General features: G+C 48.0%; 1 long non-coding RNA gene and 1 pseudogene across 1 annotated transcript; both read left to right on the top strand.

The window, feature by feature from the left end:
* The first annotated feature begins 9328 nt into the window (after nt 1–9328).
* On the top strand, nt 9329–24076 carry LOC142448657 (uncharacterized). Its single transcript, XR_012784530.1, has 3 exons — nt 9329–9658; nt 23155–23204; nt 23808–24076. It is a non-coding gene; the product is annotated as an uncharacterized LOC142448657 (long non-coding RNA).
* Nucleotides 24077–30846: 6770 nt separating this feature from the next.
* On the top strand, nt 30847–31638 carry LOC142448593 (elongin-C pseudogene; annotated as a pseudogene).
* The last annotated feature ends 40451 nt before the right edge of the window (nt 31639–72089 follow it).

The raw sequence follows: 72089 nt of genomic DNA on the forward strand, positions 1-72089 counted from the left end.
TCTTAGTGTTTTGCCTCTGTGTGGTGGGGTCAGATCGGGTGCAATTCCCACACTGTGCCTCCAGTATTGTCCCCTGTAGGGCTTTGGGTGAGTGAGGGATGTCGTGTCTCATAGTGGGGTCAGCCATGTGGTTGGTCTTCTCTGTGCAGGGATATCATCCTCAAGGCCTGGTGGGCCAGGATGTGATCCACTCTCTCTTCCTCCCCCTTCATTTGTTCCCTTGCGCTCTGACCAGACATGTCCCTCTCCCTGAGCTGCGGCTTCAGTGCTGTCCTCTGAAGTAAATTCTTCTGGGGGGAGGGAGGCTGTCCACATAGTTGGGATTGGGGCCGCCCCCTCAGACCTTCTACTGGTTTCCTGCTTCCTGCCAATATGTTGAATATAAACCCAGGGACAAGGGAACAACAAGTGATCCATAATTGGTGGCGAGGAGGGTATAAGAGGCCTGGTAGGGTTCGATCAAGGGCAATGTAACTGAGAGGAATTACTGAAACCCACCGAGGCAAAACACTAACAACAGAACAGCAAAGGGAGCAGGCTGAGGATGATAGTGGGACAAGGGGAAAGTAAAAGGAAATAGAGGAAAGAATTAGGAGGCAAAGGGCATTTATAGAGGTCTAAATACAGGCATGTACATATGTAAATATATTTAAATATGATGATGGGAAATAGATCTATGTGCATTTATTTATAGGTTTAGTATTAAGGTAGCATATGGACATTGGGCTTCCACTCAAGTACTCCCTCAATGCAAGAACACTTTGTTCCATTAAACTGGCATTCCATGATGCTCACCTTCCCGACACAATCTCTGAAGACAAAGCGGGTCTATAAGCAAATGTGGTGAAGAAGGCTGATGGTGCCTGGCTATCAAAAGATATAGCATCTGGGTCTTAAACAAGCGGCCATGTAGCTGAGAAGCAAAAAGCCCACATGGAAGAAACACACCAGCCTGTGTGATCATGAGGTGTCAATAGGATCAGTTATCAGGCATCAAAGAACAAAAAATCGTATTGTGAATGAGGGGAATGTGGAGTGGAGACCCAAAGCCCATCTGTAGGCAACTGGACATCCCCTTACAGAAGGGTTACGGGGAGGAGATGAGCCAGTCAGGGTACAGTATAGCACCGATGAAACATACAACTTTCTTCTAGTTCTTCAATGCTTCTCTCATCCCCCCAGTATCATGATCCCAATTCTACCTTACAAATCTGGCTAGACCAGAGAATGTACACTGGTGCAGATAGGAACTGGAAACACAGGGAATCCAGGACGGATGAAACCCTCAGGACGAGAGGTGAGAGGGAAGGTGGGAGAGAAAGGGGGAACCGATAACAAGGATCTACATATAACCCCCTCCTTGGGGGATGGACAACAGAAAAGTGGGTGAAGGTATATGTCAAACAGTGTAAGACATGATAAAATAATCAGTTATATATTTTCAAGCATTTGTGAGGGAGGTGTTGTGGGGAGGGAGGGGGAAAAACGAGGAGCTGATACCAAGGGCTCAAGTAGAAAGCAAATGTTTTGAGAATGATGATGGCAACACATGTACAAATGTGCTTGACACATGGAGCGATATATGGATTGTGATAAGAGTTGTATGAGCACCCAATAAAATGATTTTTAAGAAAAAGATGATTTTTAAAAATGTCAAATGCAGCTCTCAGGAAGACATACGTTGATGCCATGTCAATATTGTACTGAAATCATTAATGAGCGAGATTAGCGAGATGTTCCAACTCATTCAGAGACCATTTGAGAATCTAGGTGTTTGCAGGTGATTTCGCAAAGAAATACAGGAAAAGCACGTTGTTGTTGTTAGGTGCTATCGAGGCAGTTCCGACCCACAGCGACCCAAAGCACAACAGAACGAAACACTGCCCTGTCCTTTGCCAACCTCACAAGGTTCCTGTGCCTGAGCCCATTGGTGCAGCCCCCGTGTCCATCCATCTCCTGGAGGGCCTTCCCCTTTCTCGCTGCCCCTCTACTTTACCAAGCATGAGGTCCTTCTCCAGGGACTGGTCTCTCCTGACATCATGTCCAAAATCCAGGAGGCAGCATGTGCCTAACATGGAAACATTGTCAGAAAAGTACAGTTGACACTGTAGCTCCTTTCCTGCTCCAAAGAAGTCCACATCCAAGCCTCCAGAGCTTGTCAACGTGTTACCTTGTCTCAGCGGTTCTCAACCTTCCTCAGGCCGTGACCCTTTCATACAGTTCCTCGTGTGGTGGTGACCCCCCAACTAGAAAATTATCTTCATTGCTACTTCATCACTGTCATTTTGCTACTGTTATGAACCGGGAGACCCCTGTGAAAGGGTCGTTTGACCCCCCAACCGACTCGCTCCACAGGTTGAGGACCGCTGCCTTATCTGATTAAACAGACTCTGAAGATGTGTTTACATTGAGGCTCTTGAGAGAGGCGGTGATTATCCAGGATTATTTGGCTGGGCCTAAAGTAGACACATGGATCCTTAATAGAAGGAGGTATAGGAACAAGGCGAAAGAAAGAAGATTCAAGGCTGGGGCCAGGTTGTGTCCATGAGCCAAGGAACACAGGTCTCCTCTAGAAGCTGAAGGACAAAGGAACTGATTAAGCTCTGGGCTTTCAGAAGTGACTTGATTTTAGACTCCTAACCTCCAGAACTGCTGACTTATATTTTTCTCAGTCCCGATTTTTTTTTACAGGAACAGTAAGAAACAAATACAGAATGATTATTGAGTTATATATATATATATATATATATATATATATATATATCCATAAACTTCAACTATTTGAGTTTATATAACCACCAGAGGTGAGTCATTCACAGCATACAGGGTCAAAGAGCACAGGCTAATGCCTGTCCATGTAGTTGTTGTTAGGTGCTGTGTGTCCTGAGTCCGTTCCAACTCAGAGCAAACCTCTGTACAGCAGGACGAGACACTGCTTGGTCTGCTCCATCCTCACAATTCCTGCTGTGCTTGAGCCCATTGTTGTCGCCATGGCACCATCCATTGCTTTGAAGCTCTTCTTACTTGGCGAAGTTTTACCAGACATGTTCTTACCAGACATGTTCTTCTGTTTTACCAGACATGTTCTTCTTCACTGTCTGGTTCCTGGTAACATGTCTAAAATATGGAAGAAAAAGGTTTACATTACCATCTTTGCTTCTTCTTTTTTGCTTGTTATCTATCTATCTATCTATCTATCTATCTATCTATCTATCTATCTATATTTCTTACTTTTATTGGGGGCTCTTACATCTCCTATCACAATCCGTACAGTCCTCCAGTGTGTCAAGCACATTTGCACACATGCCGCCATCATCATTTTCACAGCATTCTCTTCTCATTTGAGCCCCTGATATCAGCTCCCTATTTCTTTCCCCTCCCTCATGAGCCCTTGATAAAGTATAGATTATTATTTTCATATCTTACATCATCCTCTGTCACCCCCCACCCACTTTTCCATTGTTCATCCCCCATTCTGGAATGGGGCCAGCCTGGGTTGCTATGCACATTTCCATTGTAAGGGCATCAGGCCTGAGAAGTCCTGCTGTGGAACGATGAGTGGAGATGTTGGGGGCTCCGAGCCAAGGGGGTGGGTGAGTTGTCTGCTGCAATGAGCTTCACTCCTGGCTGACCCCTGCCTTCCCCTGTGAATGGCTTTGGGCAAATCATGTAAGGGCTTTGGGCTTCAGTGACTTCCTCTGAAAAAGGAAGATAGCAGCCATTGACAGCCTGCAGGCAGGAAGCTAGGCCTGGTGCTTTCTTGAGGTTTCTTCCAGTTCTGAAATTTATGATTTGGAAGCTGCTGTAAGGTCTATTTAGGGCATGGTGAGGTTTGGAGGAGAAAGCACAAGATCCAGTTTTAATGTGCTATGACCACCACCTGGGTGCCCCTCCCCCCTTCCCCTCCCGTCACCAGGCCCAACATCACCAGGTCCACCACCATGATGACAGACAGCATCATCACTGTCAGCACTTCCATCTTCTCTGTCCCTGTGGTTATCACCCCATACAATTATCATCAGCACAGAGGCCACTAGCAGGCAGAGCAGCAGCAAGGGGCCCCACAGCAATCGAGAAACAAGCACACACACATTTTGGAACAGAATCACTGGACCAAGATGCTAATCTCATGCAATAGAAAAGCCACGTCTGTTGTTCTGACTCTGGACCTCATGTGATGAGTCTTTTGTACCAGTTCACATGACGGCATCACAGCCCAATGGCTCTGTGGGCCGGGCTGTGGAGAGGCCCACCCTCCTAGCTTGCTGTTCCTTCCAACCAGGAGTCCATCACTGTGGACACCTGCCCCATCACACTCTCAGCTCCTCCACCTGGGTACCACATTGGCCTTTCCATTGGGTTATCTTCTGCTTAGGAACAAGGCTTGATCTTTTCTTTTTCTTAAAAACTTTTTTTGTTGTTGTTTGTATGTTAAGGCTTGGTCAGTAACCAGTGACACACACTTGACCAAATCTGGCATAAGGCAAATGGGCTTTATTAACTCATGACACAGAGAAGACCAAGGACCACTCACAGCCAGAATCAATCTGTGCTCTAGTTTCAGGCTCTGCAAGGTTGCACATCCTCTCAGGTTCTAGAGTTGGCAGGAAACAGGGAATCCATTTCTTGAGAACATCAACAATAGTCATGGAATGAAGGAGATAAGAAATATTTATTAATGGCCTGCTCTGTACCAGGAAGTCCCTGAGTGATGGAAACAGGCAACATGCTCAACTGCTAAGCCAAACGTTGGTAGTTCTGGTCCACCTAGAGATGTCTCCTAAGAAAGACTAGCTGATCTAGTCCCAAAGAAAACCACTCATCAAAAAGTATAAAGCAGTTCTAATTCTGACACGCATGGGCTCTGCATGAGTAGAAATCACCTCCATGGTAATCATATATATATATATATATATATATATATATAGGTGTGGGTAGTTTCCTATGTGTAAGAACTCTCTGGATGCTGGGGATACAGTAGGCAAAGAGAGTAGAGGGACCCGTTGACACAGAAGTAACCCACAAGTCAGCCTTTGTCACTCTGATTGGGCATCTTTGCACGTGTGTCGTCTGTGAACCAATCAATGTAGCAAGGGGTATGTACTGATGTGCTGTGCTGATTGGTTTAGATGAAGTCCTGTGTTCTCCGACACTCCTTAAATATGCACACATCTTAGGGAGAACAGGGATTCCGTGTGTCCCATGCTTTGGGGACTTGCCCATAACCAGCACACCCGAAATGGTGTCCTACAGACGAGTGGGTGACTGAGTAGATCAACACAAAGGAGAGAAAGCACACTAACCCAAGCTATGAAACGACTGCTGTCAGTTGTCAGTCAGGAAAGGGATGGACGAGTGTTTCACTGTTTGCTACAAATATTGACACAGCGCGTTTCTTCTCTGAGCAGGCCGAGCACATCCAGCTCCTACTTCAGAGACGCCTTGGAAACACAGCGGCATCTGCAGTTATTCTCAGAGCTATCCCCGGGGCCAGCAAGCCAGCGGTCACTCCCGGCATCCCCCGTGGAGAGGAGCAAAGGAAAGAAGCCAAGGAGACAGCTTACAGCAGGCAGCTCAAATATGGTGTTGTCATGAGGTTCATGCCTGCCACCTTCACCTTTCCACTGCCCCTGCCCCGCCCGCTGGGGCGCCTGGGAAACGGGCCTCCCCACTTGCTGCTGCTCTCTGGCAGAGGCTCTCCGTGCCTCCACAGGGGCTGCCCTTCAAGGTCATCTTGCTCGGATTGCGTCGGGTGGAAATGTGTAAGGCAAGAACACAATTCCTCGGAGAAAATGTATGCCTCTAAGAATCGTTAGCGTGGAAAGAGTCTTCCCATTGGCCCTACTGCCTGAAGGTTTGGTTTCCGTCTGGTTCGAAACCTAGGTGGGCCGGTGCTTAGGGATGCATCCAATTTCAGCCATGCTCAAGGAAGGGGTAGGTCATGTGGAGAAGGTGATCTCTGTTATTAAGAGGAACCCACCTGTGAGCAAGGAGCCAGAAGTTACACCCCCAATATGGAAGGCTGAAAGCTTTGAAAAAATGCGCAAATGCTACAAGGTCTTGAAGGCCTTGGGAAGGATGTCTATACATAAACCCTCACCAAATTCCAATGGACCCCCGCAAAGGGCCCATTCATGAAGGTCCCCCAGGGTAGAAGTATACATATTAAGGGTGAGGGTGAAGCACACGGACGCCATTACCTTTTGCAGAGCAGCTGCTTGAGACGAGAAAGTCCTTTGGAGGAGGGACTGAGAGATTGAGCGAGAGTGAGTCTTCAGAGATGTGAGACTGTTCTCTCACCCTCACTACCATAGAGTTGATGTCGACCCAGGAGGACAGGTTAGAATTGCTTCTGTGGGTTTCCAAGACTGTCACTGTTAACGGGAGTAGAAAGTCTCATCTATATCCCAAAGAGTGGCTGGTGGTTTTAAACTGCTGACCTTGTGGCTCTCGGCCCAATGTGTAACCACTACACCATCAGGGCTCCTGAGGATGTTCTAGATACAGGCCTGCCTGTGATGGACAAGCTCATTCATCCCCAGTGCTTCCATCAGAGACTCACTGCGTGACAACAGTCCATGAAAGGCCCAACACAGATCTAAGCATTGTTTTGAAGATAAACAACAGAGACATGCTATATGTTCGATGTACGTTCCCACCTGGCCAAGCAGGGATGTTACCGTTAGACTTAAGGTCACTTACAAATGATTAAGTGAATGAATGAAGGGAAAAAATAAGCAGAGGGCCTTTTGTAACTTAATACATGTACTCTGTCACCCAGTAATGAAATGACCAGAGTGGCACATTATACAGCTGTTGTACAATCGCCAGACGAGGTAATGGACATAAATATATTACTGTTGGGAATGATGAGTTCAAGTCAACTTAATGGCACCCAGTAAGAGGAAGAGCAACAATAACATTAGTGTTAACTAAATAACTTTATTTAGTGTCTACCAGGTCGTTAAGAGCTTGCAATCGTGTGTGTGTGTGTGTGTGTGTGTGTGTGTGTGTGTGTGTGTGTTTAGCTCTATCTAATTCTGTTTCATGTATAGGTTCCTGTAGTCACCATCCTAGTCAAGATATAAACTTGCTCATTACCATAAAAAGGTATTCATGCTACTTTTTTTGGGGGGAGAGGGGGTTGGTTTTGTATTTCTATCTCCATCCTCGATTCCTCAGACAGCCATCGTTCTTCATTTCCATAACATTATCACTGACAGTAGGTGACCCCGTAAGTGGAATCACAATGCGTGAGCCCTTGAGACTGGCTTCTTTGCAGTAAACATAATGACCTTGAGGGCCAGCCAGATCGCCCTAGTACCAATAATTTCATTCTTTTTCTCACTGAGAAGTACGGCTGCTGGGTTCCTGCCTGGTGCAAATGGTTAAGTCCTGGACCACGAGCTGCAGACTGGTTTTCCAACCCACTCCGAGGTACCTTGGAAGAGAGCATCTCACTCTGTCTTGGAAAGGTTGCAGCCTTGAGAGGTCTGTGGAGCAGTGCGAGGCTGGTGCGGGACCAGGTGGGATTGCGTTCTGTCCTACAGAGGATGGCTCTGAGTCGGAACTGACTCGACACCCCTGACAACACTACTTCTGCTCTGTCACACCAGGTGTCACCATGAGTTGGAATCCACGAATAGGCAAATCATCACAAACTGTGGTCTATTGTATGGATAGACTATGTAGGAGGCATTGGCTGATCAAGGTGTTTACTGATGGGTGATCAATTAGTCCCCTGTGCCTCTGTGTCTTTGCAGGCAAAAGCATTGCAAAATGACTGTTATTCGTGACCTTGCTGCTAAAAACATTGAGAGATAACTCAGTTATTTATGATCGCTTTAAGGCTCTCTTGAATCTTGCATATCCTTGTGATTGTCCTAGAACATAATGCTTTTATTATTCAAATGTTAAGAAAGTGTGACTAGTTAAGTAACATTTGCATAGATAAGAGTTTAGGAATGTTTTTTAAATTCTTTGTTGTTTGTTTTGTAACCAATCCCATGTAAGAAGAGTATAAAAACCAAGCTTTGAATATACTCAGTACTTCAGTCCATCAGACTGTTGTCCTCCCAATCCCATGCTTTGTACATGTCTCTTTCTTTCCCTTTCATCAGCACGCCTCATTTCAGACCCAGCTTGATGCGGGATAACTGGTCTAATCTCCCTCATTAATAGACGCACGAGATTTGGTTCACCCACTGAGGAAAATTTGAGTTTTTCCTGTATTTTACTATCATGAATAAAACTGCTATGGACATTGTGTATAGGTTTTGGTGTGAACATAAGTTTTCAGTTTTGCTGGGATAAATGCCCAGGAGGATGGCTGCTGGGTCATATGGTAAGTGCATGTTTGGTTTTACAAGAACTGCCAAGTGAGTTTTCACAGTGGCTGTACCATTTGGCACCTCCCGCCCCCCCCCCGGCACTGGATGAAAGACCCCGTGTCTTTGCATCTTGGCCAGTGTTTGTTACCACCCTATATTTTCTTTAAACGGTTCCAGGAGGCGTCATGGTCTATCCCTACCATTTTAATTTCTCTCTTTCCTCACGCTGAATAATGTTGGGCAACTTTTCATGGGTTTAGTTGCCTTCAGTAGCTCCTCTGGGGTGAAGTATCTGTTCGCGTGTTTTAGAGTTCCCCCTGTTCAGCTGTTGAATTCTGAGAGGTCTCTATAGACAGTGAAACCTGGGAGAACTGGACCTTGATGGGGCGGCCTGGTTTTCTCTGGGTTTCTCACGCTTCCCACCTTTGACAGGGTGGAACTTTATCACATCTCTACCTTTTCTTCCAAGGGGAAAACCAGTGCATTCATTCTCTGCAGATCTCTTGGCCTGACACAGTTTCTGGGGTCCGTCAGCTTTATACTCTATTCCAGATGCAAGGCATTTGCCGTGTGGTTTGCGAATATTTCCTCCCAGTCCGTAGCTTTTCACCATTGAACCAGAATCTCCTGCAACATAAAACAACCGGAGTTCTCATGGTCGGAAAAGCCAAGTCACTGCATGTATAGGCTACCACTCAGGAGGGAGCCCATGGGTCTAAGTCTCACGTGCACGCTCAGTCATCATGGGTATAACTCTACTCAGTGGCCTCTGGTCAGTGTGTGTGTGTGTGTGTGTGTGTGTGTGTGTGTGTGTGTTCAGGACACACACAAAAGGGGAAGGGTCTGCTACAGAGAATGCACCACAGGAAGGAGAGGCCCTCCCTGCGGACCCAGAAATCAAGTCAGGAGCATCATCTTCTCAGCAAACTGGAAAGGGCAGTGTCCTCTGAATAGAGCAAAAGTCAACACTGAAAATGTCCAGAGGCCTCTCAGGCCGTTACATCACAGCAGAAGCCACAAACAGCCTGGGATTCATCTGATGTATTTGACCAACCCGGGAGCCAACACACACACACACACACACACACACACACACACACACACACACACACACACACACGGCTCTTAAACCAGCCAACATCTTGAGCAGACTCATCCATTGTGCTGGTCTCTGCTGACGGCTCCCATCAGATAAAAGTCAAACCCACTTCACAGAGCAAAGGCAGCCTTGGTCCCCAGCAGAGGTCGCTGCCATGGAGACCACAGAGGGAGATGGGAGATCCGCCAAGACACCAAGCTGCCCTGGAGTGCTGGGTCCCAGCTCTACGGTATGTAAATTTCCACCAGGGGCGGGGGTGGGGGGAGGGACGGGAAGGAAAGAATCATGCTTCAGTCCTTGTCATTTGGAGTAATGAGATCCTTTAATTCCCTCTTGGGGAAAAAAAATCAAAAGGCAACAGCTGTTCCGTCACAAGTGCTAAGACACCCTACCCAACAGTTTGCAGGATCCCAGGCTTAGCCAGAATCTTGACGCGACGGTTGCATTGAATTATGTTTTCACGAGAAAGATCGGTTTTCTTTAAACATATGGCATAAGCTGGTTGGCCCCGGAGGTGAAGACTAAAGGACCGCTTGTGCCCACCAAGTTTAATTTCTAAAGTGGGCAGAGAAATCTTATCCTCGCTGCTCCCCGTGCCAGATGGATTGGCTGGGAAGGACAGGTAAAATAAACACCACTTTGCAGGATCGCCAATGTTCCTGACAGCAGCTGGCCGGACAGTTGTTTGTCCCTGTACCATCGGTCCCTTTTTTATGACGGCAGCGGTGCCAGCTCTGTACATCCACATGGAGACCCGCCCTGGACCCCAGCTCCCCATGGTCACCCAGCTGAGTCCTTCAGTGAATGATGGCGTCCTCTCATCTCCCCAGCTCTTCGATGGAGTTGTCATTGTCACAATGAGTAGCCTTTTGCCATTTTTTGGCCACTGGGTGAACTGCTTCTTGGGGAGGGTAATTTACCCAAGGAAGCCAGGCTGGTGTGGAAGGAGCAGGCCAGGAGCAGAGCTCAGCTGGCCTCACTGCAGAGACTGTCTGCTCCTTCTTTTCTGCTCCCTCGGTCTTTTTTGGGCGGGGAGTGGGTGGTGGTGGTGGGGGGTTCATCTTTGCGTCTCCCCTCCAGCTCCAAGTGGTAGCTACTTTTCATTGATTTTCTCAGGGCAAGAAGAAATGTGGAGTGATTTTTAGGTGAGTTATGTGGACAAGCTATCCTTTCAGGGGAATTCTGCTGGCAGCTTAAGGTGTGTGTGTGTGTGAGTGTGTGTGTGAGTGTGTGTGTATGTGTGTATGTGAGTGTGTGTGTGTGAGTGTGTGTGTATGTGTGTAAGTGTGTGTGTATGTGTGTATGTGTGTGTGTATGTGTGTGTGTGTGTGTGTGTTTTGTTATTCTTCTCCCCAGCCCTCCCCCTTCCTTTCGACAAGGAAGGGGAAAGCGATGGTGAGGCTTGAGAAACAGCAGCCGTGCGCTCCCTTTGCCCAGGTCAGGGGTGAGTGGCATGCACGCTGTGACTTTTAGACCCCTCGAAGTACCTGAAGTTCCTGTGGACAGAGATGGCACCCAGTGTCCTGGGTGCATTTGCCTGTGGGCCTAGAGAGAGCTGGAAGATAGGGGCATGGATCAGGCTCCCCGGAGAACGCAGACTCAGCCATCACGGGGCATTTTATACCTGTGAGAGCAGGGGGTTTAGGTTTGCTGACTGCTGGGTCACCCCTCCCCTGCCACTCCTTAATTGGTGCCTGTGCAGGATATGGCTTAATAAACATTATTATCTTTTGTATGAACAACTATGTTCGTGTAGAAGACATTGGCAAGGCTCCTCACTATGCAGACAGAGGGTGTAAAAAACAGGGGGATTTAGACAACTGGCAGGAATTTGCAGCTTGATGTTTTTAACCACTAAACTTGCTGGTTTTCGTCCAATCTTTCCTACCAAACAGTCTCCACTTCATTCTTTAACTTCAGCTTCCTCTCTCCCTGTAAACTCACGTTCTCTGTCGCCTCAGAGACCTTCCTCTGATCCTAGAGCTTGCTCTGCCGCCCCCTCCCCACTCTCCCTTCCTCTTTCTCTGTTCTTCCTCTTCCCACAGAGTTTGGTTTTCCTTGCTTTCTGTGCACATGTCAGTCCACTGCCAGCTGCCCCCTGCTCCCCACCACCCTGCCAAAAGGATGTTCATCACAGACCAAGACTGTACACATCCTGGGGACACACACAAGTGCTTTCTTAAGATGAAATCTATCGCGATAGACTGAAGAGCCCTTCCATGTGAAAATTCTCCTGCCTCAGAACCACGGCTTCCTGATCCTGCCTTCTCAGCCTTTCCCTGCTTTTGTTTTTCTTTTGGGGTTTCACTCCCTGACTGCTGTTTGTCTGGCTCAAGCATTCTCCTGACCGCTCTCTGCCATCGAGGCCACGCAGACTCATAGTGACCCCATAGGACCGAGTAGAACCGCCTCTGTGAGTTTCCGAGACTGTCACTCTATGGGAGTAGAAGGTGCCTCTGTCTCCCGAGGCGAGGCTGGTGGCTTCAAACTGCCGAACTTGCAGGCCACAGCCCAGTTTGTAACCACTCTGCCACCAGGGTTGTGTATTCTTCTAAGTTCATGAATGGTCATAGGATCCAGTGAGACCAATCAAAGTCGACCCGGGGACTTTGGTTCGAATCATCAGGAAAGAAACTCTTCTCTCTTGGAGGCAAGTGGCTTTGAGCATCACATCAGCCTGGCATAGCTGGGGATTATCGTCTTCCTGACTAGAGCCTGCTTGAAAGTAGCATAGAATTATGAGTGAGAAGCGTGGAAAGACACACTATCCTCCTGGTAGACCTGGATCCAGCCATGCCCAAAGCTTAAACCAACCTTGCATTTTTGAGTTACAGGAGTTAACTTTTCTTTAAAGTAACAGGTGCTCCTGACACTTGCACCCAAGAATCTTGAAAAACAGGCCATCTTTTTGGAAAAGTAAGGGGCAGGAGATAATGGGCACCATGGCTGCAACCATGGGCTCAGGCATAGGGACCATGCCTGAGGATGGCACAGGACTGGGCAGTGTTTTGTTCTGTTGTGCACGTGGTTGCTATGGGTCAAAGCTGACTCGCTGGCATCTAACAACAAGGCCACCAAGTCTCCCTTTTTTGTCTGGACCCTGTAATGACAGCTTCCTCCCTCCTGCCTGAGGGATCAATATAGAACACAGATAGGCAGGGCTGGCCCCTGCTGCAGGTCCTTCAATGGCCCCCTAGGACCTGTTCAAAGGAGTGGACTCAGGAGCCTTAAGGGACCAGGCATGTGATGTGGATGAGAACAGCAGACCAGATGTCCATGGCAAGAGGGATGGTCCAAGTGTTTGGTCTCAAGTCATCCACAGTGGAAATGCAAACACAGTCGGCCTGCCAAACAGGACTCAGCTTCAGCTTGAATTTGGCCTCCAGGCTCCAAGTTTGCAACCTCTGGCATCTAACACAGTCTGAACTCCTGCAGGCACCCCTGACGGTGGCCTCTGTGACCCGGCCCCAGACTGCGTGACGGAGTGGTCCAGGCAAACACCTGGGGGAGGAGGTCTTGGGATAGAAAGTAGAGGCCTTCTCATCTTAGAGAAATGGATTTCCTAGGGGTACCTAGGGACTGGTGGGTGAAAGCAGGCAGGTCTCTCTGTTCCCCAGAAAACCCATCCTATAATCTCCCGTCTGTGGCTATCCCCACTTTGTAAGGAGCTCTGGTGGTGGTCTCAGGGAAGCATTATATGTCTAATTGCAAGGTTAGTGGTTCAAACCCACCAGCCACCCCGAGGAAGAAAGAAGAGGATGCCTGCTTTCATAAAGATTTTATAGACTGGGAAATCCAGTGTACGCATCCACCCCACGCAGTGTGCTTTGACAGCGGACCTGCTTTGTAAAGGAGTCCTGGTAGCACAGTGGTTAAGCCGTCGGCTGTTAACTGAGGCCATGCCGCACAAAGGCCTGGTGACCGGCTTCCATGAAGATGGCAGAAAACCCTATGAGGCACTTCTACCTGGGCACATGGCACTTGTACCAGTCAGGATATACCTGAGGATGAAACAGCACCTGCTTGGCCTACCTGGTTTTCCTCTAAGATTTCATGTGAACAAAAAGTTCCAGGCCTAAAATCAACACGATCTGGAAACAGCTGCCCTGTTAACTGAATTCCGCGATGGTAACCACAAGAGGATCCCTGGTGGTATAGTGGTTACATGTTGGGCCGCTAACCGTGAAGTCAGAAGTTCAAGCCCAGCGGCTGCTCTACTGGAGAAAGACAAGGCTTTCTACTCCTGAAAAATTGTTGTTGTTGTTGTTGGGTGTCATTAAGTGGGTTGCGACCCATAGCGACCTCATGTCCAACAGACTGAAACACTACTCGGTCCCGAGCCATTCTCCCAACTCTTCCCACTCCCGGCTCCATCGCTGTAGCCTTGTGTCAGTCTGTCTAAGTGAGGGCCTTCTTTTTATCCACCCCTCCACTTTACCCACCAAGATGTCCTTCCTTCTCCAGGCACGGGCCTCTCCTGACAACGTGTGCCAGGTGTGTAAGACTACGTCGTAGCATCCCTGCCGCTAAGGATCGCTGGCCACACATCCTCTAAGGCAGACTAACTTGCTCTTTGATAGTCCATAGCACTGTCAGCATTCCCTGACAGCACCACAGTGCAAACCCATTGCTGCTTCTCCGCTCTTCCTTACTCAGTATCTAATTTTCACATGCATAGGAAGCACAGTGGTTAAGCATTGGGCTGCTCGCGGCAAGGTCCACATTTAAAACCATCCATGGGAGAAAGACGAGGCCTTCCACTCCCGTCAGGAGTTGCAGTCTGGGAAACCCATCGGAGCAGTTCTCCCTGTCCTGTAGGGCCTCCACGAGTCAGAGTGGACTCGATGGTGGTGAATGAGGGAGGCGCGGGGAGACACGACGCCTGGTCTGGGTGCTGAATTGCTCCGTAGAGATGCTGGGTTAGCACAAGGTACTGCGTGAGTAATTAAAGGAGCTGATGCCTGGAAGCTGCTGGGGAGGGTGGGGGCTGCTAATGTGGGGACGTTTCATGCTAAACCCTGAAGGCTTAGCGCTGTGGAGCAGCCGGAAGACAGCAGAGATATGAAGGAGGCCGGAGTGGGCAGAGGGTGTGTGCAGCTCAGGCCTGGGGGTGGGTGCGGGGGCAGGGTGGAAGGTTCATCCTCCTTGGGCCATAGGAGAGGTGTCTGCAGAAGCCGTGTACGATGACAGCTATGCTCCAGGTCTGGGATTTCCAATGTCAGCCCGAGTATTGCCAAGAAGAAATGGCAAAGAAAGTGTCAGTTGCCAGAGGGGTTGATCAGGGAATTAAAAAAAAATCATTTTATTGGGGGCTCGTACAACTCTTATCACCATCCATCCATCCATCCATTGTGTCAAGCACATTTGTACATTTGTTGCCATCATCATTCTCAAAACATGGCTTTCTACTCGAGCCCTTGGTATCAGCTCCTCATTCCCCCCCACCTCATGAAACCTTGATAATTTATAAATTATTATTCTTTTGCCATGTCGTACACTGTCCAACGTCTCCTGATAAGGGAATTTATAAACCTTTCCTGGCACTTCTTTAGTAGCATGACGACTTCTTTTCCCCCGGAGAGTTCAGCAGAACGAGAAGCCAAGGTTGCGCTCCTGTGGCTGACGAGGGACTGTCCCCCTGCAGTCCCATGCGGGTGTAGCTGGAAATTCCGGAACTGCGGATGGAGAGTGAATGGTTACCCCCCAGAGAAGCGGATGTGTCTGCCCAGTGAGAATCCTGGAGGAAACTTCAGAATTCCATTTGTTTTGTGGAGAAGGGGTTTGGCTATAGGAGGTTAGGTGTGAAAAGGTTTAGTTTTCTCATGTTTTTTTTAAAAAAAATGAAGGTTGTTAGTGCAACGTTGCTAAGGCAACACCAGGAAATCATTCAAAACCTACAAGCCTTCCACCCTTCTGTTCTGCCAGCCATGGCTTCCATCTTCACGGACAAAGATGGGTGCGAGGGCTCCTGCCATTACAACTGGGTTCCACTGAGCAGGAAGGTGGAATTCAAGAAGGAGCAGTGTGTCCCTCTTGAGAAGACATTCAAAAAGCGCTGTCTCTCTGCTTACGCATCCTTGGCCGGGGCTTATTCCCCCCCCCCTCCCATAATTATGATGGTTTATTTAGGGACATTATAGGTTACCACAAGCCAGGACCAGAGAACACTAAATATGTAGTCTTCTGTCCTGGTGGTGCCGCCCCTCAGGCCGGGCCTTACTTGGATGCACTCGGTAAGGGAGCTTGAGGGGTGAATGATAATGTTCCGGTTGACTTGTGGTTTCTGGTCAGTAAGGAGGAAGAGGTAAGGAGCCACTGGGAAGCAGTCTGAACAAAGTACAAGCATAGCCTCCTGGAACGCTACCCACATTCCCTCCTTTACTGACTGGGGCGTTTGTTTGCTTGCTCATCATGAATTGAATAAGCTGGTTCAGTGCCTATTATGTGGCAGGTGACCAGGAGCCCTGTTGGCATAGGGGGCTACTCACTGGGCTGCTCACTTCAAGGTCGGTATTTCGAACCCGCCAGCCACTCCTCAGAGAAAGAGGAGGCTCACTACTCCCATAAAAGAGCTAGGGCCTCGGAAACCCACAGTGCAGCGCTTCCCTGTCCTGTAGGGTCTCTACGAGCAAGAATGGACTTGATGGCAGTGAGTCTGAGCTTTGAGACGATGTGGCAGGTGGCCGGGGAGTGAGCAGACACCGCTCTTGGCCTTAGATTGCTACCAGCCTAAGTGTGCAGAGGTACAGGCAATGGGTGTGTGAAGTGCTGTCACATGATGCCAGATATGCAGACGCACAGTGCGATCAAAGCCAACAGTTAGAACTAGTGGGTGTGGGCGCGGTGAGTGGGGCTTGCAGCAAGGAAGGCCATGAGCCGGGACTTATAGGCTGGATGTCTCCAGTGGTGCTTAGGAGCTCTTGTGGTACAGCGGTTAGGCACGGGGCTGCTAACCAGGAGGCTGGCGGTTCAAGCCCCCTCAGTCGCTCTGGAGGAGACAGACCCAGTGATCTGCTCTTGTACAGGGGCTGTTGTTGGGAGGGGCTGTGGGGTCCATTCTGCTCCACAGAACGAAACCCTGTCACATCCTGCGTCACGCTCACAATGGTTCTCATGTCTGAGCCCACTGTTGCAGCCACTGTGTCCGTCCAGCTCCACGAGGGACTTCCTCTTTTCCGCCGACCTTCGACTTGAATGCCTTGGTAGGGTCAACTCAGGGTTCCTTAATCTCTGCACTACGACATTTGAACACGCCGTAGGGAGCTGTCTTTTCTATTGTAGTTTATGTAGCAGAACCCCTGGCCTCTGTCCATAAAATGTCAGTCACACACATCCCACGCTTGTCGTGACAATCAGAGATGCCCATGGGTCTGGTAGAAGGTTTCCTGCGTGGCACCACTCCCCCGAGTTGAGAGTTAGCGATTTAACAGATCCAACTTCAACAATTCCCTAAGAGATAACAGAAAAGACCAATCAGTGATGCCCCCGTTGGGCATGCTCTGAATTCCAGTCACTTTGCTAAGCACTTGAAAGATGTCATCTGATTTAGAAGGTTTATGAACCGGAACCAGGGCATTGGTGTAACATAGGATCACTCGACGTACATGTTGTGACTCTATGTACATCGTAGAGTCGAAAGTGGGTCCCTGTATAAAAACAGAGAAGATGCTGTGCTGCTAACTGAAAGGTGGGGTGTTCAAGTCACCCACATGTGCCTCAGAAGAAAAGGCTGGAGATCTACCTCCAAAAATCCAGCCACTGGGAATCTTATGGGCCGCACAGTCCAGCTCAACTCGGATGCACAGCGGGCTGCCACGAGCTGGGGTCAGCTGTGAGGGCCGAGTGCCCGGCTCCCAAACCGTGCATGTCACTGAATATTATACTGCCTTCCCACAAATGAATCCTGTGAGGGACTTGGGAAAGGAAAAACGGACACAAGTTTTATGGGGTGATTCTTGGCGGGTCTCTGTGTTACACAGTAGACAGAAAGAGAGGGCTTGTTAAAGGGCAGCTCTCTCTCTCTTCTTAAGTGATTGTGTCTGGGAAGGAGCTGTTCAGTCTGAGCCTTTCCCTCCTGGCCTCAGAGAAGCTAAGAGAAGGCGAGGAGGCCTGGTTTGGGTAACTCAATCTTATTCAGTGAAAACAGAACCTGTTCTAGGGCCCTGTTCCCTCGATGATTGTGGACCTCCGTTGGTGTCATTGTTGGCTCTGACTCGCAGTGACCCAACAATACAACACAGTGAAACACCGCCCAATTCTGCGTCCTCTTCACAATCGTTGCTATTGTGCGGGTGCACTGTTGCAGCCGCCATGTCAATTCGTCTCTTTCAGGGTCTTCCTCTTTTTCCTGCGGCCCCTCTGCTTTACCAAACATGATGTCCTTCTCCAGGAACTGGTCTCTCCTGATACCATGCCCAAAGCACTGGAGACCGAGTCTCGCCATCCTCGTGCGAAGGAGCGGGCTGGCTGTACTTTGATGAAGGAGAGCGAAAAGCTGTGGGAAAGGTTTCCACCCAGGAATCTAGCAGCTCCGCTGCGTTAGCATAGATCCAGCTATGTGTATAAAGATTTATGCGTTGAATATTTTATTTTAGCACGATTTGCAAAAGCAAACATTGGAAAGAACCTAAATATAATAATAATACATTGGGTAAATAAATGACGGCATGCCCATATGGTGGGATGTTCAGCTAGTAGATGGATATTTTATTCTAAGGGAAAGAAGTTTATGATACATTATTCTGGAAAGGAAAAGAAATAAAAAGGAGAAGAGATATTTGAATATCGCATGGCGTATGATCCCAAGTGTTGAGATTGTGTATTTTTTATATGCATTCCATTGAACAAGCTGGGCCTGGTAGCATGCAGCAGAAATGAATTTTGCTCTTGGCCCTCCACTGCCCATCACATTTGCTGTGTTGTTGATATCCTGGTGCTCAGAGAAGCCGAGGGCATCGCCCGCATCTTTTGTGGCTCTTCCCATCTACGACAATGTCACCCAGGTCCTCACTTATCCCCAGACACCAGTTTCCATTTGGTAATTAGCACGTGCTCTCCGTGTGGACCCAACCCCTGGGATCTGCATGGAAAACGAGCCCTGCTTCCCTCTGCTGCTCAGCGGCCAGAACAAGGGTGTGTGGGCTGCTGCCTCTCTGTTTTCCTGGCTCCCTGCTTCTGTTTCCCTCCCACTCCCTGGACTCTCTCTGGCTCCTCAGGATCCGGGCAGGGGGAGAGGGAAGAAGAAAGGGGCGAGGAAGGACTTGGGGGGCTGACCGTTGACTAACTTTCTCATTGCGTGCACTCCTTGTTCCTTCATGGCTTCAGAAGACCCTGGCCCTCGAGCCCCTCCACCAATGGGACCCTCTGGTGTTGGCTTGCCTGGGAGCATGTGTCTCTTCAGATTGCTCCTCCACAATTTCTCTCTCACCCCCAGCATCGGGCGGCACACAAGAGGGTGCACGGGACCCTCCGCACAGCCTTTGCTCTGACAAACTTGGGGAGAGCAAGCCGCTCTTGCCCTACCCTCCACTCCGCTCCGTCCTAGTATAGCTAGCAAACCTCAACCTTGTGCCCTTAGGATTTCACTGCGAGAGCCAGACATGGCTCCACTGGGTTCCCACGTTCCGGGGAGCACGTGCCAACCACTGTGAGAGATGCCCGTGAAGTCCCCTTGCTTCGACGTGTGATAAGTAGAAAGTACCTGTCCCAGATTGAATGGCGACCTCCCTCCCTCAAAAGATGTGCTGATGTGGCCAGGTCATGATGCTCCTGGGTAGTTAGGTCATGATGTCATCACTCCCCAGGGTGTGATCCCATGAGACGGGCCCATCAGTCGTGAAAGGGTAGGGTTAGGGAAGCAGCACCTTCGCTCTTGTCACACACTGATCTGGCGTAAGGGAAGTTTCCCTGGGTGTGGCCTGCCACCTTTTTATCTTATCATAGAGAGAAAAAATGGAGAGAGTCAAGTGGAGAGAAGGACCAATTACCACCAAGAAGGAAGCATCCAGTGTGGAGCATGTCCTTTGGATCCAGGGCCCCTCTACTGGGAACCTCCTCAAACCAGGATGTGTACGCACAACTCTCTCTCTCTCTCTCTCTCTCTCTCTCTCTCTCTCTCTCTCTCTCTCTCTCTCTCTCTTCCCCGAGAGCTAGCACTCTGAACTCAGCCCTTGTGAGGATATAAATGTATGTGTGTTAAAGGCCTCCACTGTGGTGGTGTTGCTATAGCAGTCCTGGGTCACTAAAACAGCATCCTGTCCCAGGGAGGTTGGAGGGGAGTCCAGACACAGGCAGTTCCCGCCCCAGATCTTGATCTGACATGACCATCTCCATGGTTTCGTCTCCCTTAGGCCTTGTAGGTGGGTAGGCAGGCTGAGGTCTTCGCACTTACCGTGGGCTAGCTCCTCAGCAAGTCTTGGTGTTCTCATACCTCACGTACAAGTGGGTTGCAGTCGGCCTCCGCCGACAGGGAAAGGGCCCGGTTTCACAGACCCCTTTTTTTAACCAGCGCAGGATCAAGAGGCAGCAGGCGTGTAGCTCCATCCTGCAGAAACATCTGGGGCTAGGGTGGAATGGTTCGAAGGTCCAGTGCAGAGATTGAGTGGCAGGTGAAGGATACAGGTCTCAGAACTTCCTTGGCTACGATGATGTTGGAGAGGCAAGCTATGGACCAAGTGTCATATCAACTCATTTCTCCGTGTTCATGACAGCAACACATGTAAGGATGGTAGTGATCAAGTGTTGAGTCGTTTGCGACGACCCAGGGTCTCAGAGACTGGCGAGGAACCCGCTCACTGCTGCGGAAAGTTCCAGAGAGCAGCCAATATGCACCGGCGCTCAGAAAAGGGTGGGGGCCCTCCTTTGTAGCCTCCGTGGTCTCTCTCTCCTTTGTAGGCCCTCCGTGGTCTCTCCTTTGTAGCCTCCGTGGTCTCTCCTTTGTAGCCTCCGTGGTCTCTCCTTTAACTCAACTGGTCTCCAAAGTGCCACCCGTATAGGAGTCATTCCTGGTCTGAGCAGCCAGAGAGCCTCTAGTCTCCTCGGCACTTTATTGACCCCCCTGGTTTGTTCCACCCCCTTCACTCTGGTTGTTGAGTTTGTCTGCTAACTGAAAAGCTGACAGGTTAAGGTCACCCAGAAGCACCACAGAAGAAAGGCCTGGCAATGGACTGCTGAGATCTTATCGATGGAAAACCCAACGGAGCAGAGCTCTCCTCGGCACATGGGGCCACATGAGCCAGAGCTGGTGTTCCGCCAGGGGTCCCTCTGCTCCGTGCCGATGATCACCACACACACACACACACACACACACACACACACACACACACACACACACACGATGGTATTGCTCTGTTGAAGGCCCCTGGGGGAGTAGTTGGCTGAGTCAGGATGAGAACCAGGTTTCTGGGCTCCCCTTCAAGACTCTCTCCACTCTCCCCTGGGCCCGACCCCTCACACAGCTCCTGTCTCCTGGGCACAGACAGACTGGAAAGTGCTCCGCTGGAGATTCCTTCAGCTGGCATGTGTGACGGGGATGCGGGCTTAAGTCCATCTCAAGTGCTCTCCAACTCGGAGCCTCCTGGTGTGTGCGTGCGCGCGTGTGTGTGTGCATGTGCACTCCCTAGAGAGAGGGAGGCTGTAGCCTGAGGGGGCGCAGGGCCTCAGAGCTCAGCCCCAGTGTTGGCCCTGCTGGGGAGGGCTGGCACTCCGGCCGGCTGCCTTCCCTCGGTGTGTCCTGACTGAGTGGGCAGAGCTGGGCATGGCCACCAGGATGGGCATGAGCTCCTGAGAGAGCTCTCCAGGAGAAAAGCGAAGGCGTGGCCTTGGGCCTGGTGGGAGCCCTGGTGCTCTGCAGCGCTACACCGAGATGAGGGGCTTGTGTTGAATCGCAGGCTGTCCTCGAGTTACCGACGTTCGGCACACAGAGGGCTCTTACATGCCCCTTGACACCCGGTACACTTGCCCTCACGTTGAAGCCATCACACCAGCCCCCACCTGCAGCAAATTCATATCACAATAACCTTCATCCGTGGCACGCACGCCTTTTAAATTATAGAAAAGCCTTTGAGTCTTCTCTTGCACTGCACATGTGCGTGCCCATACCACACACCACCTTACACACAATGACACACAACACACACATAATCACACACACACAATAACACACAACACACACATACACACGTACCCACCCCTATCGAGTCAATTCTAACTCCTACCAGCCCCGAAGGGTTAAAGGGCGGGTAGAACTGCTAGGACTTCTGAAGCAGTAAACGTTCGCAGAAGCAGACAGCCTCATTGTCCTCCAGGGGAGGAGCAGGTGGACTTGAACTGCTGAAAGACAGTGTGGTTAGCAGCCCAATTCTCAACCCATTACACCAGGCTCCTTGCACCAAAAACCCAGAAGCCCGGTGTCATCGAGCTGATTCTGAGTCATTGTGACTACGTAGGTTTCCAAGGTTGTCAATTTTTGACAGTTTTATGAACATAAAATTGCCCATTATACAATTCAACGGTTTGGTCATATGAAAGAGAGTTATTCAGTCATCACCAAAATCAATTTCCTTCTTTCTTGTAGTCATTGTCATTAGTTACCCATGTCCCACCAGCCTTCCCTGCTGCAACACTAAGAATCTATTAATCCAGTTATGGTCTCGATAGATTTACCTGTCCTGGATTTCATATGGAGGAAGACATACCCAGACACTGTCCTTTCCCCAACCCCCAAACCAAACAAAAGCAAAACAACAACAATAACAAAATAAATCTGAGAAAAACCTCCATTGAAAAGAAAGCTGAAAATGTTAAAACTAGAACAAATGAAAATGAGTCATAAGGGGGGCACAATGATAAGCTTTTAAATTTTAACCTAACTACTGGTATATCTGCATGAATCCACCTCCCAGCGTGCTCTGTCTGATAGGAAGCTGTTCACATCCTTGGTCACTGGTCAGAGGGGATTCACCTGAGGCTCAATCCACATGGAGCCCCTGCGAATGGATTTTGGACTTTCATTGCCATCCATGGCCTTCTGCAGGCTGGATGTGCAAAATTTAAGCTCTAATACAGTTCCCTCTTCCAGTCTTGGATTTTATTACTTAGAATCCTTGGATCATACTGTTTGGCGTGCTTCTCTATGTGGAATTTAGGTAATATATCACTTAGATGGCAGCTTGTTTTAAGACAAGCCTTCAAGACCCCCAGTGCTATAGCCAGGCACCATCGGCTTTCGTCACCACATTTTGCTGTTGTCATCTGACGATCTCTTGTGAGGGCAAGTGTTGAGCAGGCCCACGTCATAAGGACTAACTGTGCTTGGATAAGGCTCTAATTAGGTGTGAGCTCAAAGTTCATTCACAGATCCATGGTCTGTAGCTTCCCCCAGTTCATTTTAGAGTATTCTTTATCATTATATTGGGGAACATTATAAATCATCCCTATGGTTCATATTCTGTTGATAGCATCATTAATTTCCAAGGCTATAAGTCTCTATGGAAGTAGAATGTCTCAATTTTCTCCCAAAGAGCAGCTGGTGGGTGTGAACTGCCAGCTTGTTGATGGTCTGGTGCCATCAAGTCCCTCCAGGGAGCTCACAGCACCTTCTTGCACCAAAGAAAGGCTAAATAAGAACCATGTGCACCTGTTCCTTCTCATTTACAGATGCTCAAAGACACACTTAGGATGCTTGCATTTTTATGCAGTGCTAATTCCAACCCTCTTATTTTACAGGATGAAACCGAGGCTCTGACAGCTTGAAGATGCTCGCGTTCATGCCCTGGGTTAGTTGAGGGTGTGGCTGTCGTTAGGCGATGCACAGGCTGTACACACGGCAGCTGGAGAAAAGACTGGGCCCCTCTGACCTTGTTCAAGTACTATTTCCTCTTTGAAGAGGTCCCTACTTTCCCAGACTGACACACTCCTATAGGCATGTGGGACTTATTCCCTGGAGGGACGGACACAGGTGTGTATCAGTCCGAGTGTGGTAGTTACATAATCACGTGTCAACTTGAGAATATTATGAGTGAAGGGGTGAAGTCTAGCCAACCCCCCAATCGAACGGGTCCAAGGGGCGGTGGTGTAATTGAGGGGTAAAATTAAGGAGGCATCAGACAAGATAAAGCATGCAATTGCTCACCTCTGTGATGGTCATGTCAGCAGCCAGGTTCATGCAGAGAGTCTATATTTCCAATCACGGCATATATATACTTTCAGGGACATGCAAGCCCCCCTGATTACATCATAATAGAAAGGGGTTGTACAGTTGGCACACATCAATCGGAGGGGGACAACTTGGGGAAAAACCCTTCTGTACCCCACACTGATGCCTCTGTGTGGGTGTTACCTTCTCATGAGGATTCTGGAACTTCATCTCTTTCTCTCAGGAGATGGGACCCCCTCTCTCTGCCTTCCTTTTCCTGCTGAGGAGACACACTTAAGAGCTGGAGGAACCACGTGGAGATGCTTCCATCAACACTGGATCCACAAGACTTTCTGCCCACTTTCCTGCTTTCGGCATCACTGCATGTGCTGTGTGAGTTTCAAGAGGAATTCTTGGGCTAATATTGGACTTAGGGGCTAATATTGAATTTATGGACTTGATCTGGACTGGGCTGGGATGCTTTATTAATGCACCATTGATTCATGATATAAAGTTCTCTTACACATATATGAATGTCTCTGGAGTTGTTTCTCTATTCAACCTGGACTAACACACCTAGGTCACCAGGAGAGGGGCCAGTGTGGGAGCCCCAGGGCTGGTGTTCCAGCATCAGGGTTGGATTTCCCACAGGAAGCCAAATGCACCTCTTCCTGTCAACACTTCTTTCTCAGAGAGGAGCGTTGTGGACAACTTGTGTCCCAGAGAGCCTCAGAAGGGGGAGAAGTTTCTTCTCAGGGTAGATGATCGATATGCAGATAGCGAAACAGATTGGTAGACAGGTAAATAGGTAGGTAGGTAGATAGGTAGGTAGACAGGTCGGCAGAAAGACAGGTCTGTCAGTTTGTTGATAGACAGCTGCCATTGAGTTGAATGTAATGCACGGTGACTTATGTACAAAGGAACAAGGACTGTCCTGACCCTGAGTCATTTTCAAAAAGGACAGTATGCTTGAATCTACCTCTGTGGCTGCTGTGCCCATGTCACTCACCAGGAATCTCCCCTGCCCTTGTCACAAACACCATGTCCCCGTCCATTGATTGCTCCCTCCTGATGCTATGTCCAAAGCAAGTGAGTTGGAGGGTGCTCAGTTGTGACCTGTGGATTTTCACTGGCTAATCTGGGGAAATGAATCTCCAGACCTTTCTGCCTTGCCTGCCTTACTCTGGAAGCTCCGTGGAAGCCTGCCGGCCATGGTGGATGAATGCTCTGCTGGCACTGGAAACACGGGCACCATCGTCTCAAGCATCCTTGCGACGCACAATCAGACAGATGGTCGGGGACAGCTGCGGGGAAGCAGGCTGCCCAGGGCTGCCCGCTGTCTCTGGTCAATTTCCCAGTGCAAAGGAAAACTGATTCTAGTACTTTCTGTTGGGCGAAGGCAGTAGTTCTCAACCTTCCTAATGCTGTGACCCTTTAATACAATTCTTCATGTTGTGGTGACCCCCATCCATAAAATTATTTTCGTTGCTACTTCATAACTGTCATTTTGCTACTGTTATGAATCGGGCGACCCCTGGGAAAGGGTCACTCGACCTCCAAAGGGGTTGCGACCCACAGGTTGAGAACTGTTGGACTGAGGGGTTTGGAGTTGGGCTACAGAAAGTAGGGAGCCTGAGGAAGCGTTAGCGCAGGGGAATAGTCTGATCAGAGCTGATGCATTCCTCATCTACTTAGACTCTGGCTGCTCCGTGCCTGTAGCTTCTGCTCTGGGGATTCTCTGTGATTCTTCTTAGTCTGGCTTGTTGGTCTTGGCCACCTTAGGTCTATTGCCTTTCTCCTTCCCCCTGCCTCCCCTGCCACTCAGTTTAGGACTAATTCTGGTCCTTGGTAGCCAGGAGTAGACTTCTCTTTGACTGGTAGGCAGGTACAGAGGGGTGTCCTTCCCAGAAGGCTGCCCCTGAGCAGCTCTTGGCTGCCCTCTTCTGGCACTCCTTGGCAAAGCCACCTGCTCTCCTAGAACCGGATGGACCCCCGCTCACCCTCACCACAGCTCCGAAGACTTCTGCATTCTTATCCCTGCCCACCGATCCCTCCTAATGACTATAAATCAAACCAGAAGGTTTAAAAGAATATCTGCCACGTGGCTCTGCCTCACAGAATGTTCCTGACTTCTCACTGACCTAGATATTTTTCACGTGCCGTCTGCGAGCTACATAAATGTCAGAAACATTCATCTCTGCTAATTTGCATGTCTATTCCATCTTTTTGTCTGAACTGGGGTCACTTTAGTTTATTGCAGCCATTGAGGAGATAATGGCTTTGAACTTTACAAATACGTCCGGCTTACCAAGCTTATGGTCCCTTGGAGAACAATCCGCCCCTGTAAATCCTACCATAATGATTCCATCAAAGTATCCATGCCCAGAACATATTTTTATTACTCACATAGAATTAAGACAATGCGCCAATTAATGATTTTGTTAAGAGATAATTGCTGCTCCTGGGGAATTGTGGCTCACAGCAGAGATTAGAAATCACCCCCCTGCTTTTCATTTTCAGTGTTTGCTTGGATTTTTTAATTAATTATTTTTTACTGTGGTTGTTGTTGTTAGCTGCTATGGAGTCAGTTCTGTCTCACAGAGGCGCTGTGTACAGCAAACAAATGCTGTCTAGTTCTGCACCTTCCTTCTGGTCACTACGCGTGAGCCTTTGTTACAGCTATGGTGTCAATCCACCTCTTTGAAGGTCTTCTTCTGTTGAGGTGACCCTCGACTTTGCCACACACAAGAGCCTTCTCCAAGAACTGGTCCTTCCTGACACCACGTCCAAATTACGTGAGACAAACTCTCACCGTCCAGGAGCAGCAAACAAACTGAGAGGAGGATGGGGCCAGGCCCAAGCCAAGCTGAGTTGACTCCCTCTCCAGAAGAATGTAATACAGAGGACAGCACTGAAGATGAAGTGAATCTGCCCATACCACACGGTGCAAACTAAAAAGGAGAGAGAGAGAGAGAGAGAGAGAGAGAGAGAGAGAGAGAGAGAGAGAGAGAGAGAGCATGAGAGCTGCATCCTGGCCCACCAAACTCCAGAGACAACATCCCTGCTCAAAGCAGCCAATGCACAGAGAGTACCACAGGGCCACCACGAGACACCACGTCCCCTCACTGACCCATAGTGCCATGGGGGACAACACTGGAGACACTGTGCAGAAAGTGTGCCCAGCGGGCTGAAATGCGAAGGGAGTACAACAGGGCAGGCAGCAAGGGGAGCAAAGTAAAAAACTCCCCCGGGAATCCTGAAAATAAGACTTCTGACTCGGGGTATATGGCTTGGCACCTCATCAGACCTGATTGGAAAACACTCATAAGGGTCAGCAGACAGACTGGAACTATCTATTTGCCCCCTCCTTCATGCTCTGTCTATCTATATTAATAGGCAGGACAAACAATTCTGAGGAGAAAACAACAATGGGACTGGCAGTCCCAGGGGGACATGGGAGAGGACTGGGCAGGGAAGGGAAGCCAACAAACTCAGGGATAAGGGAACAATAAGAGGTCTAAAATTGAGGGTGAGGAGGATGTGTATTGCCTGGTGGGGGTTGATCAAGTGCAATGCATCCGAGAGGAATTGCTGATAGCCGAATGGAGGGTTAGCATGATAATGGGACAGGAGGAAGGTGAAAGGCAATAGAGGAAAGAAATAGGAGGTATATAGAAGTATATATAGAGGTATAGCTATAGGCATGTTTATATGTAAATATATTAATTTAGAATGAAAGGGATAGAGGCCAATAACATACATTTATATGTTAAATATTAAAATAGCAGATGGACTTTGGGCCTCTACTCAAGGCCTCCCTAAACACAGAAATACTTTGTTCTAATAACCTGGCACTCTTTGATGGCTTCCAAACATGAGTGCTAAAGACAAAATGGGTGCATAAGCAAATGTGGTGAATAAAGGTGATGGTACCTGGCTATCAAAAGATATACCATCTGGGGTCTTAGGAGCTTGACATTAAACAAGCAGCCATCTAGCAGGGAAGCAAATAAGCCCACATGGAAGAAGAACACCATCCTGTGTGATCATGAGGTGTCAATGGGATCAGGTATCAAAAGATCCCAAACAAACAATTATATCGATGCAAAAGAGGATTGGAGTGGAGACCCAAAATCCATCTGTAGGCAATTGGACATCCCCCCATAGAAGGGTTACAAGGATAGGATGATTCAGCCAGGGTGCAGTATATCACCAATGAAACACAGCATTCCTTTAGTTCCTGGATGCTTCCTCCCCACTACCATGACCCAGTTCTACCTTAAAAATCCGGCTAGATCAGAGTACACACATTGGTACAGATACAACACATGGAATTCAGGACAGATAAAACCCTCAGAAACAGTAGTGGGAGTAGTGATATCATGTGTGTAGGGGGATGGTGGGATGGTGGTGGGAGGGAGGAAGAGGGGACCCCTCCCTAGGCTGCATATTTAGCTTTCACCCCTCCCTCCAGGGGGATGAATAACAGAAATGTAGGTGAAGGAGGCAACGGACAGTGCAAGATACGAAATAACAATAATAATATATAATTGTTCAAGGATTCACGAGGGTGGGAAGGTGGGGGAAGGAGGGGAAGAAATAGGAACTGATACCAAGGACTCAAATAGAAAGAAAATGTCTCAGAAATGGCGATGGCAACCTATGTACCCGTGTGCTTAATACCATTGAATGAGAGGTTGTTATAAGATTTGTAAGAACCCCACAATGAAATGATTAAAAATAATGAAAAACAAAAAAGACTCACCATCGTTGCTTCTAGGAAGTATTTTGGCTGCACTTTCCCCCAGACAGATAGGTTTGTTCCTCTGGTGGTTCATGAGGTAGTTAACATTCTTCTCCAGACCATCATTCAAAGGCATTGATTTTTAAAAATCGCTTTATGGGGGGTACTTACAGGTCTTATAACAATCCATAGATCAGTTGTATCAAGCACATTTATACAAATTTTGCCATCATCATTTCCCAAACATTTTCTTTCTACTTTAGCTCTTGGTATTAGCTCCTCTTCCCCCCCCCTTACTCCCCCACCCTCCCACACTTGCAAACCCTTGATAATTTATAAATTATTTTTATTTCCATAATTTACACTGTCTGCTGTATCCTTTCACCCACATTTCTGTTGTTCATCCTCCTGTGGGTGTGGGTGTAGGTTTGCATGTCCATCATTGCGATCCATTCCCCCTTTCTCCCCCAACCTTCCCCTACTCTCATTATTGGTCCCGAGGGGTTTATCTGTTCTGGATTCTGTGTGCCCAGAGCTCTTATCTGTACCAGTGTACATGCTCTGGTCTAGCCAGATTTGTAAGATAGAATGGGGTCATGATACTTGGGGTGGATGGGTGTGGGCAGTGAGCACTAAAGAACTAGAAAAATGTTGTGTGTTGGTGTTACACTGCACCCTGGCTGACTCATCCCTTCCTTGTGAATCTTCTGTGAGGGGATGTCCAATTGTCTACAGATGGGCTCCATTCCTACCTTAATCTGAAAGGGCCAGCTTTGCTGCAATACTTTGAAGAGATCTTTTGCTGCAGATTTGTCCAGCGCCCTAATCCATCCTTTGGTTTCTTGGCTGCTGTTGCCATGGGCATTGATAATAGATCAAAGGAAAATGAAATTCTTGACAACATCAATCTTTTCTTCATTTTTTGTCCAGTCGGGGGCATATTTGTTTCTTTATATTGATGTGTAATCCGTACCTCCATACACTGATTTTCATCAGGGGATGTTCCAAATCCTCTTTACTTTCAGCGGGCAAGGCTGGTCATTTGCATATCATGGGATATTAATTAGTTTTCCTCCATTCCTGATGCTGAATCCATCTAAATATAGTCCAGCTCCTTGGATTATTTGCTCAGCAACCAGATGAATACGTATAATGAAAAGATACAACCCTGACACACACACACACACACACACACACACGCCTTTCCTGACTTGAAACCAGCCGCCAAAGAGATATTGTCTTTGAACTTTATCCCTTGTTCTATTTGAATGCCTGCCTCTTGGTCTATGTAGAACCTACACATGGTCACAATGAAGTATTCTGGAATTACCAGTCTTTGAAATGCTATCCACAATTTCTTATGATCCACCCAGTCTAGTGCCTTCGCACAGTCAATAAAACACAGCAAACACCCTTATGATATACTCTGCTTCCAGCCAAGGCCCATCTGTAATAGCAATGATGCTCCTAATTCCATGTTTATTGTTCTCTGCCTCCCCCACCCCCAAACACACAATGTTGTGGGTTATTAGAGAAATAACAGGCACCAACTCAAAATGAGGACCCACTTGGAAGCAACAGGACACTACTTGTGAGCCTGGATGTAATTCTTCAATCCGGACAGTTTCTAACGAGAACGGCTCCCAGGGCCTTCTCAGCTGCACACGTTGGCACATCCTTCTCTCAGCATGCCAGCTTCGATCTCCTCTCTTGGCTATGCCAGCCGGCACAGTGGTCTCTTAGCACTACCAGCTTATGGGGCTTCACTTGGCCGGCCAGTTGGCAGACCTTCTCTTGATTTTGCCATGCTGTGTGTGCTCGTGTCTTTGTGTGTTGTTTAATAGCACTTCGAATTATATAATATCAAGTTACATTTGTTCCACATTTTATAAAAATCCAAGCAGAAACTGAAAACTTAGCCAAAGCAAACATTTCTACAAATTGAACTAGAGACTATTTGGGCAAAATCCACCTTTAGCTGAATTAATGAGAACAAGAAGAAGAAACATCGAAGGATCTGGTGAAATTTCATGGGTGGACCTTGTGAAAATGGTCATTCGAAACACAAAAACAAAAACAGAGAAGCTTTGTAGTTAAAACAAACCAACCAAAAACCCCTACAGTTTGATTATGGTAGAATGTGTATAACAAATTGCTGTTTAAGGCGACCTAAGTACCCGAGTCGGTAAAATTAATGAGATCTACCATGTAGTGTAACCACCACTACTAGGCATTTCTGAAAGGTTCGATATGCCCAACAGAAATGTGAGGAGCCCTGGTGGGGTACTGATTCTGTGTGGGGCTGCTAACCACAAGTTCAGCAGTTCAAAACCACCAGAAGCTCTGAGGGACAAAGATGTGGCTTTCTACTCCCATAATGATTTATAGTCTTGAGGAGAAGAGAGGGGGACACTGGGCACTTCCTCCAGATGGAAGCTGGTGATGGCTCAGTGTGCCCTGCCTCACCAGGAAGCCACAAAAGCTCTGTGGAAGTGAATTAGAATTTCCTAAGAGTCTCAGGGATGAGGAGAAGAACAAGATGCCATGTGTCAAGCCAATGTCTTCTGATGGCCGTGAGTTTATTTTACAAAGAGAACATGCACTAACATCAGAAACAAGAAAGGCCATGTTGAGTGGCCAGGTCAGTTTGCTGAGAATGAACCAATGAGAGTCAGTTTTAGAGACATCCCATCACACGTGCTATCAAAAGTATGCCTATATTTTACCCACAAGGTTCGTCCCACTAACAGCTCCACCGAGATTCCTGAAGGTCCGCTTGCACCTGAGATTGCTCTCTGTGTTTGTCTGGGTTGACTAGAGAAACAAATTCATAGACACACATATGTGTATAAGAAGGAGGTTTGTATAAAAGAGTAATTGTATATTAAGAAAACATCCTAGCCCAGTCTGATATATTAGCTCACATGTCCGTTACCAGTCTTTAAATTCCTCTTTAGATTCACTCAGCACATGCAATGGGTGCAGGAAGATCACAGGAAAGTGGGTGGAAAGTCTTGTGGATCCAGTGGCAGTGGAAACATCTTAGAGCTGCTGTAGGTCTCAATGTGGCCCCTCCAGCTAAGGCTCTGGCTGCCATCAGTGTAGCTCCATGTGTCTTGTCAGTAGGAAGGTCTCACAGGGAGACGAAGCAGTGTGTGTGTGTGTCCTGCCTCCAGCAAGCTATTTATCTCCATAGCACCTCCAAATGAGTTCATCAAGATTGATAGGGTAAACTCCACCCCTTCACTCTTACTAGTCTCAAGTTGGCACCAGACTATGTAACGATGACACCCTGGAACTGCTGATGACTGCGAACATCTTAGATGGTTAAGCAAAATAAATGATAACAAACTGATAACTTTTTATCAGTTTTAAGAAAAGAAAAAAAAAGAGTCACATTCCTAGCAGCAATTCAACCCTCTCCTACAGGATCACTATGAATCAGAATCAATTCGGTGACAGTGAGTTTGAGAAGTTGAGTTAAAAGAAATGGAGAGCAATCACTCCTTGTCTTTTCCTTCCTGGAGCCCCTGGTAACCACTAATGAACTTTGGTGTCCATGGAGTGGAATATTCTAAATATTTCATTTAAGTGGGATCAGATTACCATGTGTCGTTTTCTGACTTCTTTTACTCAGTAGGGTGTATTTGTGGTTTGTCTATGTTCTAGCTCATAGGTCTCTGCACTTATTTGGCCTACCACCTACTTTTCAGGAGCAAACAAACAAACAGACCCCCAAAGCTGTGTCCCCCTGAGAAACACAAATATTCTTACTCTAGCCTATAATACAGGATAAAGTGTAGGCATCTGCTTTGGCAGACCCCCCCCCCCCCTGAATCTTTCCAGTGTCTCCCACACCCCACTCGAGACGGTATCACCTATTTTGGGAAACACGACTGTAGCATGCGCCAGAACTCCATGTTCTCTGTGGTTGAGTCATACTCAGCTCTATGTAGGAATATATACGCAGCTTATCTTAAACTGAAAGAACTAAAGAAAAATTCAAGCCTTGAGTTGCAATATTGAAAGATTCTATGTGCAAAATATTGAATGATGCAGGAAGATCAAAAGAAGATGGAAAGGATATATGAAATCAATGTAGCAAAGAGAACTAGTAGATGTTCTACCATTTAAGGAAGGGGTGTATAAGCAAGAACCAATGGTACTGAAAGAAGTTCAAACTGCACTGAAAGCATTAACCAAAAACAAGTCTCCAGGAATCTATGGATGATCCATTGAATTGTTTCAACAGGTGGTCAAACACCGGAAGCACTCACTTATCTATGCAAAGAAATTTAGAAGACAGCTACTTGATCAGCTGACTGCTGGAAGAGAGCTATATTTGTGCATATTCCAAAGGAAGGTGACCCACCAGAATGCTCAAACTATAGAACAATATCGCTGATATCACATGCAAGTAAAATTTTACTGAAGATCGTCCAATAATGGGTGCAGCAGTACATTGACAGGGAGCTGCCAGAGAGGTTCAGGCCAGATTCAGAAGAGCACGTGGAACAAGGGATATCATTGCTGATGTCAGACGGATCTTGGCTCAAAGGAGAGATTACCAGGAAGATGTTTACTTGTGTTTTATTGACTGTGCCGCAGCATTCAACTGTGTAGATCATAACAAACTACAGGTAGCCTTGAGGACATTGGGGATCGCAGAACACTTCATTGTGCTCACACCGAACTTGTACGTGAAACAAGAGGTAGTTGTGTGAAGAGACCAAGGAAATACGTCAGGGCTTAAACTCAGGAAAGGTGTGTCAGAGTTGTACCCTCTCACCATATGAATTCAATCAATCTGTGTGCCGAGCAAATAATTAGCGAAGCTAGATTATATGAAGACGAATGCAGCGTCAAGATTGGAGGAAGGCTTATTAATAATCTGTGATATGCAGGTGACACAATCTGGCTTGCTGAGAGTGAGGAGGACTTGAGGCAATTGCTGATGAACATCAAGGATTGCAGTCTTCAGTAGGGATAACAACTCAATGAGAAGAAGGTCAAAGTGCTCACAACCTCTAGCTCACAGACCTTCAAGCTAGAACATAGACAAATGGAGAAATGATTTAAGCTGTCAAGGATTTTGTCTTGCTTAGATCTACAGTCAATGCTCATGACAACAGCAGTCAAGAGATCATGTGACATGTTGCATTGGGCAAATCTGCTGCACAAGACCCCTTTAGAGTGTTGAAAAGCAAGGGGTTTACTTTGAGGACTAAGGTGCACCTGGTCCAAGCCATGCTATCTTCCCATGCCTTATATGCATGTGAAAATTGTGCATTGACTTAAGAAGGCGGAAAAGGAATTGATGCATTTGAACCGCAGCACCAGTGAAGAATTTGAACATCTCCTGGACTGCCAAAAGAACAAACAAATCTGTCTTGGAAAATGTACAGCCAGAATGCTTCTTAGAGGCAAGGACGGCTAGATTTTATCTGATGTACTTTGCACATGATGTCAGAAGAGACCAGTCCCTGGAGAAGGACATCATGCTTGGTGAAATGAAAGGGTAACAAAACAGAAAAAGACCCGCAACAAGATGGATTGACACAGTGGCTGCATCAATGGGCCCAAACACAACAACTGTGAGGATGGCATAGGACCAGGCAGGGCTTTGCTCTCTTGTGCACAGAGAACTCAATGGAACCTTCTAACAACAATCGCACTTGGTTTATCCATGTGTCAGTTGCAGGCGCTTGGGCTATGCCCCCTCGTGGATGCTGGGACAAGTTCTGCAGTGAGTGCTGGTAGACAAGCCTGGGGTCCCCCATCATTGCATGTGTTGTGTGAGTCTAAAGAGGATTTTATAGACTAGTATGGGGCATATGGGCTAATATCGGACTTGTGGACTTGATCTGGACTGGGCTGAGATGTTTTCTCTTTGGTTTAAACCTCTCTCTTACACACATGAATGTCTCTGGATTTGTCTTTCTAGTCAAACCAGAGCATTATTGGGGAGTCTCCAATTGAGTCAAGCCTCTCCATTACAGACGCAGAAACCAAGGGAAGGTGACTTAATCAGGTGGCCTAAGATCCTGAGGGTGTCAGGCAGAAGAAGGTGACTTGCTTCGAGTCATAGTCCTGTTTCCCCTTGGTCCAGGCCAGGGTGATGGGGAAAGACATGCCTGGCCATCACAGAGAGCCGAGGGGTCACAGTGCAGCTCAACATACCTCCTTCAGGATGTTTCCAAGGAGGCGCAGGGACTTTGGGGGCACACTCGACCATCTTTCCTGAGCCAGGGGCTCACAGATCTCCAGACAGTGGTGGTAGGCAGCAGTTACCAACCTGCACCAGCTCTGCCACTCCCACTCCTACCAGATATGACCATGAACCAAGGTGGGTGACAAAAGGCAGCATCCTACCCTCTCAGCAAGAGGGAGTAACCTCTAAGAGTCCCCTTCTTTATGGCTTGGGGGCTCCAAGGTCTGTCCCCCAGACCCTCCTTCACCAGAGAGGCTCTGTCTCCAGGTCCCTTTCTGATTCCAGGGCTTAGCTCCATTTCCTCCCTCTCCCCTCGCCAGGATGTGCCACATGGCTCTGGTGGACTTGAGGGCTCACGGGAGCTGGACCACCATCCCCGAGGTGCTGTGTAGGATGAAGGCTGAGATGGGATTCTGGTGGATGATGTTTCTCAGGCATTGGATGCTCCTGGGGGAAGCAGGGATGGGTGGATTATGAGAGCAAAGGGAAGGAAGAGGGGGTGAGGAATAGGCCTTCCGCCTCCCTCCAGCCCAGAAGAACAGATGGGGAAACTGAGGCTCAGAGTAGGATAAAACCCCGAAACTCTCTTTACTGTTAATTGGCTGGAGGCTTGTGGAACACATCAGTTTCCCACTCAACAATCCAGACCTGTTCTACTTCATGCATCAGGTTCACGCCACGGATCGCATGTTACATGGGGATTCCACCATGTGACAGCACTCACCTCACTTCCTCCCTGTGCCCTCCCTGTGTCCCTCGGTTTCATTCCTTCTCTTTCTCCAACCCTGTGTGTGGGGTCAAATGCTGCCCCTTTGACCTCGAATGGTTGACTGTTCTAAGGAGTGCCACCCCCGGGTGCCATTGCTCACATTGCAGGCTTGTCTACTGTCTGCCTGAAACTTGAGCCCGAGAAGTGCGTTCTATTCTGGACCCACAGGGTGACCAAGGGCCATGATCTTGGAGATCCCACCGGTCCTTGATCCACGTGGTGGGTTTCTGCTCCCCTGCATCCGTTTAAGTCCAGCATGTCTTTCCTTTGATCTCTTTTAGTTCCAACCATTCTGCAGGGCACAATAGATCTTTAGTAGGTGCTATGTATTCGTTTTTGAAATCTTTTGATGTGTTAATGAAACCTTATTTCTAAATCTTGACTGCCATCTCATTTTACAGACGTTGACGTCCCATCACTGTACTTGAATAACAAGGGTCTCGGTGCCAGGAATCAGCGCTTACTCTGTCTTTATCCCCCGAGTGCTGACTATCTATTGCTATAGAGTCGATAGATGAGCAGTAAGCACTGTTGATTGATGGGTTGTTGTGTCATTTGCCTATCCTAGCTCTAATTAGTAGACGTCTCTGAACAAACTATTTACAAAAGACAGATTGGCCTAGGCCATCATTAACACTTCCCTGCGATATTTTCATGCATTCTGATACTTTGCAAAATGTATTGCCCAAATGGTACCATGTGTCTGCATGTGCACCTAGCAAAGTAAAATCAAAATCAAACCACCCTTTTAATTTATTGTCATTGCCTGATCACTTTAAAAGTAAGCTTTTGTCTTTATCAAAGTTACCCACTTACATCATCTTAGCACCCACATAATTCCACAAGACACATTAAAACATTATATTCCCTCTTGCTCTCTCATTTACTGCTTTCTAGAATCAACTTGTTTCAATTCTTTGAACTAAAAAAAAAAAAGAAAGGAAAAATAAAAGAGGTACCTGTTGGTATAGTGGGCTGCCGTTAACCACGAGGTCAGTGGTGTGAGCCCACCAGTTGGTTCAAGGGAGAAAGATGCACATATTTATGCATCCTCTCACAGAAGGGTCACAAGGAAGGGGTGAGCCAGCCAGGGTGCAGCATAGCAATGATGCAATACCCAAGATCCCTCTAGCTTTTGAATGTTCCCCCCACCCCACTATCATGACCCCAGTTCTACCTTACAGATCTGGCTAGACCAGAGCATGTACACTGGTACAGATAAGAGCTGGAAACACAGGGAATCCAGGACAGATAAGCCCCTCAGGAGCAGTAATGGGAGTAGCGATAGCTTGAGGGTAAGGGGAAGGTGGGGGGAAAAGGGGAAGAAAGGGGGGTCTGATCACCTGATAGACGTATACCCCCTACAACTAGAGTGGGATGAACAACAGAAACATGGGTGACGGGAGACAGCAGATGGTGTCAGATATGAAAATGATAATAATTTATAATTTATCAAGGGTTCATGAGATTGGGAGGGTAAGGGAGTGAGGGGTAAAAAGAGGACCCGATACCAAAGGCTCAAGTAGAAAATGTTTTGGAAATGATGATGTCAACATATGTACAAATGTGCTTGCTACAACTGATGTATGGCGTGTGATAAGAGCTGTAAGAGCCCCAATAAAATGATATATTAAAAAAATTAGCCTCTGATATCCAAAGGGGCAGCTCTGCTCTGTCCTACAGGGTCATTATGAGTCTGAACTGCCTCTATGATTGTTGAGTTTTGAGAGTAATTAGGAAAAACTACCTATATCTTACATAAGCTTCATGGCTCCTTGCTTGCTTCCAGCTTGAGGCATCAGTTCATAGCCTCTCTCTGCCTTAGCTCTCTCTCACCACCTGTGCCCTGACCCATCCGACACAACTCCTGTCCCGCCACCACCCAGCACCCACTGTTGTCAGTCCACCATTCTGCATCAAGGACTGTATATTGTCTTCATTATTCTGTCTACATAAATACCCTTCACAGCCGAGATGTGATTGCTTTCACTTTTCTTATACAATCATAAGATTTTCCTGGAGTTCATAATTGTATTTTCCACTCATTTACTTGGTAGTCGATCACTAATTTATCACACATTCTCTCCTCAGTTGTCTCTATTACGTCTCCATTCCAACACATCAGGTAGTCTACAGAGGCCATCTTTTCATTCCTCCCAATCCCTGAGGAGCTGTTCCCGGTCTCCTTTCTTTTGAGACTGGTTTCACAGCTGTTGTCCAGGGATCGCCCTTCCTCATCCTGAGGATTCTCTTTGCTGTTTCTTGGATTGCTATTCTTCCTTCCTGAATACTGCATCTTTTCCTCCCAATTTTCCCTCTCTCCTTTAATAGACAATCATACATCAACCAAATCGATCATTTCTACATGTACAGTAGTGACACTGATGACATGCTTCATGTTGTGCCACCATTGTTCCCATCTGTGGTAGTTGTATAATCTGGTGTCAACTTGAGAGTATTAAGAGTGAAGGGGCGGCGTTTAGCCTGTCAATCAGGTCTCAGCTTGATGACCTCATTTGGAGGCGCTATGGAGATAAATAGCTCACTGGAGGCCAGACACATACTCTCTCTCTGTGAAACATTCCTGTTGATAACCCAATGGAGCTATGTTGATGGAGCCAGAGACCTGGAGCTGGAGGAGCCACGTGGAGACCCATGCCAGCACTAAGATGCTACCACTGCCACTGAATCCATAAGACTTTCCACCCACTGACCTGCAATCTTCCTGCATTCGGCATCATTGCATGGGCTGTGTGAGTCTTAAGAAAAATTTACAGACTGGTATCAGATATGTGGGCTAATATCAGACTTATGGACTTGATCTTGACTGGACTGGGATGTATTCTTAATATACAATTACTCTTTGATAAAAAGCTCTTTCTTATACACATATGAGTGTCTATGAATTTGTTTCTCTAATCCACCCAGACTAACACACTATCCTTTTCCAAATTACCTTATCAGCACTAACAGAGACTCTGTGTCCCCTAAGCAAAAACTCTCCTTTCCCCTGGCAGCCACATTTGGTTTCTGTATCCTTGCTTATTTTTCACAAGGGAGATCAGGTCGTATTTGCCCTTTTGAAATGACCTTATTTTGCTCGGCATGTTTTCAAGGTTCATCATATGCACCAAGACTTCACTTCTCTTTTTGGCTAAGTTTCATCCCATTGCATGTACATCCCACATTTTGTCAACCATCCACTGATGACATCTTCTGACTCTTACACTGAGTGCTGCTAGAAACATTGGTGTAGAGTAACTCCTAGCTTTTAAGGAGTAACTTTCTTAGTAACTTTTTGAGAAAGGGCCATGGGAGCTGAGGGGTAAAGGGCCCATGTCGTCAACTCTAGTTTTTTCTCACTGCCTTTGTTGGCTACGTCTAGGCTGAAAGTGGTTTTTTTCCTACTGACTTCTGAAAGGATTGCTCCATTGCCTTTTAGCTTCTGATGTGGCTATTGAGATACCCACAGTCACTCTGAATTTTCAGTAAGCTGTTGTTTTTCTGGAAACTTTTAAGAGTGTCTCTTTGCCACCATTATTCTTAAAATTCATGATTATGAATATTGTTGTGATTATGAATCTTGTTGTTGCTTGGGGCTGTCCAGTTGATTGTAATGCGTATGGGTCAAAGTGGAGGAATAGAACTGCCCCATAAGTCCAAACTCACAGCCATCGAGTCAATTATGACTCACAGCGACCCTAGAAGACAGGGTAGACCACCCCTGGGGGTTTCTAAGACTATGAGTTTTTACAGGAGTACAAAGCTGATCTTTCTCCCTTGGAGCAGCTGGTGGATTGAACTGCTGACCTTGAAGTGAATAGGCCAATGCATAACCCGCTATCCCACCAGGGCTCCTTAGAACTGCCCATAGGGTTTGGTTCTTTTGAACTGTAGTCTACTGGATGAAGCAGGTTGACAGGCCTTTATCATATGGAGCCATGGGTGGGTGCAGAGAACTAACCTTTCTGTGAGCAGCTAAGGGCTTCCTCATGACACAGCCAGGGCTATTTATAATAAGTTCATTCACATCTACTGTCCTGGGTATTTATAGTGCCCTTCAGGATTGGGAAATATTTTGAATTATTTCATGAGTCTTTCCTCCCTCATTTATTTTCTGAGTTCTCTTTTTCTGATGGGCTGCTAGGCTAAGCTTCTTCTCTTCCATCTCTTGGCCTATGGGAATAGGTTGAGCTACGCTCAGATTGTCCTTCTGACTCCAAGTCCAGGCCCTGCTGCCATGTCTCCGGAAAACTCTCATGGACACAATGGAGTGTTTTGAGGTGTTGTTGTGACAACACAGAATTTGCACCCCATCCTTTGATCACTCAATCAGAAAAAAACAGATACCTGAGCTTAACCGTGTCTGTGTCTTTTCTTCTGTGTATATGTGGAGTGATATTTGTAAAGAAATCTCTCTTTTGTTGTTATTCCATCTGGGCTGCAGACAGTCTCCACGAGTGATGAAGCATCACATAAATGTTAGCTCTTTTAACCTTGGAGACATGAGGGATCCTGGAGTGGAGGGTTGGGAAAAACAGAAACATCTTTTTTATTGTTTATTATCAAATGCTGGAAACAAAGCCTGCTACTAGGAGCAATAAATTGAATTAAATAAGGTACTTTTACTGTAGCACAATACTCTGAAGGGCTTTCCAAAGCAAGTAGAGAGAGCACAAATATGAGATAAAATGAGGCAAAAGTGGGAAATGGAAAGAAAAAGGAAACATGTACCCACCACCACGTATGTTTTGGTTTGGCCAGTGGGGCTGCCCACTGATAACTGTTCCTGGTTATGTGTGAGATGTGCCATGGAGACCGGAGACCAGATGTCTCTCTTATGCTGGGGCCTCAGCCACTGCGTGCATTCAAAGCAAGCCAGGTTGGGGCGGTCGGGAAAGGAAGGCTGAGGCAGTGTGCTTTCTTCCAGCATCTTCCAAAGATGCTGTGCTCCCAGCCAAGGGCAGTATTAAAGTGCTTTGTAAATAGTATGACATAGACTGGACAATTAGAATGAACACGGACCCAATCAGACTGGGAGGCGAATGGACAGAAGCCGATGAGCAGGCTTGCTCCCGGGTCTGGTGCAAAGAGGCTGGGCTCTGGTGTCAGTCAAGGCTAAATTCAATCTTAGGTGGCTCTCAGAATCCCGTATAAGCCTGCACCTTGGAGCCAGTTTAAACTTTACTGACTCATTTTTCTCAAGTGTACAAAGAGCAGATGACCTTGCCTCGTGCTGCTGCTGTTATGTCGTCAGGTGCTGTCAGGTCGGCTCCCACGTGCAGCGAGCTCATGTCCTCACAACTGCCCTTGAGCTCCTGGTGACAGCCACTGTGTCCATCCAGCTCCTCGAGGGTCTTCCTCTGTCTGGCTGACCCTCTGCTTTACCAAACACGGCATCCTTTTCCAGGTCTGGTCTCTCCCGATGACACGTCCAAAGTATGTGCGATGAAACCTCAGCACCCTTGCTTCTAAGGAGTTTCTGGTGGCACTTCTTCAAAAGCAGATTTGCTGCTTCTGCTGGCAGGCCCATATTTCTGCTTTCATCGCCAGTGCCACGGTTTGAACGCATCAGTTCTCCTTTGCTCTTCCTGATGTGTTCTTCAACTCTCATCCTCGTAAGAAGGAAATGGAGACACCAGGGCTTAGATCGGGCCCGCCTTCATCCTCAAAGCAACCTCTTCAACACTTTAAAAAGGTCTGGTGCAGCAGACTTGCCCCATCACAATCCACCCTTCGATCTCTTGATTGCTGCTTCCATGAGCATTGATTGTGGATCCAACCAAGTAAAAGGAAATCGTTGACAAATTCATTTAATCGTTTTTGGTTGAGCACTGTGCAATCTAGTGGTTCAATGGTAAGGATTTGGATTTTCTTTTCAGTGAACAACAATTCATATGGAAGGCTACAGGATTATTGCAAAATCTTGGATGGTTATTTAACCTTTGTAGGGTTAGTAAAATGAAACATATTTCAGCCCTCTAGTGCAATATAACAAACTTTTAAAAATTACTGGCCTCGTGCAATGATAATGTATTATTTCTCATGATTGTGGGGCCAAGAGTCCAGACAGGACTCAGCCGGACTGTTCTGCTCCATGGGGTGTTTGCTGGAGGAAGTTCAATTGGCTGTGTTGCTATCCCCCTGGCTGCTGGCCTGCACTGGGAGGTACTGGATGGCTTCCTTCACATGGCTGACCACCATGCTACCCCCTTTCCACCACCCACCTCCCATGTTATCTCAGCACTCAGAAAATTGGGCTTCTTTATAGTATAGGGGCTGACTTACTCGTGCCCCAAAGGTTGCTGTCTGGTATAGTTAAGCTTAACCCTCAGACCTGGCACAGTATGACTCCTGTCATGTTCTATAGAGCAAGGCAAGTTACAAGACCATGCACGATTCAAGAGGGGATAGAATTTGAGTGGGTAAAGTATCATGTGTGCCTAGGGAGGGAAGGAATTATTGTTGGACATTGCTGGTGCCTATTGAATGAATTGTGCAAAGACCTAGTGCAGGGTGTAGACCCCCTCTCCCCTTGTTTAAAATCTTTTATGGTTACTGATGCATTCAGAATAGAATCTATATTCCAACTCTAGGAAGCACATATAGCTGGGGAGAAAGGGGTCCTGGAAATAACTGCAAGTCAACTTGAGACCTGGGTTCAGAACACATTATATAGAGTTTTCTCAACCAACGGGGACAACCATAGATTTCAGGGACTGTCCCAGCTTCATGCTCAAAGGAGAAGAAAGAACCCACTGAGCTCAAGGAGGTTCTCATGCAAGGCTTTGTGAGGGAAGTCTTCCCTGGAAGACTCACTAGGGCCTGAAGGAGGCCAGATACCTGGGGCCTCTTCCCCACTTACTGTGAGACAACAGCTACTCTCTGCCCTCCACTCAACTCATAAGAGTGTATCTTGATCTCATAGTGACTCAACTTCTAAGGCTTCATTAAACTGAAAGAGGCTGAGAGGCCTTCAGTGGGATAGTTTATGGTTCTCCATCGCTCCACTGTAGAATGGAGGCTCAGGAAGAAGTTGAGGTGTGGTATAGAAAATAAAAGAGTAACCATGATCTTTGTATAATTTACATCTGGGATCTCTTTATTCTTCTGTCTGTCTACCTATTGGTTGATCCATTCACCCACCCACTCATCCAACCATCAATATAACAGTCAATCGATCAGTGGATCAATCAGTCCAGGATCGCTTTGGGTTTTTACATAAATATTGTTGTGGTTACTTGCTATCAAGTCTACTCCCATTCATGCTGCCTCCTATGTTGCAGGGTAGAATTGCTTTGTCAGATTTCAGGCTGGGATGTTTTGGAAGCACAAGGCAGGCTTTTCTTGTGAGATGTCTCTGGGTAGATTTGAACCACTAACCTTTTGGCTATTAGTCCAGTGCTTAAGCTAATGACTCCCACATTGAGTTGTAATCCACACTGATGACCCTTGAAGCTGATTTGCTGGGGAAGATCAAGGATTGCACCCTCCAGCACGAATTGCAACTCCAAGGGGAGAAGGTAAAAATCCTCACCACTGGACCCATCATGATCAATGGAAAGAAGGTTGAAGTTGCCCAGGATTTTGTCTTGCTTGGATCCACAATCAATGCTCATGGAAGCAGCAGCCAAGAGATCAAAGATCGTGTTGCCTTCGCCAAATCTGCTGCACAGACCCCTTTAGAGTATTGAAAAGCAAGGACGTCACGTTGAGGATTACGGTGCGCCTGACCCAAGCCGGGATATTTTCAACGGTCACATATGCACGTGCAAGTTGGACACTGAATTAAGAAAGCCGAAGAAGAATGGATGCATTTGAACTACGGCGCTGGTGAAGAATGTTGAACGTACCCTGAACTGCCAGCAGAACAAACACACCTGTCTGGGAAAAGTACAACCAGAAGCTCCTTGGAGGTAAGGATGGCAAGACTGCATCTTACATATTTTGGACAGGTTGTCAGGAGAGACCCGTGCCTTGTCTGGTGAGGTAGAGGGACAGAGAAGGAGAGGAAGACCCCAATGAGATGGATTGTCATTGTGGCCACAACAGTGGGCTTGAACACAGGAACCATCATGAGGATGGGAGTGGACCAGGCAGTGTTTCGTCCTGTTGTGCATAAAGTCGGGATGGGTCAGAACGGACTCGATGGCACCTAACAGCAAGAGCTGCCTTTTTATGCTTATTGCTCATTTATTTTACACATTACAACTTACAAAACCTGGGACTCATGCCAGGTGGAAACCTGTCAGCATAAGAGATGTTCCACTGGAGCAAGTGAGAAAGAAGTAGCAAGGCTCACCTTGTGAAAGAAGCCAGATATTTGAGAGCCCCAAACAAGGAGATCTCATCAATATGAAATGATCTTATTAATATCTATTCCTATTTTACTAGATGTAATTATAGCAATACATTATACATAATTAATATATATGGTACATTTAAACATATGATTTCTCTCTCTCGAAACCTGTACTAGATCATAACGGGAGCAGAAGGGAGCTGTGTCAGAGGCATGCTGATGATGTGAAGGAGCCTCTGCAGTTACCATAAAGTCGCCTGTGAGATCCGCTTGCTGGGCTGTGGGGTCATTTCTGAGGGAAACACAGGAAGTGAACTGGCAGAGTCATGTGACATTTCTCTCCTGGGACTCAGGCAAATTACGTAATTGTCTTTTACCTTCCAATCTGCTCCTCTTCCACCGATATTTTGCTGAGGAGACAAGTGAGGCTGCGAAGCTTGGCTTGCCGGAATGTGTGAAATGCTACTCAGTGTTGGGGAGGTGGCCAAGGAGGTGTCTCTCCTGAGAAGACAGAAAGAGAGTGAGCCAGGAGCCAGGAGCCAGGCGGAGGCAGGAGGACTCAGGGTTCTTGCCTGATTCATTTCCGCTCTGACCTCTTCACAGTGGGCCAGGGGATGGTGTTATGCAGGAGCGTCATTTGCAAGAGGACGTAGCTCTTGGCTAGGATGGGCAAAGCTCTTTTGATGAGTGCGTTAATATCCGGGCAGATTTGAGAAGCTGAGTTTCTGTTGAGATTTGAAAAAGATTTTGGAGCTCATGGGACCCTACCCCATGTCCCCAAGGACTCTGAGCTTGGCAGACGGCACGTGCGCAGGAAATATCTGTTAAAGGAATGAATGAATGAATGGACAGCTACAAGAAACCAACCTCAGCGAGGGCGGGGAACTGCTCAAGGTCACGTATCAAGTTTGTGGCTGAGTCAGGTCCTTCCTCTCCAGATTCTGACCATCCATGCAGTTTTCCCCCTTCCACCTTGCTGCTGGGACATCTGGAGCCACCCCGTAGGGTGCATCATCAACATTCGAGGAAGTTCTCTGGCTGAATGTTGCTATGACACAGCCTTGCCCAGAGCCAGCTGCCCCACAGCAAGGACAAGGGCTCTCTCGGTTGGGTCCGTGGGGCAGCCGGGGCCTTGCAGCTGCCCTTTGTTAGCTGCCTCTCATGTGTTTGTGAGTGACTGCTTAAGGGCCTTCTGACTCTCTAGGGGCTGGAAAGTTTACCTCGGAAGGGCTCTGCTAGTCGGTTGCGACTTGATTTTAAAGGTTTTCCCTTCCATCCCTCCCCGTCATCGCTGCATGGGGACCCTGTGGGGCAGTGGTTAAGGGCTCGGCTGCTTGCTGAAAGATTGGCAGTTCAAATTGAACAGCTGCTCCACGGGCGAAAGAGGTGACTATCTTCTTTCATAAAGATTAACAGCCTTAGAAGCCCTGTCGGGTAGGTCTACTTTGCTCTCTGGCGTTACTATGAGTCGGAATGGGCTCAACCACGGTGAGTTGGATTTTAATGTTTTAGTATATCTGTATTATTGGGTGGGTATTAGTCTGGGTACTTTAAAGAAACAAATCCACAGAAACTCAGGTATAAGAGAGAGTTTTATATAAAGGTTAAATGCACATCAGGAAAACATCCCAACCCAGTGCTGTCCAAGCCCACAAGTCCAACATCAACCCATTAACCCATATGTCCAACACCAATCCACAAAGTCCTCCTCCATCTCACAAACCACACGCAATGATGCCGACTGCAGGAGGAAAGCCGAGTCAGTGAATGTGTAAGCATCTCAGCTCTGGCCGGGGTCTCCACACGGCTGCTCCAGCACCCAGGGCTGCATCGGGGTAGGTCCATGTGGCTTCTCCTCAGGGATGTCTTGCAGGAAGTGAGCCTTGCCAGCTGAAGCAGGGAACTGCTAAGGCAGCTGCACCCTGGTCCGACCATCAGAAAGCAAGAGACCAGAGAACTAGAAAGGTGAGGCTCACTGAGCCATTTATCCCTCTGCCCTTCAATCAACGCCACATGTGTTTATCGGCCAGGTTGGCACAATAAACTAACTACCTCACAGTGCAAGCAGTTTGCAATAAGTTGCTAACCGAAAGGCTCATGGTTCAAACTCACCCAGGGGTTCTATGGAAGGCAGGTCTGCTGACCTTCATCTGTAAAGATCACCATCAAGAAAATCCTATGTTGCTGTTCGAAGCTATCTGGTTGGTTCCAACCCATAATGACTTTATACATGGCAGAACAGAGCACTGCCCTGTCCTGCATCCTCCTCACAGTTGTTCCGATGCTCAAGTCCATTGTTGCGGCCACTGTGTCACTCTATCTCCGTGAGGGTCTTTCTCTCCGTCACTGTCCCTCTACTTTACCAAGCAAGACATCCTTCTCCAGGGACTGGTCTTACCTGACCACATGTCCAAAGAATGTAAGATATTTCATCCTCGCCTCGAAGGATCATGCTGGCTGTACATTTCCTTCAGACAGACTTGCTTGTTCTTTTGGCAGTCTATCAGTTTCAATATTCTTTGCCAGTTCCACAATTCATATGCATGGATTCTTCTTCAGTCTTCTTAATTCAAAGCCCAGCTTTCACATGCATATAAGGCAATTGAAAATCCCATGGCTTGGGTGAGGTGCACCTTAGTCCTCAAAGTACCATCTTTGCTTTCAACACTTTATAGAGGCCCTATGCAGCAGATTTACTCAATGCAACACATATTTTGATTTTTTGACTGCTGTTTCCATGAACATTGATTGTGGATTCAAGCAAGACAGAATCCTGGACAACTTCAACATCAGGATTGGCTTATTAACAACTTTCGATACGCAGAACCTTGCTTGCTAAAAATGAGGAGGACTCGAAGCACTTGCTGATGAAGATCAAGGATTATATCCTCCAGTAAATGTAAAGAAGACCAAAATCCTCACAACTGGACCAAAAGGTTACATCATGATAAATGGAGAAAATGTTGAAGTTGTCCAGGATTCTGTCTTGCTTGAATCCGTAATCAATGCTCATGGAAACAATGTGTTGCACTGGGATGACTTAAGACTGGACTCATGCTCTGATATTCTTTCTTATAGGAGTTTATAACTCTGATGGTTTTATGACTTCATTTATTATTTGCCCCCCATGAATTTGCAGTCCCCTCTCACAACGCACATGTGTTGTTCCTGCCTCCATCATGCCAGCACTTGTGATGGCTGGTGACAGGGATGACCAAGGCAGCCGGACACATTGTCCTGCCTACTTGCTTTCTCCAGGCCCTTTCCACAGTGGATGCAGAGGTGGATGTTGGCAAATGATGCAGGGCTACATCCAAATGGAGTTGTGATCCAGGTGGCACCCTGAATTTTGGGCTTGGATATGTGATGAGTCCGCCCACTTTATTAAAATATATCTCATATCTCTCCTCTCTGCCCAGTGACCAGTGGCACATGGCCGTTGCTTCCTCTGTGCTTTTGTTCCTTAGAGAGCAGTGTGCCTCCTGGAGGTTTGGAACCGGTATGGAACCCAGCGCTGACCTCGAGTGAGTTTGAGCTAGAGAAGCAGCTTACAGCCTGTGCATCCCATTCCGCTGCCCGCTGTCGTTCAAAGTCAGCAAATTCGAAAACTCTGATATTCCTGGGAAAGGACGGGGTCTCTGTCACGATTCAGGTGGCCAGACTGTGGATCTGACTGCTTTCTCAGAGATTTGGATGAAGCCTTTGCTGGCCTCTCACTTCCTGCACTGGTGCAAGGGTTCCCAGGCTTGCTAATCAGATGGGAGCGTGCCAGTTCTCCCAGAGCCTAAGATCTCAGCTGCCCCAAACCCCACGGAACCCCGACTATGCTCCTCTGACACACGAGGGTCGCCAGGAGTCCGAATGGACCCAAGGGCAGCTGGCTGCCAATCTTGAAACCACGTCAGACGGTGCGTGCTGGGAGGGGACTCTATTAGAAACCATGCTGCCGCCTCTTTGTGCCCGGCCTTCTGCAAACGTCATTTTCTCGTTCTTCTGGGACCGAATCATGCACCTTTTGTTGGGTACAGGGGAGGAATCAGATTTTATTTCACTGACACACAGACCCACTTCCCTCCATTTAATTTAGATTCGAGTGCTGCCCATTCCCAGGTCTGCAATCCAGTCAATAGTGTCATAGGATCAGGCCAACAGAGGCATCTGGCTGAGGGATTCGTGCTAGAGATGCACATGCGTCGCAGGGAAACAGTTCTGTATCCAGTGCAGGAGGTGAGAGGGGAGTTATCGCCATGGTAACCACACACGTGAGGTCAGTTGTTGACTCCAGATTTACTACCACTGGGGGTGTTGAGTCTGAGTGACACACGGCGGGTATTTCTGCTAACATGCCTTTCCTCTGGAATAGGGACAGGCCCAGAGGCTGCAGGTAAACCTGACAGGGACTTGCTCAGCACCCAAAGGATTTGCTGGAGAATGCTCAGGCACATGGGACAGTCACACATGGAACTGGTTTGGGGGTGGGGTGTGGGGTAACTGGAATCGGAGGTTGGAAAGAAATTGGTATATATCAAAACAAAGCCAAGTCAAACCCAATGCTGTTGAATTCATTCCAACCAATAACTCTACCTAGAGAGTAGAGGAGAGCTGTTCCGTAGGGTTTCCGACCCTGTAAACTCCTACTGAACCAGACTGTCTCATCTTTCTCCCGGCAGCCCCTGTGGGATATGAACCATCAACCTTGGCATTAGCAGGCCAATGCTTAACCTGTTGCTCCACCAGGACTCCCTGGAATATATTTCGATAGAGTAAGCATTTCTTTCCTGGTGCATATTAACACATGGTGGATACCTCTCTAGTCAAATGCTTTGCCTTCTCCTGCTCCGTCCCTGTTTTAGTCTGGGTCCATTAGAGAACCAAATCCACAGAAACTCACATATAAGAGAGAATTTTATATAAAGGTTAAGTGTGTATCAAGAAAACATCCCAACCCAGTGCTGCCCATGCCCATGAGTCCAACATTAACCCATATGTCTGACACCAATCCACAAAGTCCTCCTCCAGCTCACAAAACGGACGGAATGATGCTGACTGCAAGAGGAAAACCGAGTCAGTGAATGTGCAAACATCTCAGCGCTGGCGTGGGTCTCCACATGGGTGCTCCAGCACCCAGGGCTGCATCAGGGCAGGTCCATGTGGCTTCTCCTCAGGGACATCCTGCAGGAAGTGAACCCCGCCAGCTAAAGCAGGGAACTTGCCAAGGCAGCTTCACCCTGGCTCAGCCATCAGAAAGCAAGAGACCCGAGAACTAGAAAGGCGAGGCTCACTGAGTCATTTATCCCTCTGTCCTTCAACTAACCCCACATGTGTTTATCGGCCATGTTGACACAATACACTAACTCAACCCCTATGCAGGGGAGCAAGGTCACTGATTGTAAATTATGGGAGAAGATATTGTGTTCTCAATTCAGATCCTTCCTCTTTGGAGATCCTCAGGATGGCTCTTCTCTATCCCTGCTACATTCCTGGGCCGCCTGGCTGTTCATGGTCACTACTGTCACATTGATGTCAGCTCATGGTGACTTTAGGTACAAAAGAACAAAACGCTGGTGGACCCTGTAGGCTTGTTGGTGTGGCTGAGCCTATTGTTGAAGTTATGCTGTCAATCATCTTATTGAGGGTATCCCTGCCTTTGATGGTCTTCGACTTCACCAACCATGGTGCCCTTTTCTGGGGAGTGGTTGTGGTAGTTACAGAATCTGTTGTCAATTTGAGACTTATGAGTGAAGGAGTAGAGTTTAACCTGTCAATCAGTTTGCAGCTTGATGATGTCATTTGGAGGCACTAAGGAGATACATAGCTAGCTGGAGGTGGGACACAGGTTCACTCCCTGGAAGACATTCCAAATGACAAGACACATGGAGTTATGCTAGTGTCCTGAGCTAGAGGAGTCATGTAGAGACCCCTGTTAACACTGAGATGCCTCTACCACCCCTGGACCCACAATACTTTCCACCCACTGGCCTGTGATCTTTTGCAATTGGCATCATTGTATGTGTTTCATGAGTCTGAAGAGGACTTTATAGATTGGTATCAGACATGTGGGCTAGTATTGGACTTATGGACTTGATCTGGCCTGGACTGGGATGTTTTCTTAATGTACAATTACTCTTTGTAGAAAGCTCTTTCTTATACACAGAAAAGTGTCTATGAATTTGTATCTCTATTCTACCCAGATTGACCCAGTGGCCTTTCCTGTTGCTATAACCAGAGTACATGAATCCAAGTCATGCCATCTTTGCTTCTCAGGAGCAGCCTGATTGAATTTCTTCTCAGCTGGATTTCTTCACTATTCCAGGGGCCAGTGGTCTATTCATGCTCCTTTGTCAGCTGCACAATTCCAACCCCACAGTTGAGCCTGTGGTTTCCCAATCCTGCCCCGGACTGGATGGGAAAGTCTGCCTGACTCCGGGATCCCTGTGATGTGGCTCACTTGCCTACCAATAGCACCCATTTTCTTCAGTGGCTCCTGTTGTCAGTAACAAAGGTGGTATTCTTGGCCTCCATGTACCTGCTCTATTCTTGCAGATGATTTGGAATCTGAGAGAGGAATGAGGTGTTACTCATGGGCCCTCTGAGATTTAGACCTTGTCCATTCAGCAACTGTGTAATGAGTGATCAGTGTGCACCAGAGCACCATGCCCTCCAGAGATGGAGATGAGAGCCATGGTTCCTCCTCTTAAAGAGCTAGCGCTCAGTCCAGTGAGACCTGCTCACCACCCCGGCTCTAGGGCCTCTCTCCTGAATAGGTGGCGCTGAATGAAATGAAGAAAGAGGAGGTTCCTAGAAGTCATGCCAAGTTGGCGAGTGGATGGTGTGCTGTGTCATCCTCATGCCCTTCAGGATCCAGGGTCTCTTTCATCTGGTCTGGGAGAGCTGGCTACAAGTGTCTCTTATTGGATTCTCCAGGAATTGTCTTTGGTGGAAGAACGTGTCTTCACCCCATGTTATGTTCCTGCCCAGGGAGCATTCCAGGTCCCATGACTGGACAATACAAGGCACAAAGTAGGGCCGCCCAGCAGGGCCATTGGAGCTGCAGACCTTCCCATAAGTCAGGTGTGACTCTATCTGAGCTTCTTGTTCTGCCAACCTGGCTTCCTTCTCCCCGCCAGGTCTTCATCTTGGAAGCACCTCTAAGGATATTGTCTGCATGCACATTTTGGTCTCCAAGTTCACTTCCAGGTCCCTGATGAAGACGTAAGCACCAAGCACGGTAACATTACAAGAGAGCATTCCCTGTAAGCAACCTGGGGCATTTGAGAACTAGAGAGTGCACAGGTACCAGCAAGGATGGGAAGTTTGGTCAAAGGTGGGGCAGGAGGGGACCCAGGAAAGAAGGGAGGGCTGTGGGTTGGGAGCAGATGTGACTGCAGTGTGTGGGGAGGTGGAGCTCTGTTACTAAGAGGAATGCCCGTCTTCTTGTTTGCTGCTCTCCACTGGCACTGCCCTCTCCAAGGAGCAGCCAATCCAGCCAGAGAGGTGAGGAGAGCTGACCCGACCCTGGGTTGTAATAGTGGCAAAGCTGACATGTGGCAAGGAGGAAAAAGCAAGTGTAGAGACAGAGAGCGAAGGGCACTAGCAGAGACAGTGTAGAAGTGAGATGGGATTCCTGGATGGAGAGACCAGAAGGCTCTCTGGAAAGCTGGCTGTCACTGATGGACGCCAGAAGGCTTGAATTTAGCTCCTGAGGTTCCCTGATGTCATACCTGGGCATGCAGAGGACACAGGATGTGAAGAGAGAACCAGAGCCTGCTGCTGCCAATGGCGCTTGCCAGGATGAGCACCTGCCCCGCATCTGACAGGGCCAAGGCAGGGGGAGGCAGGTAGGTAGTGAGGGATAAGCTGCCCAGAGAGTACCATGAAGTGGACTGTGTTTCCTCCCACTACATTTGTGTTAACTTGGTTAGATCCCGATTGCCTATATTGTGCAGTTGTTGTCCATCTTGTGATCTGATGGAATTGTCCTCCACTTTGTAACATGCTATAAATTCTGACCTCTGTGTGTTAATTAGACAGGATTAGGTTAAGAAGAATTGGGTTACATTGTTATGTTAGTGAGATGACATTAGGATAGGATGTGACACCTTTAATCAAGTCACACCTCTGACCCAACATAAGGGAAGTTTCCCTGAGGTGTGATTTCATCACTTGCTATCTTGCAAGAGGTATAAAGAGAAGTGAGTAAAGTGAGAGGGACCTCACTACGGCTAAAAAGGAAGAGTCGTGATGGGATGTGTCCTTTGAATCTAGGGTCCCGGCAGCTAAGGACCCCCAAGATTCAGGGGAGCACGGTTGCCACAACACTTGCAGCTCTCCACGGAAGGCCAGGCCCACAGATGCTGAAAGGAGACAAGGACCTTTCTCCAGAGCGAGTGCAGAGAAAGCCTTCCCCAACCGCTGGTGCCCTGGATTCTACCTCTCGCTTCTTGAACTGTGAGAGAATAAATTTCCATTTGTTAGCATCATCCACTTGTGGTGTTCCTTTTATAACAGCACTGGCGAACTGAGATGGAGGGCAAGAAGGACTGGGAAGAGTCATGGCTGAAGAAGTGGCCCGAGGAAAGGGTCAGGTAATACAAACGCTGCAGACGTGACAGGAAGAGGAAAGCAGCCTCGGGGCTTGGGCAGCTGAGACACCGGATCAGTATTGGTGACAGTGTGATTCCCAGGGCCACCGGCCTAATGGTTACATTGTAACCTGACCTCTTGTGCATGTTTAATGCTCACTGGCTTGCGACATACATTGTTGAACTGGCCCAGATTGTGAGGGCGCCAGGCACTACAGAATGAAATGCTGCGGGTCCTGTGCCATCCTCGTGATGGGTTACAGAGGATACCTGATACCCACGTGACCCACAGGGCCGTTACTGCCCTGCCTGTCCTTTCTGGTGAGTCCATCTCTTTGGAAGCTCCGCAGACACCTGTCCAGCATCCTAACGCCATGCAAGCCTCCCCTGACAGTCGGGCAGTGACTGTGCCTGAGGTGTATCAGGTAGGGATTGGACCTGGGTCTTCCTCACGGAAGGGAAGAACTCTACCACTGGAAAAGCTCCCCACAGTCCATGCTGTTAAGCTCCCCACAGTCTATGCTGCTGTTAGGCGTCTAGAGTTGGCTTGGCTCAGCGACCCTAAGCACAAGGGGACGAAACCTCACAGGGTCCTGCGCCAGCCTCACAATCACTCCCGTGCCTGAACCCATTGCTGCAGCCTGTCCAACGTATTGAGGGGTGTCCTCTCTTTCTCCGCAATTCTACTCTATTAAGCATTTCCATTTCCTGCTTCCCCCTGGAGAGACTTTGTCTTACACAGGTTGAATACACTGTCAGGAAAGACCAGTCCCTGGAGCAGGATATCATGCTTGGTAAAGCCGATGGGGCAGCAAAAGATCGGAAGGCCGTCGGAGAGATGGACGGACATAGTGGAGGCAACGGTGGGCTCAGACATAGGAACCCTTGTGCGAACAGCGCCGGACCAGGCGGCTTGTCCTTCTGCCGTGCCCAGGGTCACTGTGGGTCGGAACTGACTCGATCGCACCTAACAACACGTTCGTGAATGCGGCACGATGCACCCTCCCTAGCCTTATTCCCCACACTGTCCTACAAGCGCTCCCCTGCATTTCCCTGACCCCCTTTGCTGGGTCAACAGTCTGTGAATTACACTGGCCACGCGGCTGTAGAGGCAGACTTGTATTCCAGTATTTGTGGGACTCCCGGTTTTGGGAAACAGTTTTGAGTCTCCTGCAGGAGACTGGAGGAGGCTGGGTTGGGCAATGGCTATGCTCTGGGCTGTTCACCATAACGTCAGCAGTTCAAAATTGCCAGCCTCTCCCTTGGAGAAAGACTTGCTCTCTACTCCTGTAAAGACTTACAGCCTCAGAAACCCACAGGGGCAGCTCTACCGGTCCTACAGGGTTGCTATGAGTCGGCATCAGCTCATCCTTATGACCTTGAGTCGGCATCAACTCCATGGCAGTGAGTTTGATTTGGTTTGGTCTGGGAGACCCAGCCAGCGAACATTCGCTGCTCCACTAGGGGGACCCAAAGGCAAGCGGAATGGCAATGGGAGCCTGTGTTCAGTGAGGGTGCAGTCAGCCCCAGCCTGGGTTCCGACGCAAGCCTCTGCTTTCTGCTTCCCCCCTTACATCCACGGGCTCTGGAGTCACCCCCACTTTTTCCAGACCAAGACTGCTCAGTGCCTGGGCTACTGTTGCTTCCGTGGACAAACATGGGCCTTGCTCTTAGCCGAACTCTGCTGCCATCAACTCCATTCTGATCCGTGGCGATCCTGTACAGAGTCTCCAAGGCTGTAACTCTATAGCAGCAGATAGCCTCATTTTCCTTTCATCAAGCCACTCGTGGGTTTGAACCGTCCTCTTGAGGGTGAGCAGCCAAGTGCTTATGGGCAGCACCATCCAGTTGGAAGGATGACCAGCTGGGTGAGGAGGCTGCTCTGGTTTCTCCTGGAAAGCCCTGAAAAAAAAAAAAAGTAGTAGATGAAGTGCGTCGCCAGCTCCTTTCTCCTCCTCTCTAAAACCAGGGGCTTGACCACCCTGGGAGGGTCCCCAGATGGTGCAAAGGGTTAACACACTCAGTCACAGTCCACTCTGAGCCAAGACACAGCAGCAAAACAGCTATCTACTTCCGGAAAAATCATTCACTTATCACTCACCACTCACTCACCACTCCCTCATCTCTCCCTCATCACTCATCACTCATTACTCACTCACTCACTCACCCACTCATCACTCCCTAACCCACTCACTCACTCACTCACTCACTCAGCACTCACTCACTCACTCACTCAGCACTCACTCATCACTCACTCACTCACTCACTCACTCACCACTTAGTCAGCACTCACTCATCACTTCCTCATCTCTCCCTCATCACTCATCACTCACTCACTCACTCACTCACTCACCCATAATTCACTCACTCACCCACTCATCACTCCCTCCCTCACTCACTCATTACTCATCACTCACTCATCACTCATCACTCACTCACTCATCACTCTCTCTCTCACTCACTCATCATTCACTCACCCATCACTCAACATTCACTGCTTTCAAGTTGATCTCAACTCATCACGACCCTGAAGGACAGGGTAGATCTGTCTGTGAGTTTTTGAGTCTGTAAATTAACAGGAGAAGAAAGACCCGTCTTTCTCCCTAGGAGCGGCTGGTGGTTTCCCACTGCTGACCTCCTGTACCCCAGCCCAACAGGCCACCCCTGTGCCACCAGGGCTCAGCCACTGGAAACTCCATGCAGCCCAGCTCTGCTCTGGTCCACATGGGGTAATTATGAGTCAGAGTCTACTCCCCAGGACCTGGTTGGCTGGTTGGTTGTTGGCCCCCTTTGAGTTTCAGTGGTAGGCCAGTCCCAGTTGAGTGCTTTCCTTGCTATCCCAGGAGTGTGGGGAGCTTGGGTCTCACAGGGGCAGCTGGAGTTGGTGAGTCAGGAGTCACCACGGACCTTCAGGGACTGCTATCTTGGTGCAATGTTGCGGTGTGATTATTTTGCTTAGTTTTGTTTTTAATACTGGGCTGTGGAACATTTGGGGAGGGGGGAAAGCATAGCTTGCCCATTTGCGGCACACATTGGGAGAATTCTCAGCAATCTATTTTCTGTAACAAGACCCGATACAAAGTGGTGTCATCCTTTCTGTGATTTCTTCCTCAGTTGAAATCCTTTGATTCTGAGCACTGACTGATGCATTTTCCTTGAGGATGCATCCTGTGGATCCTTGTGGGTGGTGGAGCCCTGTGGCGCAGTGGTGACAAGTTGAGCTGCTAACTTCAAGCTCAGCAGTTGATGAGAAGGCTGTCACTGAACCATGGCTGCCTTTGCCCAGCCCTGTGCGGTCGCCTTCCAGTCAGGTACGGCTCAGTGACTCGCCCCCCCCCCCCCCGCCAACCCCCGCTCCACCCCCCCGCAGGTGTGCAGAGTCAAATGGCACACAGAGTTTTCAAAGTGGTGACTCTTTGGAATCAGATCTCCTAGTCTCTTATCCCAGGCGCCTCAGGCTGGACTTGCACTTCCCACCTGTGGCTTAACAGCAGAGCACATTAGCCATTTGGGGACTCATGGCTTCTTGTGCTCTAGGCCTGAGTCTAATTTGCCCTGGTACACAATAGACCCCTTTGTGTAGGGCCTCGTGTGTGAGTGATTGTAAGTCTCAACTGGGTTCTGGTCAAAATATTAAAATAATTCTGACAATAGCCATGGATGGACATTGCTTCCATCTCTGTGAATGGACATTATTTAATGCCCGCCCATGGAAATGGTTGGTTTTACAGCTCTTGGACACTCTTGCCAGTGTTTTCCCTCTGACATCCACCTACACCGAGCTGCTCTGGGTAGTCTCTTGTCTCTGTAAAGTTTGAATCATAGTGTTTATTATCAGTTTTATATCATGCCTGAAACAAATTCATTCGAGTTTGACATCATGCGTATGATCTGGCCCAGAAGCATGAGCTCCCTAAATGCGAGCTCTGTAGGCTGTTCCCTGGACTGTTAGTCCCCAGGTCAGCAGTTTGAATAGACCCGCCACTACTTGGAGGAAGGATGAGACTCTCGACAGCTCCCGTAAGGACAGACAGCTCCAGTACGAGTTCCCTAACAAATCCTTAGATAGGGTTGCTATGAACTGAGATTGGTTTAATGGCAGTGGGTGTTGTCATCTTAAACATGTACTTTTATTGTAACTGCCCGGATGGTGTAGTGGGTAACATGCTGGGCTGCCAACTGCAAGGTCAGTGGTTTGAATCCACCAGCTGCTCCGTGGGAGAAAGATGACGCCATCTCTTCCACCACAGCGTCAGAAAGCCACAGAGGCAGTTTGAGTCTGCCCTGCAGGCATCAGTGTGGCAGCAGTGAGTTTGGGGTTTATTATTGTAATGTGTGATCAGTACCACCAGGATGACCCTTCTCCATGACTCTGTTATACTCCTGCCTGACAGGAGGTGTGAGCATGTTTTTTTGGGGGTGCAGTTGAGAGGTCTTTGACTCTGGATTCTGGGTGCAAAAAGAGATAATTAGCCATGGCCTTGTTCACAATTGGAGGCTGTTAATGTGGGGCCCCTTCTGGCAGCAGTTGGGATCTGACTAGAGCCGCTTGCTTGTCAACCCCCAGCCTGGGCTCTGGGGGAGAACTGGACTTTCAAAGCCTCACAGAGTACACAGGGGCCTCCTGGGACTGGCTCAGTGACTTCTCTCAGGAAGCAGGCCAGGAAAGCCAAGGTCGGTTGCAGTGCGTGTTTGCAGCTGCAGCGAGTTGTGTTCTTAGCAGGGTTCTCTGGGGACTCCTGCTGTGCCTGTTGATAGCGTGTGTCTTCAAATCCAAGCACGAACGAGCGTCCTTCTGCTAAAGGGACCAGGACCTTCCAGAAATCTGCTTCCTCCAGAGAACTCGCTCGGGCACCATGTCCTCCGTGGGCCCCGTGACTGAATTTACATCCTGACCTGCTGCAATGAAACGTCCGCCTGAGAGCAGGGCCTTCGCCGGGCTGGATGCTCATTTTGGGGGCTATTTGGTTAAGGCGCCCTGGGGGTGCAGGGGTATAAGCGTGTTTGGGTGCTAACTGCAAGCCCACCAGGCCATCTGCAGGAGGAAGCTGCGTGAGCCCGCCTCTGTAAAGAGTCACAGGCTGGCAAGCCCTAAGGAGCACTTCTGCTCTGCCCAGTAGCGCTGCTGAGTTAGAACCTCCTGAACAGCGCTGTGCTTGGTTGGGTTTTTGGTTCTGTCTGGTTGAGGCTATTGGCCTTCACAATTGCTAGGAACCTCGGAACAAAACCAAAATGACTACTCACTGCCATCAAGTCGATGCTGACTCATAGTGACCCGATAGGACAAGACAGAATTGCCCCTGAGGCTTTCCAAGACCGGACGTGGTGAGTAGAAAGCTTTATCTTTCTCCAGTGGAGCCGCTGGTGATTTCAAACCTGTAACCACTAAACCTGTAACCACAACCTGTAACCACTAAGCCACCAGGGCTCCCCTTAATTTATCGTGTTCTCTCTTGGGCTTGGCTCTCTACCTAGAAAAATTGCTCCCAATTTTTCCATCTGCCATACTGGCCTGTTAGGTGTCAGTTTATATGAGGGGTATCCCCCCACTCCCCACAAAAAGGAAATATTTTTCAAAGCTATGCATATATAAATATATATATATGTAAACAAAACAACCTCATCACCTTCAAAGTACTCTTCATGACACGTAATACATTCGTCAAATCTGGGATTCCATTCTTGGAAACACTTTTCAAACTCATCTATTTGGATGGCTGGCAGCACCTCCCTCATTTGTCTTTTCAACTATTTTTTGTTGTTAAATCGCTCTCCTTTCATGTCCCTCTTCATTCGTGGGAACAAAAAGAAGTCACATGGAGCGAGGTCAGGTGTGTGGGGCAAGAGAGGCATGCTGTTTTTGCCCCAAACTGGCACTCAGAGATGGCTGCATGAGCAGGTACATTATCATGGTGGCAAAACCAGTCCATCGCCTGCCACAAAGCAGGCCTTTTTGGGACCACAAACTGTTATGAAATCGATTCAAAGCCTCGAAATCAGTAGTTCTCAATGTGTGGGTCTCAACCCTTTTGGGGATCAAATGACTTTTTACAGGGGTCACCTGATTCATAGCAGTAGCAAAATGACAGTTATGAAGTAGCAATGGATATAATTTTATGGTTGGAGAGTCACTAGCACATGAGGAACCATATTCAAGGGTGGCGACTTGAGGAAGGTAGAGACCACTGCCCTAGAGATTGCACGTGGCAGGTTGAGTCAGGGTATTAGCAGTGGAGGTTGGGAAAGTGGGCAGATTCAAGATGTATCTACCAGTGGTAGCTGTAAGGCTACTGACAGAATCGCTAGGAGGGGTGAACACTCTCAGCTGAGACCTACGCCTCCAAGCAGGCCTCTCCCTGGCCTCTGCCCTGCTCAGACGATGGTACAAAGCCCTTTGCATAGAAGAATCTGGGCCTAGGTTCGTGAGTCAGCAAACCTAGCTCTCCCAATTAGGTGCCTGGAGACACCCGGTCTGCAAGCCCAAAGGCACTCACTCAGCTTTGCTCCCTTCAGGACATCCACCACAGGGTCTCTTACACCGGCTCTTGGTTCTGCTGTTGGCACTCATCTACTCGCCCTCTGTCATTTCCCGGGTGTCACAGCATTCTGTCTCTGCATCGAGGACGTTAAAATGGGTAAGGACCTCAGGGTCCAGAGGATGAGCTCCACGCCTGGCTATCCTTTGCTGAAGGTGAGAAGATCCCCCACTCCTGCCCGCATGGCTCATGTTACACTTGCTGGGATGCAGAACTTGATTTATCCCAACATGATAGGGCCAAGGTTTTTCAATCACAATTAACCCTACCAATAACGACTCAAAAGGGAACCATATAATCCCACTAGCTTCTTTCCCCACCTTCTCATACCCAGACCTACCAGGAAGGGAAATGCACCCAGTCTGCATGGTCTCACCTAGCCGTTTGGCGGAAGATACAAAGACTATAGCTAGAAGATCCATATCACGGATATCCCTGCATCATACACCCCCACCTCCCAAACACACACACATGCACACGTTTGTGCCAATCGTGTTCCCAGTAAAGGTTGCCAGGCAGTCTTCCTGAGACATCCAATACTAGTGCCCACGACCCAACCTCACTTAGCTGAACTCAGGACTTCAAACATAATCAGAAATGACACAAAAACATAAAACAGCATCAAAAGCACATTAAGTTCAGTCACATCTCCCAAAGACACGATTGAAGTCTTCCTGCTACTGGACAAATTATTTATTGAAAACCTTATGGATCAAGCAGAATGCTATCCAACTCACTTGTTGGTACAAATCATCAACAGGGATCAATTGCTGAAGGAAGATGTCAGATTTGGTGAAGCAGAGGGCCAGTGTGGAGAGGGGCATGATGGAGAATAGACATTTGGGGAGATGGATTGGTACAGTAGCAGAAACAATGCGCTTAAACAGGCCGCCACGTATGAAAATGCCACTTGGTTGCACCATGAATCACAGTCAAATCAATGTCAATTGTCTTAGGCTGCATTCTCTAGAGAAGCAAACCCACCAAGTTCACTGAAGCCAGGCTAAGTCACAGTGTCCGACTGAAATGCACATGCACTCCTGAAAAAGAATAAAGAAGATAAAGGAGGAGAAGGAGGAAGAAGAGGAAGAAGAAAGAAGAGAAGGAGGAGAGGAAGGAAGGAAAGCAGGGCGGGAGGAAGATGAGGCTGTAGAAATGTCCCTGTCAGTAAGAACAGGCGGGGTTAAGCTGAAATAGCAACATTCCTGTCTAGCTCATGCTACACTTCCATCAAGAGTTGGCTAGGGGCTCTGGTCCATTCCATCCCCACCCAGACTGAAGACACAGCTCCCATATCAAGGGTGGCCTGCCATGGTGGCAGATGGAAAGAGTGTGGGGAATTGTGTTAGTCCCGGTAGACTAGAGATACAAATTCGTAGACCTTCATATGGTTATAAGAAAGCTGTATATACAAGAGCAACTGTACATTAAGAAAACATCCCAGCCCAGTTCAGATCAAGTCCATAAGTCCAAAATTAGCCCATAAGTCCTACACCCATCTATAAAGTCCTCTTCAGACTCATGAAACACATGCAATGATCCTGAACTCAGGAAGGTTATAGACCAGTGGGTGGAAAGTCTTGTGGATCCAGTGACATTGTAAGCATCTCAGCATTGACAGGGGTCTCCACGTGGCTTCTATGGCTCTCTGGCTCCATCGTCCTCTCTCCATGTGTCTTCTCCACAGGGATGTCTCACAGGGAGTGATCATGTGTCTGCCTTCAGTGAGCTACTTACCTCCTTAGTGCCTCCAAATGATGTCATCAAGCTGCGATCTGATTGACAGGCTAAACCCCACCCCTTCACTCTTGATCCTCAAATTGATAACAGATTATGTAACTAGCACAGGAATCCTGCTGGTTCTTAACATTTTCTCCTGGAACTGGGAGACATGTCACTTTTGCTTATATCTCATTGACCACAGCAAGTCGTATGGGCTTGTCTATGTTTAATGGGATCGGAGAAATGCAGTTCTTCTCACACAGAACTATATTGCATGGTCTACTGAGATGTCAGGAGACCCCAAACTAAGGGAAGGGAAGAGACTTCAGGAGGCTGCAATCTGGGAGTCGGCAGGAGAGGCCTACGTGAAGAGACTGAAATAAGCAGCTGGTCTTGGGGTGGGGGCCGAGTTACCCCAGGACAAGAAGAAAGAAGTGAAAATGGTGTGCACAGGGTGGCTGAGCTGATGCCCTGGGCCAGGCCTGGCCGGTTGGAGCTTTGCCTTGATGTGCAAACTGAGGGGTATTGTACCGTGAAGATCTGAAGTTCAAGAGCCAGGAATTTGGTACGGTGTCCTGGTGGCACAGCGGTGATGTGAGGGGCTGTGACCTGTAGGGTCCGCAGTCTGAAACCACCGTCTGCTCTGTGGGAGAGTGAACGAGGGATGGGCTACTCCTGTACAGAGTTCCAGTCTCGGAAACCCACAGGGGCAGTTCTGCCCTGTCCTCTAGGGTCTCTGGGAGTTGGCATCCACTTGACGTTCATGACTTTGGTGGTTTTCTTTGTCATAGAAACTTCCATGTAATCATTTATTTTAGAGATCTTAACTGGGCACGGCAGGGACAGTCAGATGGCTTTATGGTGCCATCAGGGATTCCAGTTCCTTCTCCCTGCTCCAAGACTTCCCCCTCCAGGTCTCTTTGTGCTTGAGGTCAGCCGTGGGAGCTCCTGTTTTCACCCTGGCTTTCCAGGTAGCAGGACAAAGGACAGAAGGAAGGCCAAAGGGGATGGCTTCCTTTGAGCAGTTCTTCGGAAAGATCCACACGACATTCCTGCTAACCAGTTGGGACCGTAGCTCGTCTCATGGGTACATCGAGTTGTAAGAGACATCAGGGAGTTTGGAATTTTAGCTGGGTGCGTTTCTTCTCTAAATGAACTCGCAGTGTTTGGCTAACAAGGAACGGGAGAAGGGGTAGTCTGGGAGTTGTAGCCCCTGCCTTTGGGCTCTTTTGCCTGGCTCTGCCTAAGACTTTAAAAAAATTTTTTTTTAGCATTATCCTTCTGAAGACCAATTAGAAAGTGCAGGTGGCGGTGCTGGGCATAGAGTCACTGCTTAATACCTGCCAATTGGGTTCTTGGATGAGAACGTTTTTTCAGTCGTGGCCCTGATTGAAGGGCAGGCGAAGTGCGAGCTTCTCTTTGGGAAGACTCATTGTCAGAGCCAGAACAAACAGGGCCTATAAGGCAGAGCTGGCATGCGGGGAGCCCACATGGTCCAGAAACTCAGCAGGGCCCGTCACTCCATCTTCAAATGACGTCCTTTGTTAGTCCAGCATGGAAGGTGGCTACTGGTGCCATAGAAATAGGCTGTGACTCACCAAATTACTTCTGAGCCACAGCTGTTGGAAGCGACAAGTCATGAAGCAATGGCAAGGCGCTGCCCTGTGCCAGAGGTTGCTCAAGGAAACTTGGCCTTGGCATGGCCTGTCACCCTGCATTGAAGGTTGAAAACTTGTTAGGGTCACTCAATAAATGGAAAAGCCAAGTCACATGTGTTAGTCACACTATTAAAAGTTCCCGTATGCTTTGTGCCTGTCTGCTGGGAAGTATAAATGTTTTAGTTAAAAAACAATAATAGTGGAGCATATTCTGTGTTAGCACCTTGGGCTAGGTAGCAGACTGCTAACTGCAAGGTCTGCGGCTCAAACTCACTAACCCCTTTGAGGGAGAAAGATGAGGCTGTCTGTTCGTGTAAAGATTTACAGTCTCTGAAACTCTACACAGTGCGCTATGAGTCCGAATCGACTCAATGGCATGGGTTTTGTTTCTTGTGGTGTAGGATTTTCCCTCTATTTCCTGTTTTCCTTTCAGGAGCATCTCCAAAGACATTACGGGGTTGTGCTTGCACTGACTCCAGGAGCTGAGATGTAGATGGCAGGATGAAACAGGGTAGCATGTGACCAACCACCGAACCACTTGCTCACGAGATCTTTCTGGTGAGAAGGGAGCCCTCACTTCTGTCCAGCTCCTGGGGTGAGAGCCAGTCACCTGGCCCCACCCAGATGCAGAGTGGAAATGCTCAGCAGGGCTTTTAGGAAGAAGGAGGGGTCTGCTGAGCTGTGAGCCAGGCTCTGAAGACACATATGTTACTCGGAATGACATTTAGGCCTAATCGCAGGAGCTGAGTGCAAAGCCAGCCTTCTTTCTGTTCACTCCCCATTCTGTTACTCACTGAAAAAGGAAGTTAAAACAGAGCCATTCAAAGGTAGTACATGGCCTTCAGTGGTTTGTGCTCTCTCATGTCCTCAAAGTATTTGGAACAATTATGCACCCTTAATGTCCATGTAACTTACTCTAAACATTGACATTTTAAATAAAGATGAACAAATGGAATGTTGAAATTGAAACACAATGAAATGAATAAGAATGAATCCAGGGGCATGTAAACCTACAGTCACTTGACACCTTCTATCAATGACTTCAAGGAGACTGGCATTGGATGATACTCTCCTCCCTGACTCAATGGCTGAAGATACGATGGGTGCATAAGCAAATGTGGTGAGAATGCCGATGGTGCCAGCCATTAAAAGATAATAGCCTGGGGTCTTAAAGGCCTGTAGCTAACCAAGTGGCCATCTGGCAGGAAAGCAACACAGCCCACATGGAAGAAGCACACCAGGAAGAACTATCAGAAGCTAAGAATCAATAACTAACTAGATGTGAAGGAGTGTGGATGTAGTGGAACCCCAAGCCCACCTGTGAGAGTTGGACAGCTCCTCTCAGAAGGGCCACAGGGAAGGGAGGATAAATCCAGGGTGCAGTGTAGCATTGATGAAGCATGTAACCATCCTCTAGTTCTCTAATATTTTCTCCCCATACTATCATGGTTTTTACTAGTTTTACCTCATTAATCACGTTAGATTTGCTTAGATTCGTTTGTATATTTAAGACTCTTTGGTACAAGAAAGTCAAGATAGATAACCCTTCAGAAACAGTAATGGGAGTATTGATTCCCTGAGGGTGTGGGGAGAGGGGAGCAGGAGGGGGAAATAGGGAGCTGACAGCATTGATGACTGTACAACCCCACTTGATGGAACTGAACAACAGAATTGTATGTGAATGGATCTATTGGATTGTGTAAGACAGGGCAAAAAACCCAACCAAATTATTATAGGGGAAAATAAGGGCTCTTGGGGGGTTGGGTTGGGGAGGGAGGAGATAAAGGGGAGCTGATATCAAGGAGTTCAAGAAGAAAGAAAATGTTTTGAAACTGTAGTAGCAATTGTAAAATACAGGGAATCCAGGACAGATGAACCCCTCGGGACCAGTGATGAGAGTGGCGATATCAGGAGGGTGGAGGGAAGGTGAAGGAGAAAGGGGGAACAGATTTCTAGGTCTACAATATCCTCCTCCCTGGGGGATGGACAGTGGAGAAGTGGGTGAGGGAGACATCAGATGGTATAAAAATGATAAAATAATAATAATTTATAAATTATCAAGGGCTTAGGAGGGATGGGAAGCGGGGAGGGAGGGGAAAAATGAGGAGCTGATACCAAGGGTGTTTTGAGAATGATGATGGCAACATATGTACGGATGTGCTGGACACAATTGATGTATGTATGGATTGTGAAAAGAGTTGTATGAGCCCCTAACAAAATGATTTAAAAAAATACTGCTTGATGTGATTGAACTATAAAACATTTTAATCTGTAAGAGCTCCCAATAAAATGACTAACGATTTAAAACAAAACCAAGGCCAGCAGTTGGAATATGCTATCAACTCCAAGGGAGAACAAGGAGACTTTCTGCTTCTGTAAAGATGGACCGCCGTGGCTGCCCCAAAGAGCAGTCCTCCTCTGTCCTGTCAGATCACTGTGAGTCAGACCTGGCCCGATAGCAGTGGGCTTGGTCATCGAGGACTTTGCGGGTGAGGGATGTGGCAGTCTGCCGCAGGAGGAGCCACAGTCTTGGAACCCCCACGGAGCAGTCTCCTGGATCCCACAGGTGGATCAGCTCCGGGGCCAGGTGTTGTGAGTAGTTGATTTAGGAGCACTGCTGGCCCAGGGTTGCTGAGTCGGAATGGACTTGATGTCAGTGAGGTGTTTGCCTGGCAGTTGGTTTTCCAGATGGGTTCGCACCAGGCTTCTAATGGAAAGCTCTAAGGTATGAACCCACCACCTGCTCCACAGCGGAAAGATGCTGCTGTTTGGAAACCGGATGGGGGCAGTTCTGTTCTGTCTTCTAGGGACCCTATTAAATGAAGTAGGTTTGTCAGCAATTTTTTAATAGCAACTACTTAAGCACACACACACAGAGGCTTTTATCAGTGGTAAATTTTACATTTCATATATAATTTTTCCCTATAAATCACATTTCCATTCTGCTTCTATCGCAGAACTTCATGTGAATGTAGCACACTTTTATATTTAAAAGTTGCTCATTGATCAACTTATTCAAATTGTTGTACCCACACTATGTCTAAACATTGCAATGAAACGTATTTCCTATGACATCAGGGTGCCAAGCTTCAACATAAATTTCATTTGGGTTGTTATCATTGCAATGACGACTATTTCCTGATTGATCGATCATATGTGTAATATGGTGCAGAGGGCTTGGCGGCAGAAATGGCTGAAAACGTGACTGAAAGAACAAACAGATTCACTGCCAGCCAGGCAGTTCTGACTCACGGCGAGTCTACAGGACAGAGAGAACTGCCCTTCTGGCATTCCGGGGCTGGATATCTTTTCTCCTCTTTCTCCCAGGGTAGGGCTGGAGGGTTTGAAATGCTGACCTTGTGGTTTGTAGCCCAACATCGAAGCCACAACTCCCCCAGGGCTCCTTCCTACTAACCCCAAAGCTGGTGGTTTGAACCACGCAGGGGGCCTTGAAAGGAGGGCTCAGTGGTCTGCTTCTGAGTGGTCCCAGCCTGAACGGCCTATGGGGGCAGCTCCACCTAGCATACGTTGATTGCCATGAGTCAGAACGACCGACGGCAGCAGGCCCGGTCATAAACTGTGCATTTTATGAAACCACGATTAGTTAAACAGTTAACATAGCACGGGGATGCTTCTCTTCATGGTCTCTATGGGCTGAGATTATTGGGGGGATTTTTTGCTGAAAGTTCTGCAGGCATCAGTATTTTGAACGGTTCCTTTGTTGAGCACCCTGAGTTTTTACGTGCGCGTACCGGCGGGAATCGCGCCTTTGCTATTCCTTCCTTTCCTCCTCCTCCTCCTCCTCCTCCTCTTCCTCCTCTTCCTCTTCTTCCTCCTCCTCCTCCTCCTCCTCCTCCTCTTCCTTCTCCTCTTCCTCTTCCTCCTCCTCCTCCTCCTCCTCTTCCTTCTCCTCTTCCTCCTCTTCCTCTTCTTCCTCCTCCTCCTCCTCCTCCTCCTCCTCCTCCTCCTCCTCTTCCTCCTCCTCTTCCTCTTCCTCCTCCTCCTCCTCTTCCTCCTCTTCCTCTTCTTCCTCCTCCTCCTCTTCCTTCTCCTCTTCCTCCTCTTCCTCCTCCTCCTCTTCCTCCTCTTCCTCTTCCCCTTCCTCCTCCTCCTCCTCTTCCTCCTTCTCCTCCTCTTCCTCCTCTTCCTCTTCCTCTTCCTCCTCCTCCTCCTCTTCCTCCTCTTCTTCCTCCTCCTCCTCCTCTTCTTCCTCCTCCTCCTCCTCTTCTTCCTCCTGTTCTTCCTCCTCCTTCTCCTCTTCCTCCTCCTTCTCCTCTTCCTCTCCCCCTCTTTTTCCTCATTCTCCTCATCCTTTCTCTCTCTCTCTCTCTCTCTCTCTCTCTCTCTCTCTCTCTCTCTCTCTCTCTCTCTCTTTCCTTCTTTCTTCCTTTCTATAGACTATGGGAGGATGGCTGAGGAAGAGGGCTGAGGAGGAGAATCATTCTGTTGCTTCACAATGCTTTCTCACAAGACTGGTTTTACAAGAGGATGCACTTAGTAATTGTGGATTTGGTATGAAACCCTTTGGAAGGAGTGCTGGTTACACGATGGCCAAGCTCAGGGCTCCTGACTAACAGGTGAATGGTTCAAACCCACGCAGTGGTTCCATGAGTGAAAGCAATGCGTCCATCAAGGAGAGTCTAGAAATCCTTTTGGGGTTGTCAGCTTTATCACAGGGGGTTGTTGTGAGTTGGAACCAACTGGACAACACCCACCACCACCAACAACAACACTCTTTGGAATCCTTCAGTGGTGTTAATGGTTAACACACTCAGTTACTAACTCAAAGGTTGGAGGTTCAAGTCCATCCTGAGGTCTCTTAGAAGACAGGTTGGGGGATCTACTTCTGAAAAACCAGTCATTGAAAACCCGGGGGAACACTGCTCTGCCCTAACATCCCTGGTCGAGTCGAGTCAACAGCAACTGTATCATTAATATTCTTTTTCTATCTTAACTCTTTGTGGCCATGTGATACGGTGGGTTACACATACAAGGTCAGAAGTTTGCCTCCACCAGCTGTTTACCAGACAAAGACGAGGCTTTCTATTCCTGTAAAGATATATAGGCAATTCTATTCTCTATTAAAGGGTCGCAATGAGTCGGAATCTACTCGATGGCATGAATTTGATGCCTTGGGAGGTAGACCCTTGTGTGAACATAGCCCTGTTTGAAGACCACAGATCCACGCAGAAGGAAATGGGCCCGGATATGATGACCTCTGGTCTTGCTGACAGCTGACTTTATGCCCTTGGAGAAGCGACTTAGCATCAAGGGACTCAGTCTTCACTTTTCAAAGAACTTCAAGGCTTTTCCAGTGTCCACTTTCTGATTCCCAGACATCCTTTTTGGGGTTGACGTGACTGTGTAACTGAGGCTGCCCCGGTGCCTTTGCTGCAGAACAGAGCCACCCAATTGTTCTGCCAAGCAATTAGATTCTGCAGCAGTCTTCCCTCCACATATCAAGCAGATTTGTGAAATTAATCTTTGACCTTTGCAGCAATGAGAAGGGAACACAGATGAAAGGGATGGAGCCTCAGAGTTTCTTTCTCTCTTTTTTTTGGCTTGCTTAGAGATTTGGTTTCCACAGCTTGCATGACTAATTCTGTACTTCAATGACTCCCTTATAACCTTAGCGTGTAAAGGTGGAAAATTCACCCTCCCAACCCCCTGGCATTTGCAGGAGACATTTATTATAGACTGTTTTATACGTCTGTTCAGAATGGGCTAACTGATTTTTCACAAGAACAGAATTTGGCAGGAAGCCTGGTCTTGTTTAGCCCCCCTTTTTAGGGAAAAAAAAAAGCACACTGGAGCCAACCCGAAGGCCTCCCTCTGTTCCATCCGAGGCCAGACTGAGAAATGGCTTGGGTGGGAATCACCGTTTGACTTTAAAATAAGCAACAAGAGCCAAGTAGGCTAGAAGCCTCCTCCCCATAAGTCTTGGTGGGGAAAGCTCAGTAAGCCAGGTCTTCTGGAGAGAGGATGAGCCACATGGATCATGCGAGGACCACTGTCCTGACCCCAGTCCATTCTCGTAACAAGGTAAAAACATGGTGGTCACTCCCGTGTTCAAAGCTTCTAAGGCTCCATGGCTCACCTGACTCAGCCTCAAGCTTGATCTGGACTTCCATTTCAAGAGCAGGCACCACCCTGGGCTCCTAGGGCGAATGCTGACCGCAGTCCTGTTGCCGCAGGGAGGATTGATTGCACGGGAAGGGATGGGGTGGGGTGCTTGCGATCCGATTTTGGTTTTAGATGTATCGCTCTGGCTGCAGCTGTGGAGGATGCTCGGCTGATAAAGCTGTTATTCTTCAGGAGGAATCCGAGGAGGTTTACGAGTGTGTTGCTGTGGGATGGGGTGAACCCGGACAGCACCCCCTGGCTCGCTCGCAGAAGACTGTTGATAGTATCTTTTCTGGAGCTGAGCAAACCAAGCCAAGTTGCTGAGGAAATACATTTTTAAGACATTCCCCTATGAGCCAACTTGGTAGGTTTTGATCTCTGGAGGCAGACAAACCATACCGCTGTTTGCCATGTGATCCTGGGCCATTCCCTAAGCCTGGCCCTTACCTGTCTAATGATACTTACTACACAGGGGCTTTGAAATACTCAGGGGTGGAATTCTTGCTCTTCCTGAGGAAGGCCTCAGGAGGCTTGGGGGTGCTGTCGAGCACATGGTAGGCTGCTAACCCCGAAGTCGGTGGTCCAAACTCACCAGCTGCTTTTTCAGAGAAAACCGAGGCTCTCTGCTCCCATAAGATGCACACACTGGTGGCTCTGAGTTGGAACACACTCAATGGTAGTTGTTTTTGTTTTGTTTGCCATGCGGAACACCTGGCCTGAGTCTCAGGCATTGCACCCGAGGGCAACTACCAGCTTGCCTGCTGCTTGAAGCCAAGCAGTGGCGCTTCCAAACTAAGATGGACTAGGCAGAAAAAACTAGATGGGTCTACTACTACAAACGTCAACTCTGGAAAAACACGCGGATCATAATGGCTTGATCCTGTTGTGTATGGGGTCACCAGGTATTGGGGCCTGCTTGTCAGCAGCTAACAAGTAGGAGGAGTCTTGGTGAGTTACTCATTGGTTATGAAAGGTCAGCAGATTGAAACCACCGCTTGCTCAACAGGAGAAAGATGAGGCTTCCTACTTCCATAAAGAGTCACAATCTCTTTATGAGACTGGTGTATGTGTGGTCTATAGGGTCCCTATGAGTTGTAATGGACTCGATGGCAGCAAGTCTTTAGAAGAACAACAAAATCAAACACCAGCTTATGGTGAAGGTTATAATCTTGGCCCATGTACAAATGAATGATGCTCTCTCTTTTCGTGTCTAAACCAGTGGTGAGGGAAGAGGAGGAGAGGGTGGGGAGGGTGGGCAAGGAGGAGAAGACCAAGCAGAGGACATGGTGTCCCTGAGTTGAGGGGAACAGAGACACACAATTTTGCCTGAGGCTAGACCAGGTTCTGCTGGTCTAAGTTCTAGCACTCTTTACGTGGTAGAAATGGTTAACACCCTTGGGTGTTAGTTGACAAGCTGGAGGTTCAAGTCTACCCAGGGCTATTTAGAAACCCTCTGGAGCATGGTTCTTCTGTGTCCCACATGGGCTGCCCATGAGTGGCAGTTGACTGGATAGTAACTACTTTGTGTTGTGTGTGCTGGGTATTTAAGGTTCTTTCCAGCTCTGAGAAATATTGGGGGCTCCTCCTTGGTGCTGCCAGTTCCCCTTGGTCCTTGGTTACGTGTACCTGATTACAAAATAAGCACAGAGTAGTCCTGAGGGACCCAAAGAGCCCCAAGGAAGAACTTGGAAATGGGTTTCCCACCCATTTTGACCCGATCCGAAGCTTGGAGAGTTGCTACTACTCCCTGCTGTCTCACATCACAGGGACACGTAGCCCTCCACGGGCACAGGCAGACTTCTTCACCAAAGTTCCCAGAGGGGAAGTGGAGCTTTGGGAATGTTCCTCTCGGAAGGAGTGTATTAGTGGCAGAGGTCACTGCGGACATTGGAGCTGACCCTTGCATCCCTGCAGTGACCACAGGGTACGAGCCTTCCGTGTCAGAGGGCTCTTTGAGCTCCGCTTGTCCGTTGTGACTTTTATCCCTGCGAGAAGAAGCTGGAGGCCATGCCTGCCTCCGGGAGTCAAGCTCAGCACGATGGGAGTTTCTGAGAAATCCATGGGTGTCATTTTGCCCCAGCGGTGCAGTGAGTTACGTGCTACATTGCTAACCACAGGTCAGCAGTTCGACTCCACCAGTCTGTTTCTTGGGACAAAGAGGAGGCTCTCTGTTCCTGTAAGGACTTGGAGCCTTGGAAACCCACAGGAGCAGCTCTTCTTTGTCCTATAGACAATGTTGCCCTGAGTAGAATCAATTGGATGGCCCATTGGTTTCTTGTTGAAGTGTAAGATATGGAATAACAAGAGCAATATATAATTGATACAGAAGGGTGGGACGGTGGGAGAGGGAGGGGAAAAAGAGGAGCTATATCAATGGCTCAAGCAGAAAATGTCTAGGAAATGATGGCAACATATGTACAAATGTGCTGGATACAATTGACATATGGACTGAGAGCTGTAAGGGTCCCCAATAAAATGATGGGAAAAAAACAAAAACACCTGCCTTAGAAAAGGGCTCTGCACAGGAAGACAGGTGGCTACTGTTCGAACAATTATTCCTATTTCTTGTGGTGGCAAAGAAATACGCATACACAACCAAATATTACTGATTTAATAAATTATATATATATATATATCTGCATATATCAGTGATATTGAGTCCTTTTGAGCCTGTATATAGGGTTGTGATTGCTGGTAGGCCTATGTTTAATTTTGTTAGGATGTGTTCCCCAGCAGAAATGTAAGACTGTTTTACATTCCTACCAGCCAAGGATGAAGGTTCCAGTGTGCCCATGTCTTCGCTAGCATTGGTTGTCTCTGCCCCCCCTTTTATAGTTTTTTAAACCATAGCCATTCCAGTGGAGATGAAGTAGTAGTTCATTGTGGTTGGTGTCTCAGTGGGTTAAGCAGTAGGCTGCTAAGTGAAAGGTCTGTGGTTTGAATCCACCAACTGCTTCCAGGGAGAAAGACGAGGTGGTTTGCTTCTAAAAAGATTTACCATCTTATCAGATTTATAAACATGGACCAGTTCTAGCTCCTTCCTGTAGATTCAAACACCCACCGCCATCTCATAGGGACCCTCTGAGGACAGTGGGTTTCTGAGAATGTAACTCTTCACAGGAGGAGGAAGCCTCATTTATCTCCTTCAGAGTGGTTGATGGTTTTAAACCGATGACCTTGTGGTTAGCAGCCTGTTGAGTAACCTTACACTACCAGTGCTCCTCCTGCTCTTTGTGGTGGGTCACTCTGAGTCAGAGTGGGCTCAATGGCATTGGGTGGGCGGGGGTGACGTGGCACATATTTTCATGTGTTTGTTGCCATTTGTGTTTCCTCTTGGGTGAAAGATGTATTCAAGTTCCTCTGCCTAGTGTTTGACTGGGTTCTTTGTCTTCTGATTGAACTGTTTGCCTTGTTACGTTGTAGAACAATTACTTTTGTTTCCTAACTTTTTAATCCCCAATGGAGCCACCACGGAACCTATCGAATGGGCAGATTCTGTGTCTTGCAGCCAAGCGCTCCAGAGACAGCCATCTGTCCAAATATCATGAATGCAGCAAATATTTACTGAGCAATTCACAGTGCTTGTAATCTTCGTTGGAGGATGTGAAAGAGGAGACGCAGATACTGAACTGATATTGTGTGTGTGCTTGTACATGAAGCGAAAAGAAAAGAAAAAAAGGCTTCTAGGGAGCAGTTGTTCATGACATGGGTGGCAGAGGAAATGAAATAATAATTAAAGAGTAACAATAAAAACCTGTGCTTTAAATTTCATTTCAAGGTTGGGGACCCACTGGTCAGTTATAAATAAACATCTGGAGTGTTGGCAGCTCTGACTTTGAATTACCAGCATACTATGTGTCAGTCATAGTGAGAGAAAGG

This window comes from Tenrec ecaudatus, chromosome 5, assembly GCF_050624435.1.
Source record: "Tenrec ecaudatus isolate mTenEca1 chromosome 5, mTenEca1.hap1, whole genome shotgun sequence".
In the NCBI taxonomy this organism is placed as follows: domain Eukaryota; kingdom Metazoa; phylum Chordata; class Mammalia; order Afrosoricida; family Tenrecidae; genus Tenrec; species Tenrec ecaudatus.